This window comes from Lynx rufus, unplaced genomic scaffold (genome assembly GCF_022079265.1).
Source record: "Lynx rufus isolate CCGP_SWC_20201006 ecotype Redwood Valley unplaced genomic scaffold, mLynRuf1.p SCAF_3, whole genome shotgun sequence".
Classification (NCBI taxonomy): Eukaryota; Metazoa; Chordata; class Mammalia; order Carnivora; family Felidae; genus Lynx; species Lynx rufus.
Window position 1 is genome coordinate 80,011,075 of NW_025814845.1, and position 72,089 is coordinate 80,083,163.

At 37.2% G+C, this 72,089-nt stretch overlaps 1 protein-coding gene and 1 pseudogene across 1 annotated transcript; one reads left to right on the plus strand and one right to left on the minus strand.

Annotated features, from left to right (window-relative positions):
* Positions 1–34,268: 34,268 nt before the first annotated feature.
* LOC124520933 (alcohol dehydrogenase E chain) lies at positions 34,269–47,440 on the minus strand. Its single transcript, XM_047092073.1, has 9 exons — positions 47,423–47,440; positions 44,369–44,470; positions 43,770–43,908; positions 41,820–41,907; positions 41,503–41,722; positions 39,104–39,364; positions 37,281–37,416; positions 36,318–36,456; positions 34,269–34,293 (listed from the first exon to the last, which is right to left on the minus strand). The coding sequence occupies exons 1-9, from the start codon at positions 47,438–47,440 to the stop codon at positions 34,269–34,271; spliced, it is 1,128 nt and encodes a 375-aa protein (XP_046948029.1).
* A 1,987-nt stretch (positions 47,441–49,427) lies between these two features.
* On the plus strand, positions 49,428–50,826 carry LOC124521111 (abl interactor 1-like; annotated as a pseudogene).
* The last annotated feature ends 21,263 nt before the right edge of the window (positions 50,827–72,089 follow it).

The following is a 72,089-nucleotide window of genomic DNA, read 5'->3' on the forward strand; positions in this document are numbered from 1 at the left end:
AAAATTCATATGGAACCACAAAAGGCCCCGAATAGCCAAAGGAATTTTGAAGAAGAAGACCAAAGCGGGAGGCATCACAATCCCAGACTTCAGCCTCTACTACAAAGCTGTCATCATCAAGACAGCATGGTATTGGCACAAAAACAGACACATAGACCAATGGAATAGAATAGAAACCCCAGAACTAGACCCACAAACGTATCACCAACTAATCTTTGACAAAGCAGGAAAGAATATCCAATGGAAAAAAGACAGTCTCTTTAACAAATGGTGCTGGGAGAACTGGACAGCAACATGCAGAAGGTTGAAACTTGACCACTTTCTCACACCATTCACAAAAATAAACTCACAATGGATAAAGGACCTGAATGTGAGACAGGAAACCATCAAAACCCTAGAGGAGAAAGCAGGAAAAGACCTCTCTGACCTCAGCTGTAGCAATTTCTTACTTGACACATCCCCAAAGGCAAGGCAATTAAAAGCAAAAATGAACTACTGGACCTTATGAAGATAAAAAGATTCTGCACAGAAAGGAAACAACCAAGAAAACTAAAAGGCAACCAACAGAATGGGAAAAGGTATTTGCAAATGACATTTTGGACAAAGGGCTAGTATCCAAAATCTATACAGAGCTCACCAAACTCCACACCCAAAAAACAAATAACCCAGTGAAGAAATGGGCAGACAACATGAATAGACACTTCTCTAAAGAAGACATCCAGATGGCCAACAGGCACATGAAAACATGCTCAACGTCGCTCCTCATCAGGGAAATACAAATCAAAACCACACTCAGATATCACCTCATGCCAGTCAGAGTGGCCAAAATGAACAAATCAGGAGACTATAGATGCTGGAGAGGATGTAGAGAAACGGGAACCCTCTTGCACTGTTGGTGGGAATGCAAATTGGTGCAGCCACTCTGGAAAACAGTGTGGAGGTTCCTCAGAAAATTAAAAATAGACCTACCCTATGACCCAGCAATAGCACTGCTAGGAATTTACCCAAGGGATACAGGAGTGCTGATGCATAGGGGCACTTGTACCCCAATGTTTATAGCAGCACTCTCAACAATAGCCAAATTATGGAAAGAGCCTAAATGTCCATCAACTGATGAATGGATAAAGAAATTGTGGTTTATATACACAATGGAGTACTACGTGGCAATGAGAAAGAATGAAATATGGCCCTTTGTAGCAACATGGATGGAACTGGAGAGTGTGATGCTAAGTAAAATAAGCCGTACGGAGAAAGACAGATACCATATGTTTTCACTCTTATGTGGATCCTGAGAAACTTAACAGGAACCCATGGGGGAGGGGAAGGAAAAAAAACAAAAAGGAGGTTAGAGTGGGAGAGAGCCAAAGCATAAGAGACTCTTAAAAACTGAGAACAAACTGAGGGTTGATGGGGGGTGGGAGGGAGGGGAGGGTGGGTGATGGGTATTGAGGAGGGCACCTTTTGGGATGAGCACTGGGTGTTGTATGGAACCCAATTTGACAATAAACTTCATATATTGAAAAAAAAAGTCTAGTTTGTCTGATATAAGTATGGCTACTCCAGCGCTCTTTTGACTTCCAGTGGCATGATAAATAGTTCTCCATCCCCTGACTCTCAATCTGAAGGTGTCCTCAGGTCTAAAATGAGTCTCTTGTAGACAACAAATAGATGGGTCTTGTTTTTTTAGCCATTCTGATACCCTATGTCTTTTGGTGGGCGCATTTAGTCCATTTAGATTCAGTGTTATTATAGAAAGATATGGGTTTAGAGTCATTGTGATGCCTGTAGGTTTCATGCTTGTAGCGATGTCTCTGGTACTTTGTCTCACAGGATCCCCCTTAGGATCTCTTGTAGGGCTGCTTTAGTGGTGACGAATTCCTTCAGTTTTTGTTTGGGAAGACCTTTACCTCTCCTTCTATTCTGAATGACAGACTTGCTGGATAAAGGATTCTCGGCTGCATATTTTTTTCTGTTCATCACATTGAAGATCTCCCGCTATTCCTTTCTGGCCTGCCAAGTTTCAGTAGAGATATGGTCACGAGTCTTATAGGTCTCCCTTTATATGTTAGAGAACGTTTATCTCTAGCTGCTTTCAGAATTTTCTCTTTATCCTTGTATTTTGCCAGTTTCACTATGATATGTTGTGCAGAAGATCGATTCAAGTTACGTCTGAAGGGAGTTCTCTGTGTCTCTTGGATTTCAATGCCTTTTTCGTTCCCCAGATCAGGGAAATTCTCAGCTAGGATTTCTTCAAGTACACCTTCAGCACCTTTCCCTCTCTCTTCCTCCTCTGGAATACCAATTATGCGTAGATTATTTCTCTTTAGTGCATCACTTAGTTCTCTAATTTTCCCCTCATACTCCTGGATTTTTTTTTTATCTCTCTTTTTCTCAGCTTCTTCTTTTTCCATAATTTTATGTTCTAGTTCACCTATTCTCTCCTCTGCCTATTCAATCTGAGCCATAGTTGTCTCCATTTTATTTTGCAGCTCATTGATAGCATTTTTCAGCTCCTCCTGGCTGTTCCTTAGTCCCTTGATCTCTGTAGCAAGAGATTCTCTGCTGTTTTATACTGTTTTAAAGCCCAGCGATTAATTTTATGACTATTATTCTAAATTCACTTTCCGTTACACTGTTTAAATCATTTTTGATCAGTTCGTTAGCTGTTGTTATTTCTTGGACATTTTTCTGAGGGGAATTCTTCCGTTTGTCATTTTGGATAGTCCCTGGAGTGGTGCCGGACTGTGGGGCACTTCCCCTGTGCTGTGGTGTATAACTGGAGTTGGTGGGCGTGGCCTCAGTCAGACCTGCTGTCTGCCCCCAGCCCACCGCTGGGGCCACAGTCAGACTGGTGTGTGCCTTCTCTTCCCCTCTCCTAGGGGTGGGATTCACTGGGGGGTGGTGTGGCCCATCTGGGCTACTTGCACACTGCCAGGCTTGTGGTGCTGGGGATCTGGGGTATTAGCTGGGGTGGATCGGCAAGGTGCACAGGGGCGGGGGGGGCAGGCTCAGCTCGCTTTTCCTTTGGAGATCCGCTTCGGGAGGGGCCCTGTGGCACCCGGAGGGAGTCAGACCCCCCGGTGGGATAGATCTGCAGAAGCACAGCGTTGGGTATTTGCGTGGTACAAGCAAGTTCCCTGGCAGGAACCGGTTCCCTTTGGGATTTTGGCTGGGGGATGGGTGAGGGAGATGGCACTGGCGAGTGCCTTTGTTCCCCGCCAAGCTGTGCTCTGTCATTCAGGGCTCAACAACCCTCCCTCCCGTTGTCCTCCAGCCCTCCCGTTATCTGAGCAGAGCTGTTAGCTTATAACCTTTCAGATGTCAAGTTCCGCTTGCTGTCAGAACACACTCCATCCGGCCCCTCCACTTTTGCAAGCCAGACTTGGCGGCTCTGCTTTGCCGGCAAGTTGCCCCCCCGCCCCAGCTCTGTCCACCAGTCTGTGTAGCGCACACTGCCTCTCCGCCCTTCCTACCCTCTTCTGTGGGACTCTTGTCTGCGCTTGGCTCCAGAGACTCTGTTCTGCTAGTCTTCTGGCGGTTTTCTGGGTTATTTAGGCAGGTGTAGGTGGAATCTAAGTGATCAGCAGGACGCACGGTGAGCCCAGCGTCCTCCTATGCCGCCATCTTCCCAGGATATCCTTTTTATTTTATTTTTGAGACAGAGACAGAGTGTAGGTGGGGCATGGGCAGAGAGAGAAGGAGACACAGAATCTGAAGTAGGCTCCAGTCTCCAAGCTATCAGCACAGAGCCTGACATGGGGCTTGAAGCCACCAACCATAAGATCTTGACCTGAGCCAAAGTGATGCTTAACCGACTGAGCCACTCAGGCACTCCTGTTATCTCCATTTTAGAACTGCATGTTTTCCATCAATGTCTTTGTCATCATGAAAACCAGTATTTGAGTTTTGTAGCACAGTTTTCCAGAGAATGTTAACTACACTTCCATCTAAGTTCCTTGAGACACAGTATATTTTCAAGCAAGGGCTGATACAGTATTTATGATACAATAAAGCACAAACTTTATTGCCAGACACCTTTTCTGTTGGCGTCTTTGGCATATTGTAGCATGAGCTGGCAGTACCTTGCTTTGGTCATACTTGCCACTCTGGAGCTTCCCCACCCTTGTGCTGGGGAATCCCTATTTACTCTCTCTAGGGTGAGGGTATCAGCTTCCTAGATCCCATGTCTTTCTCTAGAATTAATTGGTCACTTTGGGAGAACTTTATCAGGTAGCTTCATGAAAAAAGGTGTATTGAGAGAGAAATTTCTTTAGCTCTTTTATGTTTTTTTTAAGTTTATTTATTTTAAGAGAGGGAGAGAAGAAGAAGAAGAAGAAGAAGAAGAAGAAGAAGAAAGAGGAAGAAGAAGAAAGAAAGAAGAAAAGAAGGAGAAGAAGAAGTGGGGGGAGGGGCAGAGAGAAGGAGAGACAGAATCCCAAGGAGGCTCCATGCCATTAGCACAGAGCCAGATGCAGGGCTCAAACTTATGAACCATGAGATCATGACCTGAGCCACAATCAAGAGTTGGATGCTTAACTGACTGTGTCACCCAGGTGCCCCAACCTCTTTTATGTTTCTGTTGCATTTTTATTCCTGCTATGAAAACTTTTGTCTGGTGCTTTTTTCCTCCACTGCAACCTGTTCTTATTTCATGCATACAGTATCTTGTTGTCCCCTCCAGGATATTAATAACAGCTTTTTGGAAGATTTTTGAACTCTTTCTTTTCATGAATTATTTCTTCTAAGCTTTTTTATCTTTGTTTGCTTTGTTCTCTCTCATATTAGAAGGCTAGAATCGCCCCAGATGTCTGATGGTTCTTGGTTATTTGTTTCTGTTGAAGAATGGGACACTAACAAACTGTTGGGAAGCTCTGACACATGGGTGGTAATTGTTGACCATGGGGTTTACTATAGAATTATCGTGTGGTTTTTATTTTAGGCAATCTGCAATGTCAGTATGTTTAAGTCTTTTCTCTTTGGGAAGGTAAGATTTTTCAGAAAAGGATTTTCCAATTTTTTGTGTAGAAGGTACATGCCCAAATGACACTATTTTGGGGTCCAAGAGGGCAGTTGAAGATCCCAATATAAGTCTCTTGGGAAAAAAAGGCAGAATCCAGGACTATGTAGGCAACTCTAGGAAGTTTGTTTTCATTAATCTCATACGACTATAAGTCAACCATCTATTAGACTTTATAATCTCACATTTAATAGCTCTAAATAGTTTCTTTTAAGGTCTGTGAAAAATGTTTTTTATATCTAGCCTTATGTATCTGCTTTAAGATAATCTCAGGTTCCTAAATTATCCAGTAAGAAAACATGTCTACACCTCTCTGACCTCAGCCGTAGCAATCTCCTACTCGACACATCCCCAAAGGCAAGGGAATTAAAAGCAAAAGTGAATTACTGGGACCTTATGAAGATAAAAAGCTTCTGCACAGCAAAGGAAACAACCAACAAAACTAAAAGGCAACCAACAGAATGGGAAAAGATATTTGCAAATGACATATCGGACAAGGGCTAGTAACCAAAATCTATACAGAGCTCACCAAACTCCACACCCGAAAAACAAATAACCCAGTGAAGAAATGGGCAGAAAACATGAATAGACACTTCTCTAAAGAAGACATCCAGATGGCCAACAGGTACATGAAAAGATGTTCAGCGTCGCTCCTTATCAGGGAAATACAAATCAAAACCACACTCAGGTATCACCTCACGCCAGTCAGAGTGGTCAAAATGAACAAATCAGGAGACTATAGATGCTGGAGAGGATGTGGAGAAACGGCAACCCTCTTGCACTGTTGGTGGGAATGCAAATTGGTGCAGCCGCTCTGGAAAACAGTGTGGAGGTTCCTCAGAAAATTAAAAATAGACCTACCCTATGACCCAGCAATAGCACTGCTAGGAATTTATCCAAGGGATACAGGAGTACTGATGCATAGGGGCACTTGTACCCCAATGTTCATAGCAGCACTCTCAACAATAGCCAAATTATGGAAAGAGCCTAAATGTCCATCAACTGATGAATGGATAAAGAAATTGTGGTTTATATACACAATGGAATACTACGTGGCAATGAGAAAAAATGAAATATGGCCTTTTGTAGCAACATGGATGGAACTGGAGAGTGTGATGCTAAGTGAAATAAGCCATACAGAGAAAGACAGATACCATATGTTTTCACTCTTATGTGGATCCTGAGAAACTTAACAGGAACCCATGGGGGAGGGGGAGGAAAAAAGAAAAAAAAAAAAAGAGGTTAGAGTGGGAGAGAGCCAAAGCATAAGAGACTGTTAAAAACTGAGAACAAACTGAGGGTTGATGGGGGGGTGGGAGGGAGGAGAGGGTGGGTGATGGGTATTGAGGAGGGCACCTTTTGGGATGAGCACTGGGTGTTGTATGGAAACCAATTTGACAATAAATTTCATATATTAAAAAAAAAAGAAAACATGTCTACAACTCAATGTGTAAAGTGCAAAATGTACAAAGTTTTTTTTAATATTTAATTTTTTTTTAATTTGAGAGAGAGGGAGAGAGAAAGATGGAGGTGAGGGGAGAGAGGCAGAGGGAGAGAGAGAATCTTAAGCAGGCTTCATGCTCAGTATGGAGCCTGACACAGAGCTCGATCCCACAACCCTGGGATCATGCATGATGTGAGCCGAAGTCAAGAGTCAGATGTTCAACCAACTCAGTCACCTTTGTGCCCCTCAAATTGTACAAAGTTTTGAATTCTTCTCAAGGATTTAGACGTCTCAGAATAATTTTTACTGGTTAGACAATTATGTGGCCGGAAGGTTTTTTCTCATATGAAAAGAAAAATCACAGTCACTTCAAGTTATTTTACAATTGCATTTGAATGTTGGCAACTGAAATCTGTATTTCTTCAGTGTTTATTTATAAGTAATAAAGTCATAAGTCTCATTGTAACAAGTAAAACCAAACAGTTACAGTTTAAAAGGTAACTTTAGTTTTCTACCTTCCTTCAATCATAGTTGTTTGATTCACCTGATTCAATCAGAGGTAAACAACCAGTTTTGCACATTTCTTCACCTTTCTCCATGTTCATATAAGCCTATATACTAACAAATGGGAATATTTTTACTTTGTTTTGTCTTTCACAAAAGTTGGATCACACAGTACACATTACTCTGTACTTTGCTATTTATTTGTAACGATGCATCATATTCATCCTTCTTAAAAATAAAATTTTATAAGTATCTACCTAATTCAAAATAGGGGTTTATTATTCCTTTTTCTGTCAGTTGTACTGTTTAAAGTTTTTTTCCTCCTTTACAATCAAGACTGCAGTAAATAACTTTGTCTTTATATCCTTACACCCAGATGCTTTTATTTCTGTGAGTTGATTCCCAGGTGTAGTATTCCTAGGAAGAAGGCCATGTATGTTTTAAAATTTTCCTAAATATTGTCAATTGCTTTTCAGAAACCTATAAAAATTCACATTTTTATAAATTGTATGAACTAGTAGGTGAGCAGTAATAACTCATTTTCTTTTATGTTTTATTGGCTACAATCAAGGTTTGGCATCATTTCATATGTTTGATGGCCATTTGTATTTTCTCTGTTAAGAGTTTCCAGTATTGCTCATTTTCCTATTGAGCTGTTTGTTGTCTTTTTAAAAACAACACTTAGATATTAGGGATAGTAATTCTTTGTCAATTACATGTTATAAATATTTTTCCTTATGAATTATTTTCTTTCTGACTTTATTTATAGCAGGATTAAAAGTTTTCTCTGTGCTAAATTTGATTTTAAATACTTTCATGAAATTATTGAATTAACTTCCAACTTTATTTGAATATTTCTCACAAGAAGTCAGAGATTTAAAGAAATACATTTTTATATACCACACGCATTTTCTCCTCTGTCCTCTTTGCCCCCTGCTTTAGTTACCCTTATAGTCCTCTTTTCAATATCCATGCCATCTGCCTGTGTCTTCTCCTTTCTGGGGAAATTCTCCATTATAGACCTAGCCAATAACTTCTGCGTTTGGAATATAATAAATGTAATAAACATAAATATATAAATATATCATATTTATATCATATATAATATAAATATAATCACTTGAACTATTTAATCAATTTGCCCCATAGGAAAAGCTGATTTATCCAATATTCTTAAAAGTCTTAAAGAGAGGAGTGCTAATCAAATTGCTGTTAAGCACATTATTTAATAATTTATAAGAACTTGATATTTGGTTTCTAGTTCCAAATTCTTTTTTTTTAAGTTTATTTATTTATTTTGAGAGAGAGAGAGGGAGAGGGAGAGGGAGAGAGGGAGCAAGCGGGGAAGGGCCAGAGGGAGAGGGAAAGAGAGAGCAAGTGGGGGATGGCCAGAGAGAGAGGGAGCGAGGGAATCCCAAACAGGCTCCATGTTCTCAGCATGGGGTTTGAACTCACAAACTGCAAGATCATGACCTGAGCCGAAATCAAGAGTCAGATGCTCAACCAACTGAGCCACCTGGGCATCCCTAGTCACTGCCTTGATTAGGTGATTTTATATGATAAATGGTGATGGTATAGTTACGGCCATTTTTATGTTACATCACATAAGACTGGAGGGGGATTGGAAGTCAGGAGATTGTAAGCATGAAAGAACATATGGAAGGAGCCAGGCTGACCTTGTTCCTGGCCTACTATTAACAAAAGAATGGAAGCCTTAGTCCTCTAACCACAGGGAACTGAATTTGGTCAACAACCATGTGAACTTTAGAAGAGGATTCCAAGTTCCAGAAAGGAATTCAGCCTGGCTGACACCTTGGTTTCAACTTTGAGAAACCCTGAGCAAAGAGACCACTTCTGACATGCCCACATTTTTGCCTTAAAGAAGCCATGAAATAACACATGGATGTTCTTTCAAGCCACTAATTTTGTGGCAATTTGTTACATAGCAGTGGAAAACCAATACATCTATGGAGAAATGTTTCATGTAATTATGAATCACCTACAATTATGGGTATTTTTCAAGTACATTTCCTCAAATTTAGAAGAAACTTATGGGTAATCAAGGAAGATGTTTAGAAAGGGATCACTTTCAGTTAATAAGAACAGAATTTAGGGAGGAGAAGGAATTTTTGGAATCTTTTTAGTGACGTAAAGGAGACAGGTGAGTAGAGATGGGGAAATCACTTGGGGTAAGATTTTGACTTGCAGAGGGGGCAAACACTGAAGAAACTGACAATAGGACACTTCTTGCTAAGAAATTTTTGAAAATGGAAATTTTAGCTTAAAATAGAAAAGATTATGATACAAGAATAGGAAGAAGGTCTAACAATTTAGAAAATCCTATATACTGGCTAAATGTTAAAATTGTTTATTTCTACTTCTGACACTTATATAAAGATGTTTTAAGTAAAGTATTTAACCAATAATTTTTATAGTTCTGAAAATATAACCGAGAGATCCTAAGCACTCCGCCAGCAATTTGGGACAGTGGTTCCTTCTCCCCAAAGATTACTAGTAGCTTGCCCTGCCACAGCTGCCCTTGCCAGCTCCCCCAGTATATCTAGAAGATTGGGCAAGGGAAAGGGGTGTTTGTCAGTTATGAGATTTTGTCTCAGGGGAAGCATTATAGCTCTTCCCCCCTTTTCTATTTCTTTCCCAGATTGTAGGGGGAGTTCTAAGACATTTGCTCTCCCAGAGAGTTGCAGAAATTTCTACTTCTGAAGCAATACGCATTATGTATTTGTAACAGCTAGGTCCCAAGTTATCAAATCTTCAGATTTCAGGAGTCTATTATATAAATCTCCTTCCTCCCCAAATGCAGAGAAATAATTGAATATATTGTGACTTCTTTCAGACTCTTAATGATTTACTTCTCATTTAATGATTAATTTTGGCACTGGTTAGAACACTTTCATGAGTAATTTTTTCTTGTTTCCCAATTCCCAATTGCCCAGACAGTGGACTAGTTCATTCCAAAAATGAAATGAAATGAAATGACATGAAAAATTTTCAAAGTTGTCATTTCTTCTTTATGTAATACTAATTTTCCATATATGAATTATCATTTAATTAGAATTTTTTACTTTTTCTTCACTTCAAAACTGCAAAGAAATATAATTCCTTTTGGGAACTGTTTTAGGGGAAATAGCAATTTTTGGTTATTTCACAAGAATTATCGTATCTTTAAAGATCTGTGGAGAACCGCAAAATTGAATGGAAATATAGGCCCAGACAGGCAACAAGACTCATTCATGAGCTTACACTTTAGCCTCAGTGTAATGGACATGATGAAATTTCATTACTACATATTAGTGTGATTTATTGCTGATGGCACATGTCTAAATTGCAAAATATTAAGTTGCAAAACAACACTACTGCTCCCCTACCATTTGTATTGCAGTGTGTTTAGTACTGGGGAGATCAGATATACATTAAACACGGTCTTAGCATCATAAGACACAGCCCTTGCAGTGAGGGATTTAAGTAAATGTTCAAAATAATTTAACATAATATTAAATGTAATAAACCTATTAAAGGTCAACATAACCTTTAAGTTAAACAGAATATTAAAGGTTATTTATAAGGCAACACATGGACACTTGATATATAAGCTATACAACTATCTGTTCAGGAGCCAGGACTAAAAATTCTCTTGCTTCCATGTCTTGTGATATCTATGTTTCCATTATTGGGGAACCTTTGTCACAGTAAAGGAGTTTTTTGAACTCCTTTGTGAAATATTTCACAGAAATATTTTAGTAGCTCATTTTGTTTATTCACTTTTTCATTTCTCTCATCAACATGATGACATTTTATGTTTGGCAGGCTTACATGAGAAAGGAGCAGTACAAGGTAGTGAGGCTCAAGTTCGAATTTCAGTGTAGGGATTGAGAAGTCTAAAGCAGTCCTAAGAAGTATATTAGTTTGAAATAGATTCAAGGACAAGTAATTGAAAACCTGACTCAGGATGCACTAAACACCTACAGGTTATTTTCTTCCCAGGTGATGAGAATTTGGAGGTAGCATTTTCCTACCTGTGTTCAGCAGCATGATAACGTCAAGGCCAGTGTTTCAGAAAGTACCTTAGACTTTCCCATGATTATTATCATTGGGTCCAAGATGGCTATCCCAGTACTAGGTTTTAGAACTATGTTTAATCAGGCAAAGGGAGGGGGAAAGGAGGAAAAATGGGATAGTGCTAATTATACCTCCTTCCTTCATCCAGAAATGGGCAGCTTCATTTCAGAAGGCATCACCAAAATTTTGTTACATCTCTATTGGTAAGAAGTATGTCGTGTGGCCACTCATAGATGAAAAAAAGACTAGGAAAGTGAGTATATAGCTTTCCCAAGCCCTATGGTAGAGCCAGCAAGGCAATAGCTATTATATGCCATGGAACAAAGGACTACTGGGGGTGGGAATATGTGTTTTATATGAACTGTCTCATTTAGTTATCATAATGATGCTGTAACTAGGTGCTTTTATTATCCCCAGTTTGCAGATGAGAAAACTGATGTTAGCTAATTTGTACTAGATGGTTGCTAGGATTCAAACTAGATAGTTGCAGGGATCTGCACTGCCTGTTGAGATTCAAACTCTTACTATTTTTTAAATGCAGAGTTCATGTTCTTACTTACATTATTACTACAGATTTTTAAAATCAGATGTTGCAGACTTTTATGTCAATGATTAAAAACATATTTTGAGCAATGGTAACACGAGTGGAATAAACATATCACCCTCTAAAGATAATAAAGTGAAAGTAGTAATAGTCCATTGAATCTGCAAATTTTGTTCCTTTTTAAAAATCTTCTTTAAAAATTTCATCTTATTTTTCATATAGTCATTTTTCATATTTGGGAGAGAGTCACCACAGACCTTCTGCAGCACGCTCAGGGCAGTGGCATGATTATGAGAACTGACCACTGGGGTCTGGGCTCCATAATCCTGACAAAAAACACTGCCTGAATCTTTCCATCTAGAAACTTGATGGATAGATGGCCAATAGTCTTGAAAGGCTTGTAATATTCATTGGATAACAAATTACATAGGGTCAGTCATCTATGAGGGTAGGAACAAGTTAGCTTTTTGGTTTTTAAAGTGAGGTAAACACATATTCTGGTTCCACTGTCTTCCAGGAGGTTGACTATTACTGTTTTCACTATTTATCTTTGAAACATGCTCATTTCCTGATAAAGTTAGTTTAAATGCTAACATTGTGGGAAAAAGAAGGCTATATATGGTTCTTCTGAACTTTCTGGTGGCCCTCATAGAAAAAGCATCAGTATTGACATAGTGTTTTTTAGAGCACGTTGTTTGTTTAAGCTGCGTGTCTTTAAATCCCAGACTCTTACTGTTTTTACGTATACATAAATCAGGGTTAAAAAGAGTCCTTCCTTGGAGGTTGGTTTATTTTATGTGAAACGTCTCCCTCTTAATACATATTTGTAATATTCAGGATGCTTAGTTGACAAATGAAAATTGTGCATCTTCACTTTAGCATCTTCATGAGGCCACATGTGGGACAGGTAGTCAGTGGGTTGCACTGTATTATTGTAACTGGATTCTCAAGGGAATGGGTAAGCTTCCCTCTGCCCCCTTATCTAAAATCAATGGCCAGACTCCCAACATCTTCCCTTCCACCTGGTCATCTATTCATCCACCATCCTGGACTCATGTTTGAAATGTATACTACCCTTAACAAGACTTACAGCGAAGGTGCTATTGTCTAGGGTAGCAGAAAGCATTCCCTAGCAACACCAAAAGAGTTTAAATTTTGTGCTTTTATCCTAGGATGTAAGTATTATTTTCTTTATGTATAAACTGCAACATATTGTTAAACATATGGAAGGTGGGGCGCCTGGGTGGCTCAGCCGGTTAAGCGTCCGACTTCGGCTCAGGTCATGATCTCACGGTCTGTGAGTTCGAGCCGCGCGTCGGGCTCTGTGCTGACAGTTCAGAGCCTGGAGCCTGTTTCAGATTCTGTGTCTCCCTCTCTCTCTGACCCTCCCCCATTCATGCTCTGTCTCTCTCTGTCTCAAAAATAAGTAAACATTAAAAAAAAATTAAAAAAAAACATATGGAAGGTGGACTAAGTTGGTAACTACTAGTATAACCGATCCTCTTACTTGTTAATTTTTAATTTGGATATATTAATATCTCATGGTCCAAAGTTTCAGTTCGCAGTCATTCACAATCAGTTAACCCATGAAGTTGCAAGGTGAATTTACTAAGATGGCTGCTATAAGTAATATCCAGTTTATACACCATATTTTGGAGGTTCCCTTCTAGAATGCTTGGGATTTGAAAAGCATTTCCCCATATGTATAAATTATGGGGAAGATCAGTCCCATATTAGAGATATTCCTCATTATTCTTCTCAATTGCTCCCTAGAAGGAATTTCCTCTTGGCCCTGTTGCTATTGCTATTATCCTGCTAGTCTCCTTGTCCAACCTTTTAAAGTTGACCATACTTGCCTCTTTTCCTTTGTCGCTCAACTCTTGAGTTTCTTTGTTTATGCCATTTATTTCTCCTCTCCTTCTCTTTACTAGAACTTCCACTTCCAGAGGTAAAGGGGACCTCTTTCCTCAACTCTCTGGTCTTGATAATCCAGTGTCTCCTCATTGTCTTGTCTCCACTGGCTGCTGCTTGTCTCTTCTCTTCACAGAACTTCCTTCTCTTTTTTCACCCCAAAGATGGGGACACATCCCAGCACAGGTTCTCTGCTCTCAGAAAGTGTTTCTTTTTTCATGCTTTTTACTATTACCTCTGCCTGGTATAACCAGGGATTGAGGGGAATGACCACCTTATCTCCTGTAACATCTCAGATCTCAAGTCTTACATCTGCTTACTGGATATCTTTTGAATACCTCTTGTCACCTGAAATATCCATGTTTCTAAGATTTCTTTTAAAAAACTTTTTTTTTGATGTTCTGTTTGGTACAATGGATTATTCTTCACTTCTCCCTCCATCTCCAGACTTCTGGTAATCTTTGGATTTTCTGTCATAACAAACACCATCTTAATGCCCCTTTCTTTATGGCATTTCTCACATCTATCTCTTGTGATCCCTCTCTCATCTATGTCACTTATGTCCCATTGAAATCCTCTCCAATTGGTCTCTTTGTTCAGCTCAATCTATTCTGTTTACTACTGTTATATTAATTTTCCAGATTGGCATATTTGCTAAAACTTCAGTGGCTTTTTTCTGGAGAAAAGGAGCCAAACCTGACATGGAGGGTGTCTTTACAGTTTATTTTCTGTCTCCCTGTTCAGTCATATCTTCTAGTTCTCAATCAATTGAGCTATTCATGGTTCCACAGATAGTAGTGCAAACCCTTCTGCCTGTGGCCCTTAGCTGATATTTTCTCCCTGCCTGAAATGTTCCTTCAGTTTCTACTTCTGTTATTCTCCTAATGCCTTACGCTCCCTCCCTGGACTGTATTATCTATGCCCAGTGATTCAGTTAACACCCCATACTTGGCAAAGTGCTCATTGTTATAGACAACAGAATCCTCTCAAGCTAGTTTACACAGAAGGGATTTCTTGAGAGAGGTATGTAGCTCATAGAACCTAGCAGACTCTAGGCTGAGCTTCTAAAAATAATGTCAGGACCTAGAAGGCTAAGGGAATTGTGCCTTTGTATTAATCAGGGAGCTGCTAGAACAGCTCCTGACTCCAGCTCCAGAACCTTTCTGTCCTTGCTGTGATCGGTACCAACGGAATGGATGCTACATATCCAGACTCTTTTGACAAAATGCAGTTCTCAAGCATGGTCTCTCATGAATGTATTTGACTGGAGGAACTTAATTACACTTCTGCATTAATCATTTTTTTGGAGGGAGGGGACCATGGGAGAATTCAGTGCTAGGATAAGAGGATTTACACTGTGGAGACTTATCAAAATGGGACTCACCCCAAATCTATATATTTAGCTCAGAACTCAATTCTCAGCTCTAGCCTTTGTGTAGACAACTTTATTTGAATATCTTAGAAGCACTTCAAACTTGCCAAGTCCAAGGCCAAACTTAACCATCTTCACCACAAATACCTGATGCTGTTCTTAGATCCCAAATTTGTGAAGGGGCCTACTGTCCACTTCCAGTTGTCAGGAAAGACACTGGAATCAGCCTCAATTCCATCTCCATCTACCATGCATCCTGTGCTCTTTCAGTCTTGCTGCCATGTCACCTATACTTCCTAAGAATATGCCATTTATCTGATGTACTTTTTCCCTTCACACTGCCCTAAAACAGGCTCTTATCTGTTTTAAATTCTCTCTTGTCTCTACATAGTGAAAGCCTCATTACTGCCCTCACCTCTAATGCCCCCTCCCCAGGGCTGCAAGAGTGAGTTTCTAATGTGTTCTGACTAATCACCACTCTGCTCAGAAAATTTCAGTAAAGATCCCATGGCCCAGAGGATAAAATCTAAAGATCTTTTGAGAAATTCAGGAATCACTATTACCTGGCCCCACACATTTCCCATTCTGAAGTCTGCAGGTAAGCAATACTTAGTGATTATAATTCCCTGAACACATTCTGCTTTTTCATGCTGAGCCCTCTCTCTGGGAGGATCCCCCAAATTTTCCTCTTGTCAAACTCCTCTTAATTTTTTAAGTTAGGTGTATTTATTTGCCTCCGGGTAACAGTCAGTGTAATCACAGAGTGCAAAGTTTAGGTCAGACATCGACAGTTTCTCCTTTAGGTGTTAGTTTTGGATGTAATTGTTATTTTTTCACCCCTTCTTCATTCCCTTCTTTTTCTTCAGAACTATTGGAGAAATGGAGAATAGCTCAAGGCCTTCAAATCTCTCTTGTGCTCAAAAGTCAACCAGCATATTCTTCAGTGTCTTGTCTTGAGTGTCACTGAAGGAGGGGAAAGTAGCAAATGTAAAATAAATGGACATTGACAGTTCTGAATCCTTTCTGCTATTAATTAGAGTTTGAAGATTTTGGAAACATAAAACCAAATGCCTTTTGTATTTCCTTCCATTAATGATGGACTTGACTTTATTCAGCTTTTCTTTCACTTCTAACTTACTGAGGCTTGAATTCAGGTTCAAAAGAAATGGTCCTCAAGTTATTTCTCAATCTCTTTCTCCCACCCACTCTGAAACTTGGAATATTTATTAGGGGATAAATTATCCTAGGGGACGTTTATTATTATTATTATTGTTATTATTATTATTTTAAAAAGCTTTTTATTTTAATTCCAATAGACTTAAAATACAGTGTTACATTAGTTTCAGGTGTACAATATAGTGATTCAACAATTCTGTACATTACTCAGTGCTCATCACGATAAGTGTACTCCTTAATCCTCATTAACTATTTCACCCATCCCTCCAACTACCACCATTCTGGTAACCATCAATTTGTTCTGTATAGCTAAGAGTCGTTTCTTGGTTTCTCACTCTCTCTCTCTTTCTTCTTTGTTCATTTGTTTTGTTTCTTAAATTTCATATATGAGTGAAATCATATGGTATTTGTCTCTCTCTGACCTATGTTGCTTAGCATAATACTCTCTAGCTCCATCCATGTCATTGCAAATGACAGGATTTCATTCTTTTTTATGGCTAAATAATATTTTATTGTGTATATATATATCACTTCTTTATTCATTCATCTATTGATAGACACTTGGGATGCTCCCATTATTTGGCTATTGTAAATAATGCTGCAATAAACATGGGGGTGCATATATCCTTTCAAATTAGTGTTTTTGTATTATTCCCACTAATAGAATTACTGGATTGTCAGGTAGTTCTATTTTTAATTTTTTGAGGAACCTCCACACTGTCTTCCACAGTGGATGCGCCAGTTTGCATTCCCACCAACAGTGCATGAGTGTTCCTTTTCTCCATATTCTCACAAACTCCTGTTGTTTCTTGTGTTGTTGATTTTAGCCATTCTGACAAATGTGAGATGATATATCATTGTAGTTTTTTTCTTCCCACAATTTTATTTAGATTATAGTTAGTTAACATATAGTGTAACACTGTTTTCAGGAGTAGAATTTAGTGATTCATCAGTTACATATAACACCCAGTGCTCAAGAAAACAGGTGCCCTCCTTAATACCCATCACGCATTTAACCCGTCACCACCCACCTCCCTTCATTAACCCACATATTTGCTCTCTGTTATAAACAGTATCTTATGGTTAGTTTCCCTCACTTTCTCTCTTTTCCCCCCTTCCAATATGTTCATCTATTTTGTTTCTTAAATTCCACACATGAGTGAAATTGTATGGTATTTGTCTTTCTCTGCCTGATTTATTTCACTTAGCATAATACACTCTACCTCCATCCACGTCATTGCAAATGGCAAGATTTCATTCCTTTCAATAGCTGAGTAATATTCCATTGTATATATATATACCTAATTTTTATCCATTCATCAGCCGATTGACATTTGGGTTCTTACCATAGTTTGGCTATGGTTGATAATGCTGCTATAAACATTGGGGACATGTACCTGTTGGAATGTGTATTTTTGTATCCTTTTCATAAATGTCTAGTGGTAAAATTGTTGGATTGTAAAGTAGTTCTATTTTTAACTTTTTAAGGAAGCCCCATACTGTTTTCCATGGTGGCTGTACAAGTTTGCATTCCCACCAACACTGCAAGGGGATTCTCCTTTTTCCGCATCCTCACCAACAGTTATTGTTTCTTATGTTGTTAATTTTAGCCATTCTGACAGGTGTGAGGTTATATCTCATCATGGTCATGCTTTATGTTTCCCTGATGATGAGTGATGTTGAGCATTTTTTCATGTGTCTGTTGGCCATCTCTATCTCTTCTTTGGAAAAATGCCTATTCATGTCTTCTGCCCACTTCTTAACTGGATTATTTGTTTTTTGGACATTGAGTTTAATAAGTTCTTTATATATTTTGAATACTAACTCTTTATCAGATATGTCATTTACAAATATTTTCTCCCATTCCATCAGTTGTCTTTTAGTTTTGTTGATTGTTTCCTTCACTGTGCAGAAGGTTTCTATCTTGATGAGGTCCCAATAGTTCATTTTTGCTTTTGTTTCCTTTTCCTCTGGCAATGTGTCTAGTAAGAAGTTGTTCTGGCTAAGGTCAAAGACGTTGCTGCTCATGTTCTCCTCTAGGATTTTGATGGTTTCCTGTCTCACATTGAAGTCTTTCATCCACTTTGAATTTATTTTTGTGTATGATGCAAGAAAGTGCTCCAGGTTCATTTTGCATGTTGCTGTCTAGTTTTCCCAACACCGTTTGTTGAAGATACTTTTTTCCATTGGATATTCTTTCCTGCTTTGTAAAAGATTAGTCGGCCCTATTGCTGTGGTCCATTTCTGGGTTTTCTATTCTGTTGCACTGATCTATGTGTCTGTTTTTATGCCAGTACCATATGGTCTTGATGACTATGGTTTCATAATATAGCTTGAAGTTTGGAATTGTGATGTCTCCAGCTTTGCTTTCCTTTTTCAAGATTGCTTTAGCTATTTGGGGCCTTTTGTAGTTACAAATTTTAGGATTGTTTGTTCTAGCTCTGTGAAAAATGTTGATGGTATTTTGATAGGGATTGCATTAAATATGTAGATTGCTTTGAGTAGTATAGACATTTTAATAATGTTTGTTCTTCATGAGCATGGAATTTTTTCCATTTCATTGTATCCTCTTCCATTTCTTTCATAAGTGTTCTATAGTGTTCAGAATGCAGATCTTTTACCTCTTTGGTTAGGTTTATTTCTAGGCATCTTAAGGTTTTTGGTTGTAATTGTAAATGGGATTGATTCCTTGATTTCTCTTTCTGCTGTGCCACTTTTGGTGTATAGAAATGCAACAGATTTCTGTATGTTGATTTTATATCCTGAAACTTTGTTGAATTCATGTGTTAATTCTAGAGTCTTGGTAGAGTCTTTCACGTTTTCTATATAGAGTGTCATGTCATTTGTAAATAGTGTAAGTTTGACTTCTTCCTTGCCAGTTTGGATGCCTTTTATTTCTTTTGGTTGTCTGATTGCTGAGGCTAAGACTTCCAGTACAATGTTAAATAGTAACAGTGAGAATGGACATCCCTGTCTTTTTCCTGATTGTGGAAGAAAAGCTCTCAGTTTTTTCCCATTGAGGATGATATTAGTTGTGGGTCTTTCATATAAGGCCTTTGTGATGTTGAGGTATGTTCCCTCTATCCCTACTTTGTTGAGAGTTTTTATCAAGAATGGATGCTGTATTTTGTCAAATGCTTTTTGTGCATCTATTGAGAGGATCATATGATTCTTATCCTTTCTTTGATTAATGTGGTGTATCATGTTAATTGATTTGTGAATATTGAACCACCCTTGCAGACCAGGAATTAATCCCACTTGATCACGGTGATTCTTTTAATGTACTGTTGGGTTCAATTTGCTAGTATCTTGTTGAGAATTTTTGAATACAGATTCATCACGGATATTGGTCTGTAATTCTGTTTAGTGGGGTCTTTGGTTTTGGAATCAAGGTCATGCTGACCTTATAGATTGAATTTGGAAGTTTTTCTTCCATTTCTATGTTTTGGGACAGTTTGAGAAGGATAGGTATTAATTTTTCCTTAAATGTCTGGTGGAATTCCCCTGGGAAGCCAACTGGCCCTGGACTTTTGCTTGTCAGGAGATTTTTGATTATTGATTCAATTTCTTTCCTGGTTATGGGTTTGTTCAAATTATCTATTTCTTCCTGTTTTAGTTTTGATAGTTTGTATGTTCCTAGGAATCTGTCCATTTCTTCCAGATTGCCCTGTTTGTTGGCATATAATTTTTCTTAATATTTTCTTATAATTGCTTGTATTTATGTGGTGTTGGTTGTGATCTCTCCTCTTGTATTCATGATTTTATTTATTTGGGTACTTTCTCTTTTCTTTTGATAAGTATGGCTTATAAATTTTGTTAATTCTTTGAAAGAACCAGCTCCTGGTTTCATTAGTCTGTTCCACTGTTTTTGTTTGTTTGTTTCTATATCATTTATTTCTGCTCTAGTCTTGAATATTTCCCTTCTTCTAATCATTTTAGGCTTTATTTGCTGTTCTTTTTCCAGCTCCTGTAGGTATAAGGTTAGGTTGTGTACTGAGACTTTCTTGCTTCTTTAGATAGGCCTATATTGCTATATACTAATCTCTTAGGACTGCCTTTGCTGCATCCCAAAAGTTTTGGATTGTTGTATTTTCATTTTCATTTGCTTCCATGTACTTTTAATGTTCTCTTTAATTTCTTGGTTAACTCATTCATTCTTTAGTAGGATGTCCTTTAATCTCCAAGTATGCATGGTATTTTTCAAATTTTTTTCTTGTGGTTGATTTCAAGTTTCATAGCGTTGTGGTCTGAAAATATACATAGTATGACCTCAGTCTTTTTGTACTTGTTGGGGGCTGATTCATGACCCCATGTGTGATCTATTCTGGAGAATGTTACATATAAACTCAAGAAGAAAGTGTATTCTGCTTTAGGATGAAATGTTCTGAATATATCTGTTAAGTCCATCTGGTCCAATGCATCATTCAAAGCCACTGTTTCCTAGGTGATTTTCTGGTTAGATGATGTGTCCATTGTTGTAAGTGGGGTGTTGAAGTCTCCTATTCTTATTGTATTATTATCAATGAGTTTCTTTATGTTTGTTATTCACTTATATATTTGGGTTCTTCCAAGTTGGGGGCATAAATATTTACAATTGTTAGATCTTCTTAGTGGATAGACCCCTTAATTTTGATATAATACCCGTCTTCCTGTCTTGTTACAGTCTTTGGTTTAAAATCTAGTTTGTCTGGGGGCGCCTGGGTGGCTCAGTCGGTTCGGTTAAGCGGCCGACTTCGGCTCGGGTCATGATCTCGCGGTCCGTGAGTTCCAGCCCCGCGTCGGGCTCTGTGCTGACAGCTCAAAGCCTGGAGCCTGTTTCAGATTCTGTGTCTCCCTCTCTCTGACCCTCCCCCATTCATGCTCTGTCTCTCTCTGTCTCAAAAATAAATAAACGTTAAAAAAAATTTAAAAAAAAATCTAGTTTGTCTGATATAAGTATATCTATGTTGGCTTTCTTTTGAGATCCATTAGCATGAAAGATGGTTCTCTATACCCTCACTTTCAATTTTCAGGTGTCTTTAGGTCTAAAATGAGTCTCTTGTAGGTAACATATAGATTGGTGTTGTTTTTTTAATCCATTCGTATATCCTTTTGATTGGAAGAGTTAGTCCATTTACATTCAGAGTGATTATTGATATGAATTGAGTTCCTTTGTAGTCTATTCCTTTCTAGTCTTTATTGCTTTTGCTCCTTTTTTCCCCACTTAAAGCATCCCCTTTAATATTTCTTTCAGGACATGTTTAGTGGTCACAAACTCCTTTTTTGTTTGTCTTTGAAACTCATTATCCCTCTTTCTATTCATAATGGAAGGCTTGCTGGATAAAATATTCTTGGCTGCATATTTTTCCATTCAGCACATTGAATATATCATGCCATTCCCTTCTAGCCTGCCAAGTTTCTGTGGACAGATCTGCTGTGAACCTAATCTGTCTTCCCTTGTAGGTTAAGACTTTTTTTCCCTTTGCTGCTTTCAGGATTCTTTCTTGGTCTGTATATTTTGTGACTTTGACTATGATATGTCTTGGCGATGGCTGGCTTTTGTTAAATTTAAGGGGAGTTCTCTGTGCTTCTTGGGTTTTGACATCTGTTTCCTTCCACACATTAGGGAAGTTTTCAGCAATAATTTGCTCAAATAAGCCTTCTGCCCCTTTTTCCCCTCCTTCATATTTTTGGGATTCCTATAATATGAATGTTATTATGCTTTTAAGAGTCGCTGAACTCCATAAGCCTACATTCATGATCCAATACCTTTCTTTCCCTCTTTTTTTCAGCTTCATTATTTTCCATAATTTTATCTTCTGTATCACTGATTCCTCTGCTTGCTCATCCTTGTTATGGCATTCATTTGTGCTTGCATCTTGGTTATATCATTTTTATTTTGCCTGACTAATTTTTAGTTCTATTATCTCTGCACTAAGGAATTTTCTAGTGTCTTCTATGCTGTTTTCAAGCCCAGCTAATATCCTTATAATTATTGTTATAAATTCCGGTTCACACATCTTATTTATGTATGTATTGATTAAATTCCTGGCAGATACTTCTTCCTATTCTTTCTTTTGGGGTGATTTCTATCTTGTCATATTGTCAAAGTCACTGTTTCTTTTGTGTGATGGTTAGGAAAGCCTGCTATATTCCTGCTTCTGGGAGTAATGACTATATACATATACGTATACATATACATATACATATACATATACATATACATATACATATATGTATACATACATATATGCATATATATAATTTAAAAATTAATATGTATATAATAAGTTAAAAAAATTGTTTTTTTTTCTGTATCCCAAGAAGAAAAAAAGAAATACAGAAAAAAAAAAAAACCCTAAAGGAAGCTGGATCCTATTTCCTTTGGAGCTGAAGCTTTGCAGTACTGTATGATCACTAGACATAGTGAAAGGAGGGATTTATGCTGGTCTTCTGTGGGTGGAGTCTGCTGCACTGAATCTCTGGGTGACTTACCCTGGTGGAGATGCACCTGCCAGGCACAGTGAGGTGAGGCTAAGCGGTGGTGCTGTTTTGCTCACAGGAGTTGGTCAGTGCTGAGGGGTGTGGAGAGGGAATGGCCTCAATCTGGTCTCTGGTCCCGTCTCCAGAGTGGTGAGCTCATGCCTGCCGCTCTTCAGAAAGCCCTCACGGAAGAGTAAACAATCACCTCTCTTGTGTCTCCAGGTTCCACCAGATCCCCACCTTCACTCTGCCTACATCTGAGCTGTCCTCCTACCTAGCGGTACAGCACTGCTGTGTTTTATCTCAGGCGTGGGCTGGGCTTCAAAACATCAAATTTTAGAGATCTGCACGATTCCAACTTGCACTAATCCTCTGGGGGAAGCTTTCATTGCATTGTGACCAGTTCAGGCTTTCTCTAGAAATTGGTTGCATGACTGCATAGTGGTTCTGAGTTTATGGTAAAGTGCTGGTCATGGCTTGCTGCTTTCAGTCAGTGTCCCCATTCCTATGTTTGTGAACAGACAGCTCAATGGTGCCCACTGGGTCTCTTGCCCCCTGAGAGGCTGTTCTACCTCAGTTCAATTTTTAATTTTTTGAGGAACCTCCATACTGTTTTCCAGAGTAGCTGCACCAGTTTGCATTTCCACCAGCAGAGCAAAAGAGGTCCTCTTTCTCCGCATCCTCACCAACATCTGTTGTTGCCTGAGTTGTTCATTTTAGCCATTCTGACAGGTGTGAGGTGGTGTCTCATGGTGGTTTTGATTTGTATTTCCCTGATGATGAGTGATGTTGAGCATTTTTTTATGTGTCTGATAGCCATCTAGATGTCTTCTTTTGAAGTGTCTATTCATGTCTTTTGCCCATTTCTTCATTGGATTATTTGTTTTCTTCGGTGTTGAGTTTGATAAGCTCTTTATCGATTTTGGATACTAACCCTTTATATGACATATTTGATATGTCATTTGCAAATATCTTCTGTCATTCTGTTGGTTGTCTTTTAATTTTGCTGATTGTTTCCTTTGCTGTGCAGAAGTTTTTTTGTTTTTTTTTTTTTTTCAATCTTGATGAGATCCCAATAGTTCAGTTTTGCTTTTGTTTCTCTTGCTTCTGGAGACGTGTTGAGTAAGAAGTTTCTGTGGCCGAGGTCAAAGAGGTTTTTGCCTGCTTTCTCCCTCTAAGATTTTGATGGCTTCCTGTCTTATATTTATATCTTTAATCCATTTTGAGTTTATTTTTGTGTATGGTGTAAGAAAGTGGTCCAGGTTCATTCTTATGCATGTCGTTGTCCAGTTTTCCCAACACCATTTGCTGAAGACACTGTCTTTATTCCATTGGATACTCTTTCCTGCTTTGTCAAAGATTAGTTGGCCATGAATTTCTGGGTCCATTTCTGGGTTCTGTATTCTGTACCATTAATCTAAGTGTCTGTTTTTGTGGCAGTACCATACAGTCTTGATGATTACAGCTTTATGATACATCTTGAAGTCTGGGATTGTGATGCCTCCAGCTTTGGTTTTCTTTTTCAGGATTGCTTTGGTGATTCAGGGTCTTTTCTGTTTCCATACAAATTTTAGGATTGTTTGTGCTAGCTCTGTGAAGAATGCTGGTGTTATTTTGATAGGGATTGCATTAAATATGTAGATTGCTTTGGGTAGTGTTGACATTTTAACAATATTTGTTCTTCCAATCCATAAGCATGGAATATTTTTCCTTTTTGTGTGTGTGTTTGTGTCTTCTTCAATTTCTTTCATAAGCTTTCTATAGTATTCAGTGTATAGATTTTTCACCTCTTTGATTATGTTTATTCCTAGGTATTTTATGGTTTTTGGTGCAATTGTTAATGGGATTGACTCCTTGATTTCTCTTTCTGTTGTTTCATTTTTGGTGTATAGAAATGCAACCAATTTATGTGCATTGATTTTATAATCTGGGACTTTGCTGAATGCCTGGATCAGTTCTAACAGTTTTTTTGTGGAATCTTTTGGGTTTTCCATGTAGAGTGTTATGTCATCTGCAAAGAGTAATAGTAGACTTCCTTCTTGCCAATTTGGATACCTTTTATTCCTTTGTGTTGTCTGATTGCTGAGGCTAGGACTTCCAATATTATGTTGAATAGCAGTGGTGAGAGTGGATATCCCTGTCATCTTCCTGACCTTAGGGGGAACACTCTCAGTTTTTTTCCATTGAAGATGACATTAACAGTGGGTCTCTCATATATGGCTTTTATGATCTTGAGATATGATCCTTCTATCCCTACTTTCTTGTGTTTTTTTTTTTTATCAAGAAATGATGCTGTATTTTACCAAATGCTTTCTCTGCATCTGTTGAGAGGATCATGTATTCTTGTCCTTTCTTTTATTAATATGATGTATCACATTAATTGATTTGTGGATATTGAACCAGACTTGCATCCCAGGTATAAATTCCATTTGATCATGGTGAATAATTCTTTTAATGTATTGTTGGATCCTGTTGTATAGTATCTTGAGAATTTTTGCATCCATATTCATCAGGGAAATTGGTCTGTAGTTTTCCTTTTTAATGGGGTCTTTGTCAGGTTTTGGAATGAAGGTCAGCCTGACCTGATAGAATGAGTTTGGAAGTTTTCCTTCCATTTCCATTTTTTGGAACAGCTTCAAAAGAATAAGTGTTAACTCTTCTTTAAATGTTTGGTAGAATTCCCCTGGAAAGCCGTCTGGCCCTGGATTTTTTGGGGAGGTTTTTGATTATTGATTCAATTTCTTTACTGGTTATGGGTCTGTTCAAATTTTCTATTTCTTCCTGGTTCAATTTTGGTAGTTTATATGTTTCTAGGAATTTGTCCATTTCTTTCAGATCACCCAATTTATTAGCATACAATTGCTCATAATATTCTCTTATTATTTGTATTTCTGCTGTGTTGGTTGTGATCTCTCATCTTTCATTCTTGATTGTATTTTTTGGGTCCTTTCCTTTTTATTTTTGTTCAAACTGGCTAGGGGTTTATCAACTTTGTTAATTGTTTCAAAGAACCAGCTCCTGGTTTCTTTGATCTGTTCTGATCAGTGTTTTGACAGCATTAATTTCTGCTCTAATCTTTATTATTTCCTGTTTTCTGCTGGTTTTGGGTTTTTATTTGGTGTTCTTTTTCCAGCTCTTTAAGGTGTGAGGTTAGGTTGTGTATCTGAGACCTTTCTTCCTTCTTTAGGAAAGCCTGGATTGCTATATACTTACCTCTTATGACTGCCTTTGTTGCATCCCAGAGGTTTTGGGCTGTGGTGTTATCATTTTCATTGACTTCCATGTACTTTTTAACTTTCTCTTTAACTTCTTGGTTAGCCCATTCATTCTTCAGTAGGATGTTCTTTAGTCTCCAAAATATTTGTTGTCTTTCCAAATTTTTTCTTATGGTTGATTTGGAGTTTCATAGCATTGTGGTCTGAAAATATGCACAGTTTGATCTCCATCTTTTTGTATTTGTCGAGGGCTGATTTGTGTCCCAGTGTGTGATCTATTCTGAAGAATGTTCCATGTGCATTCGAGAAGAATGTATATTCCACTGCTTTTGGATGAAGTGTTCTGAATATATCTGTTAAGTCCATCCAGCTTAGTGTGTCATTTAAAGCCATTGTTTCCTTGTTGGTTTTCTGCTTAGATGATCTGTCCATTGTTGTAAGTGGGGTGTTGAAGTCCCCTACGCTTATGGTATTATTATCAATGAGTTTCCTTGTTTGTGACCAACTGATTTATATATTTGGGTGTTTCACGGTGGAGGCATAAATATTTACAATTGTTAGATCTTCTTGGTAGATAGATCCCTTAATTATGATATAATGCCCTTCTTCATCTCTTGTTACAGTCTTTATTTTAAAATCTAGCTTGTGTGATATAAGTATGGCTACTCTGGCTTTCTTTTGGCAACCATTAGCACCATAGGTGGTTCGCCATCCCCTTACTTTCAATATGAAGGTGTCTCTATGCCTAATATAGGTCTCTTGGGGTGCCTGAGAGGGCTCAGTCCGTTAAGCGTTTAACTTCAGCTTAGGTCATGACCTCATGGTTTGTGGTTTCCAGCTGCACATCACACTCTATGCTGACAGCTCAGAGCCTGGAGCCTGCTTCAGATTTGGTGTCTCCCCCTCTCTCTGGTCCTCCCCAGCTTTTGCTTTGTCTGTCTGTCTGTCTCTCAAAAATAAAAGTACATTTAAAAAAATGGTTCTTTTGTAAACAGCATATAGGTGGATATTGTTTTCTTATCCATTCTGTTACCCTACATCTTTTGATTGGAGCATTTAATCCATTGACATTTAGAATGAGTACTGAAAGATTTGAACTTATTGCCATTGTGTTGCCTGTAGAGTTGGAGTTTCTGGTTGTGTTCTCTGGTCCTTTCTAGTCTTTGTTGCTTTTGGTCTTTTTTGTTTTATTTTGTCTTTTCTCCTTTCACAGAATCCCCCTTAATATTTCTTACAGGCTGGTTTAGTGTTACAAATTCCTTTAGTTTTTGTTTGTCTGGGAAACTCTTTATTTTTCCTTGTATTTTGAATTACAGCCTTGCTGGATAAAGATTTATAGGCTATGTACTTTTTCAATTTAGCACATTGAAAATATCCTGCCACTCCTTATTGGACTGCCAACTTTCTGTGGATAGGTCTGCTGCAAACCTAATCTGTCTCCCTTGTAGGTTAAGGGCTTTTTTTCCCTTGCTGCTTTCATGATTCTTTCCTTGCCTGAGTATTTTGTGAATTTGACAATGATATGTCTTGCTGATGGTCGGTTTTTGTTGAATCTAATGGGAGTTCTCTGTGTTTCCTGGATTTTGATGTCTGTGTCTTTCCCCAGGTTAGGAAAGTTTTTCTGCTTTGATTTGCTTACATAAATCTTCTACCCCTTTTTCTCTTTCTTCGTCTTCTGGCATCCCTATGATTCGGATGTTATTCCTTTTTAATAAGTCACTGAGTTTTCTAAATCTTACATAGTGCTTTTTTGACTTAGTCTCCCTCTTTTTTTCTGCTTCATTATTCTCCATAAGTTTGTCCTCTATATCACTAATTTGCTGCTCTGCTTCATCCATCCTTGCTACCATGGCATCCATTCGAGATTGTATCTCAGTTATTGCATTTTTAATTTCTTCCTGACTAGATTTTACTTCTTTTATCTTTGCAGAAAGGGATCTATGCTGGTATTCTTACTATTGTGATCCTAAATTCTGGTTCAGACATCTTACTCATATCTGTGTTGTTTAAGTCCCTGGCTGTCTCTGTTCTTTCTTTTAGGGTGAATTCTTTCATTTCATCATTTTGGAGGAAGAAAAAGAATTAATAGAATAAAAAAATAAGTTAAAAAAAATTAAAAACAACTCTAAAAAAATCAAATAAAGGAAGCTATATCCTAGGTGTGTTTTGATCGAGTTGTTGAAAGAAGCTTGGTAGAATAGAGATGAAAGGGAAAGAAAAGAAAAAAAGAGGCAAAAAAAAAAAGAAAATGTTTAAAATTCTTAAAAAATGTATGCAATAAAATAGAATAAAATGGAGTGAAGAAAGTAAAATAGACTTAAAAATTTGCAAAAAAAAAATAAAAAATATTAGAAATAAGAAAAATCTTTTTTATAAAAATGGAAAATAAAAATGAATTTCTTCCTTTTCTGTATCCAAGAATAAGAAAAAAAATGAATAAATGGACCATAAAACAGAATGATATCTGAGGGAAATTACATCCATTTCCCCTCCAGAAGTCAAACTATGAAGCAGTTTATAGTCTGTACACTAAGTAGGGCGGGAGACTTGTAGTCGTCCTGTCCTCTAGGGCTTGCTTGAGGCAGTTGGATGGGGCTTGGTGTAATGGCTCTGTTCTCCACTAGGCGGTGCTGCTTAGTTTACTAGGGTATATCTATGTGGCCGCGTACACATGTATGTGCATGCGTGGGAGGGGTGAAAAAGGCATCACCCATCTTCTCAGTCTCTAGCATCAGAACTCTGTGCTCTCGCCAATCAGCAATCAAGCACCCTTCATTTGTTTCCAGCTTCTGTCCACTTCCCACTTCTACACTGTCTGCAACCAACCTGTCAGCCTGTCAAGCAGCACCTACCTCCTGAATTTTATCTCAGATGGGGCTGTGTTTCCAAACCCCTTCTGAGGGCCGTGTGGCTTGGACTCATTCTGACACGCTGGGGGAGGGCCTCATTGAGCAATGGCCAGGTGCTGGCCCACCCCCAAAATGCTTATGCGACTGTCATTGCAGAGGCCTGGAAACTGTGGTTGGGTGCCAGTCCACCCCTGAAAAATTTCACTTGATCATATAGCAGCAGTAGTTCAGGGACTATGGTAAATCACACATGTGGCACCAGGCTTCACTGCACCCTAATGTCTTTGTTCCAACACCAGCAAACATGGCTGTAATCTGGGGTCCATTGGGACCATTTCCTGTGGGTAGGCTATAAGGCCTCTACCAAATGTCTTCCTGAAAGGGGAACTGCCTCTCCCCATATGGGCCTCAGACCTTGCTGTCTGCTCCTGGGGATTCACTGTACCCACCAGAGCCCCACCAGGTATTGAGCTACAGAGTTTCTCATGCTGTGCTTCTCTGCTTATAGAGTCCTAATGGTAATGAAACCTTCTCTTTTCTCCTTTTTCTTTTTCTTGTTCAGTTCCTTATGGGTGTTTCCACTCTTTCTTTCTCTCCAGCTGCTTTTGGGGGGAGGGCTTTTCCTATTCTCTCCCCCCTCACTCCGTCCTCCCTCTGCAAACAAAATATCTCCCTGCCCTCTGCAGCTTCTCTCCCCCAGTTCACCTCTCTGTGCTGCCTACCTGCTGAGTTCTGTGGCTCAAGTTATGCAGATTGTTGTGTTAGTCCTTAGATCAATTTTCTAGGTGTGCAAAATGGTATGGTGCTGATCTAGCTGCATTTCAGGGGTGAAAGAATCAGAGAATTTCCATGCTGCTCCGCCGTCTTGACCCCTACCTTCAATCTCGGGGAAGAGTTTTTCGTATGCAGTTCCCTCCACACACTTTCATTCTTTCTCTCTCTGTCACTTCTCTCTCCATTATCAGGGCTCCCTCCCATTTGCAGCACCCACAGCTCTTCTCTCCCTCAAGTCAACTCTCCGCAGCTCCTGCCTTCCACAATGTGGTGTTTTTTTCACCTCCAGTTGTGCATTTTTGCTCTCTCAGTCCTCAGATCGATTTCCTGGGTGTTCAAAATGTTTTGATACTTATCTAGCTGTGTTTGAGGAGGGTCTCCCTACTCCTCCATCTTAACTCCTTCCTGGGACATTTATTATTTAAATTTAGAATGAACTAAAATTTTGTTTGCTTTGAAATTGTAGTTATAACCCCTTAACCTAATTGAATATGTTCAAAAACAGTGTAAATTATTGGTTTCTGGGTGAGTGGCAGTCTTTAAGCATCATATTTAGGTAACAATTATCTGGTGATCTTTCATACTTTCATTTCTAATAAATCTACTGAATTATTTGTTGAGATACCAACTGCCTGAAAGACTAAGTCTAGACAAGGAAACCAAATGGTTTTTTCTCTCTAGTTATCATTGTTTATGAGGTAACTTAGTGAATTATTAAGCAGCTTCTGTGTTCTCTTGATTCTGATAGAGTTGTGCAAATGGTCTTTTGGACACTGGGTCCCAAGTGAATAAAATGATCAAACCAAGTCCACATATATCACCATTAACCTAATCAAAATAGTGTTTGGCTCCAAGTATAGTGTTCTAATTCTGCTTTTATACTTTCCCCACTTACTTTGGTTTCTCTTTTTATTTATTGACCCATTTCCTGAATATTACTAGGTATTTGACAAATAGAACTTAATATACATCAATAAAATTGTGACTTTAACATTTTTCAAGACTACTTAATAGAGATTATTTGTGCAATAATAATTTAACAGAATTAACTAGTCAAATGTCTAAGAAATGTAATTTTCAAATACAGCCTTGCTCTCACTCTGCTTCAACTTCTGAGTGATTTTCTAATGAATCTTTCCAAATGACTTTCTTTCTAATACTAAACCAGCTTATGTGATTTGTAAAATGGCAAAGGTTAGTTAAGAGTTCAATTGTATTGCTTTTTGTTTATTTAATATTTCAGTGGGAACTGTGTCATTTTATCAGAACTATTAGATAAACTGTCAACATGAAATTATTACTCTGCAAACTGAAAATTTTCTTAATTTTGATCGAGCTTGTTACGGCTGGCTAAAAGTAAGTACATACATTAAGAGTTATATTTTCTTAAGGGAGGCCAGTGAATATGGAAATTTTTGTTTCTAGAGTCAAAATTTTTATTGCTGGAGACCAGCAGTATACTCTGAGTATATGCACCATTATAGGCCTATCAGGATACCAGCCACTCCATTTGTATACTTTGATTTCAACTTGCCTCCTTTTCCATCAATGTCAATACAAATAGCCAGTGCTGGATGCAGAAGGCACCTACCCCCAACTTCCTCAGACATCCCATGGAGGACTGTGCCACTCTGTGAATATACTGACATGCCCACCTATGTCCCACTCTTTACTTGCTACCCATGACCTGGGAGGAAGGAGGGTGGGAGATTAATACAGGCCTCTGGGAAACCAGAAGGATTTTATGCCCACTCTTGTGATTTTAAATTTAGAACCATATCTTCTTTTTCTGGATCTCTTATCAGCAGCACCAGTATAAAACATTGGCACGCTGAGTAATATGGGATCCACAGTATCAGGGTGTTTTCTTAGGGTCATTCTGAAGGCCGCCTTCACCCTAAATATCTCCTTCAGTCTCTTTGACAAAACAATTAAACTATGCCCTACCTTTACATGGCGCTCCACAGTTGACAGAGCCCTTTCACAGCATCATCCTGTCTAATCTTTATGAAGCTGTATTGTCCTGGTAGAGTAATTTTTTTTAATGAAAGCATCTTTCATAGGTTTATTGATCCATTACTTTCAGTTAATTGAGGTAAAGAAATCTTTTTAAATTTATAATAGTTTATCAAGCAATACAAACTTTTGTTTACCTAAAATGTAATACTAATCTCATAGTAAACAGTGGACAGAATTTTTTTTTACATAGATATATGAAAAAAGAGGACAAAAGCCTCAACCCAGTATCAAAAATGCAACAAAACCTTTTTTTTCCTTTTTACCATCTGAGTTCCATAACAAAGAAAAAAACGGTGACTTTTTCCCCCCAAGTTTTTATTTAAATTTCAATTAACATATAGTGTAATATTAGTTTCAGGTGTAGAATGAAAAAATTTGGTAGCTTCATGAAAGAAAGACTTTGATCTGTAAATAAATCACTTTCTCATCTACACACATTCTCGAGCACTTTTTTTTTGTGGCTTTTGATTTGGCTTCCTGGCAGCATGGACAGAAGAGAACACACACATGGGGACTTTATCAGTACCTCAGTTTTTTATTTTAAAATTTTAAAAGTAAAGAATGATTTCTAAAAATAAGAAATATAGTCCATAATTTGGGCATGACCTAAGCAAAAATTTTTAATCTTTTTTCCATAGTTAAAAAGTTAGAATTTTCTGGCAATTTATTTCATGGAGATTTATCAAATGTACATCATTTCTCAATGCATTCCCAGTGCACAGACATTAGGGGACAGTCCACAGTCGATGGTCCACCTCAGGGGTGTTTAGGGAAATTGTGCTGACTGTTAAGAGCTGCTGATTTGTTGTTCAACGAAAGCCCAGCTGACACAGGCATCATTTTATCACACTGATTCACATTTTGTTTGTAATCTACTTTCACCTCCCCATTTCTACACTGGTAAAAAAAGTAATACCCCCTTTCTTCTTCCACTATCATCATGACTGAGGGGTTGGTCTGAAACTGTGAACAGTCTGTCAAACAGGGGTGTTGAAGGTGTTATCTGCTCTGACCTGGCTTATAGGTAACCCAAAATCACCTGGTGAGGTGGGGGTGGGGGGTGGGGGTGCATGCACAGTGCTTCATCGTTGGTTTGGATGGTGAAAGCTCTGTTACAATGGACCAAAGTGTGTGAGTCAACACATAGATTTTAGATTTTGGCATTTCAACCTGTGGAGAATTTCCATCTGAAGCACGCAGCTTTGAGGCCCCCATAGTATCTTTTAAAAAGCTGTTCTGCAGAATTGGGATAAACCTTTAATGTTGTCATAATCTAGAGTTCTTTGTATTTGGGTGACCCGTTAATGCTGATACCATATGTCCTCTACAGTAAAAAGTGTGCCAAAGGCATTAAATTAATCTTTCAAACTTAAAAAAAAAAAAAAAGGTTTTGTGGTCCTTGTGTTTAGAATAATTTTTTTTAAAAAAGGATAAAATGGGCTCAGAGAAGTTGAGTAATTTCCAGTTAAGGTCACAATTAAGTGGTAGATCACTTGCACTAAGTTTTAAGTCCTTTCCACAATATCAACAAATTTTAGACATGGAAGCAAATAACACTTTTGGAGAGAGACAACACACCTTAAAGGAGTAAGCTTTTTAGCTTTTTGTGTATATTTAGAGATAAAGCTTAAAATGCAAATCTTCCCTTGAGAGTGGGAAAGCATGAACAAATGAGTACCATAGGCTTTTACATATTCAAAAAATTAAATTCTAGAATTCTAGATTTAAGACGTGGCAGTTAATAGAAAAGTTCTAATTTAAAAATAATTTCTATAGAATACACATCTGTATATGCACATTTATTTACTTAGAGAACATATTTCTTTGGATGTTTGTGCCATTTCTTAGTTCTATGTTGTGTCCATAGCTGTTTCATTCCCATCCCTACACTTCAAGCCGCCATATTACTTTTAAATTACCTTATGACTCATTTTCAGTTAATTATAATAGTTAACTATTTAGCCAATAAAGCACTTTCATGAGTAAAAAATACAGATTTTTGAATTTGGTTCTAGGAATAGTTCAATTTTCATATTTAATAAATCTCATATTTATCACATGTAGCACGAAATTGCTTCTGTTGTAAAAGAATAATTATATATTCATTGCAAACAGTATAAGAAGCAATAAATATACCTCCTTCTATCATATGAAAATATGTGACATTTCCCTAAAAAATTCCTTGAATTTAGAATATAGTTAATAATATGGTAACAACTTTGTGTGGTGACAGAAGGTAGCTAGACTTATCATTGTGATCACTTCCTAATGTAAATAAATGTTGAATCACTATGTTGTACATCTGAAACTAATATAAGATTACACGAATAAAGAGAAAAAAATTCCCTGCATATAGAAATTTTAGACCTTCTCTACTTGTAAATCTAAGTGTATCCTTTCCCAGATGATAGCGTTTCCCCTAGGGCTTTGGTACATTTCATAAAAAGGAAAATATAGACAGTGGAAATAGAGGTAGAAATAGAAGAGTTCAAGTGTGGTAGCTCATGTGTATGCTGGGGGGCAAGTGTAATGAGGACCTGCTCCCCTGGGTTTCAGTGACTGAGGGTGGCAAAGATACAAGAAGTGCAAGAAATACCTACCTTTCCTCAGTGGGAAGGATGCCACAATTCAACATGAGTAAAATGAGTAAGAAGGAAAGTTTACTGGACTCAACTATGCAGCTGATGTTGCATTTAGCTCTCACTTGAATTTTAAACATTTGCTTGAAAAAGGATTTTAAAAAAAGGTGGATTTCATTTCATTTTTTGCTTCTTTTGGAAAGCTCTCCTGTATAATTTATTGATTGCATTCCTGAAGAACAGAGTTAATGATGCTGTTTGGTTGATGGTTCCAGAAGGTGCAGGAGCCCAAAGACCTGCTCCAAAGGAAGGCATTTGTATGGTCTCAAAATGTCAGGATGGTGCGGAGGCTGAAACAGGAAATAAAGCATGTTAATTGTTTTAATATTTGGATAACCCACATGTTCCATCTGGGAGTCCAGGGAGCATTCAACTTGGAAGAAAATGTAAGACTTCAGCATTTAAAAGAGCAGTCCCCTTTTCAATACAGGCACATCTCACTCTATTCCTCCTTTTTTTTTTTTTTTTTTTTTTTAACACATTGAAGGTCTGTGGCAACCTTGTGTTGAGCAAGTCTACCAGTACTATTTTTCCAACAGCGTTTGCTCACTTCATGTCTCTGTGTCACATTTAAAATTTTTTTTTAAGGTTTATTTATTTTTGAGACAGAGAGAGACAGAGCATGAACGGGGGAGGGTCAGAGAGAGAGGGAGACACAGAATGTGAAACAGGCTCCAGGCTCTGAGGAGTCAGCACAGAGCCCGACGCGGGGCTCAAACTCACGGACCGCGAGATCGTGACCTGAGCCGAAGTCCGACGCTTAACCGACTGAGCCACCCAGGCGCCCCATCTGTGTCACATTTTAGTAATTCTTACAATATTTCAAACTTTTTCATTGTTGTTATATTTGTTATGGTAATCTGTGATCAGTGATCTTTCCCGTTATTATGTAATTGTTTTGGGGCTACCACTAATGTGCCCATGTAAGACGGTGAACTTAATCGATATATATGGTATGTGTTCTGACTACGACTGGCATTCTCCTGTCTCTATGTCTTTCCTGGGTCTCCCTATTTTCTGCGACACAATGATATTGAAATCATGCCAATTAATAACACTACAATGATCTCTAAGTGTTCTAGTGAAAGGAAGAATCAATGGATATGGCAAACTATTGTTGTCTTATTTATTTATTTATTTATTTATTTATTTATTTATTTATAAATAATATAATTTATTGTCAAACTGGCTAACCAACAGTGTGTACAGTGCACTCTTGCTTTTGGGGGTAGATTCCTGTGGTTCATCGCTTACATACAACACCCAGTTATTGCTGTCTTATTTTAAGAAATTGCCATAGTCACCCCAAACCTCAGCAACCCCCACCCCGATTAGTCAGCAACCAGCAACACTGAGGCAAGACTTTCACCAGCAAAAAGGTTACAACTCACTGAAAGCTCAGATGATGGTTTGCATTTTTTTGCAACACAATATTTTTTATGTTTATTTATTTTGAGAGAGAGAGGGTGAGAGAGCATGAGTGGGGGAGGGGCATAGAGAGAGGGAGAGAGAGAATCTCTGATTCAGGGCTTGATCCTGTGAACCATGAGATCATGACCTGAGACGAAATCAAGAGCTGGATGCTTAACCAACTGGGCACCCAGGTGCCCCGGCAATGTAATATTTTTTTAATCAAGGTATGTACATTACTTTTTCAGACATAATGCTATTGCACACTAGACTACAGTATAGTGTAAAAATAACTCTTTATATGCACTGGAAAAGCAAAAACTTTGTTTGACTTGCTTTACTGCAATATTCCCTTTATTGGAATTGAACCCACAGTATCTCTAAGGTATGCCTATAATTTTTATTTGTGAAAACTTCTTTGTAAACTGAAAAAAGAAAAAATTTTAAAAAATTTTAATGAAAAAAATTAGTGATATCTGTATAGAAAAAAATCCCAAGGTAATTCCAACTCCTTCCATAATGAGTAGGTCCTTAATACAATTTAAATTTATAGCCATTAATGGTAACCCTTTTTAGGTGGCCAGAAAGAGGCTGCAGTGACTCCATATTATAATTAAGACTCTGTGACTCTGAATCTTTTTCTTTGCAAGGGTGACTGTTCTCTTGTAAATAAAGCTGGGGTGGCTCTGATCATTTAGATTTACTGTAACCAAAATAGTTTGGTTTCAGTAGAACAGGAAGTGCAAAGCAACTATTTTAGTTTCTCACAATATGATGTAAAATGTTCTACATCCTAAGACTGAACTACTAATGGAGAACCAAGGCACTCCAATGTTTTTTTCATTCTTTCACCTTCTTTCTCTATTGGCCAATACTTACAATAAAAAAGAAATTTAATACCTACCTTTTTCCAGAGCGAAGCAGGTCAAATCCTTCATTTATTTTTTCAAGAGGCAAAACATGGGTTATTAATGGATCAAGTGGGAACTTCTTTGCCATAAAATCGGCCACAAGTTTAGGGACAGAATCTTTACTCTTAAAGCCTGAAAAGAAAATAGCATCATTGTAAGATTCAGCCATGGGTTAAGAGGAGAATTGGAGAGGAGGCTTTCCAGGTAGAATTGAAATGAAAGTTTATAGAAAGTGCTACATCCCACAGACTACAATTACTGAGGTTAATAACAGATAGCGTTTCAGTATCCTTTTGCCGTGGTTAGACTTTTTAAAAATCCACCTAGATAAAGTAGGGTCCTTAATTATTCTCTCATAGAGAAATTATACTATGGATGGTTATTCCCTTAGGGAGCAAATTCAGCAGTTACCTAAATTTAGGCAAGGACAGCACACATGAATGACTGCTATGGATTTCCTGGGTCCTATGAGGTATTTCACTGCCTTATACAGTCATGAGTATAAAAGAAGTGGGACTGAGAGATTCTAGTTAATTTATGGGGACACTAAAAAGTGTGTCTTGGAACCTTCTGTGTGCATCCTTATATCCATATCTAGTTCATTTAACCATGTTGCTTAAAAAAATTTTTTTAATGTTTATTTTTAAGAGAGAGAGAGCGAGAGAGAGAGCGAGAGAGAGAGACAGAGTGCAAGCAGGGGAGGGGCAGAGGGAGAGAGAGAGGGAGACACAGAATCTGAAGCAGGCTCAGGCTCTGCGCTGTCAGCACAGAGCCCGACGTGGATCTTGAACTCACAAACCATGAGATCACAACCTGAGCCGAAGTCAGATGCTTAACTGAATGAGCCACCCAGGCACCCCTAACCATGTTGCTTTTTAAAAACTGGCTTTGTCACTTGTAAAAGGGAAGAACTCCTGAGGTTCATAAGAATTTAGCCATCAAGCCTAACTACATACCACCAAAAACTGCTCCTTTCCAGGTACGTCCGCCCAATAGCAACATGGGGTTCATAGAGATATTTTGAGAATAAGGAGCTACTCCTACGATGACGCTTACACCATATGACTCTTGGCAGCAGGACAAGGCAGCCACCTGGAATAAAATTAATATTTAGCATCATTAAAGTGAATTTTCTGATAGTCCACACTCATGGTGCATGGTATCATGTAATACTGATTTAGCTAGATTGTGAGTGTGTGCAGGGAAGAGATTATGGCTTTTGCTTCTTCATTCCCCACTGTGCCTAGGATAGTGTTGTGGTTTTAGGAAATGCTCAGAAAAATTTTTTTTAATGAAACAGTGGATGAATGAATCTGTTGTATATGCTTAATTCTTCCTTATAAAATAATAGAGGCAAACATCATCACAAACATATCTACCTATTTATTTAAGTAGCTATTTTGAACTCAGTACTTGAACCAGGTGTTTTGATGGCAAACAAGATGTTAAGGTCAATTACATCATCAAAATTGGTCTGTTTGTCTACTTGATGGTCTTCTGGAACTTCAAAAGAAAGCTTCTTCATCCAGCCAAGTTTTTAATCATATTCCACAGTAAGAGAATTGTTGAGGATTCTCTAGCAATATATAATGGTTAACCCTTTGATTTTGGAGTATGATGTTTAGAAGACCAGATAACCTCAGAACATGTGGCTATTGGATATTTGGTACCTTCAAGTGAAGTAGCAATCTAATTTCACAGGAGAAAATAGAGGGAAAACAACAGAAAAAGGGCATAAGGAGAAAAGCTATTGGAACTTTAGTCATCTGAAGTTAGTATATTGTCTTAAGTCAAGGCTACAAAGAGCTTTATTCTTAGGGTTGTTCTTCATGTTAGCATTACTACTAGGATTTACTGGAGAACCTCAAAAGGGGGATTTGTTGGTTTCTGGGGACTTTCAGTAAGATTCTAGGGAGTTCTGGGTAGGCGGGATATATATAACTGGAGATGTATTCCTCCTTGCAATTGATGATATTTATCATTGAAAGTAATGTTATGTATATTCCAAAGATGATATAAACACTGCAAGATCAGAAACAGCACTGCATATCAGTAACACTAGCTAACATTTACTGAGCTTACCATCTGACAGGTCGTGCTGTGCTAAGTATTTTACATGCATTATCTCATGTAATTTATAAACAGTGCTATGAGATATAGATCTCTTAAATTTTTTTGGTGGAAAAAATTGTTGAGTTTCTAAGGTATTCCACCCAACACATAGTTACTGGGTGCTTACTATGTGCCAGGAACTGTGCTCTCTGCTGTGGCAAAATAAGGCAGCATGGTAAATGGAAAAATGCAATATTTTCTGTTAATAAAATGATACTGGTCTAAAATTGGCCATCATTCCTCTGGCCAAAGTATGATATATGAAAGAAAATGGAAGTTTCTTAAAATGTAAAATATTGATAAACCATTTCATTATGAATGTGAGGAAGAAATCAAACTTGCCAATTTGAAAACAATTTAATTACCCATATTTACTTGTTTGAAATTTTTTTTACCAAAAATTAACAAAGTAAAATTACAGTGGTTTAATTTTTTAAAAATCCTCTTTCCTCTGGAAAGGAGACATATTACGTGAGACAGATTTGCTGAGCTGATGGAATTAAAGATTTCTCATAATAATAAGTAGAATAACCCAGATAACCAACAGGATATGGAAAATCACCTTAGTTTTAAAAATATTATTTATATATAATATTTATATTCTACTGCCTCAAAGTATACTATGAAATATAGAAGCAGATATCTCAAGGCATTTCATGTTACATACCATGGTGTCAAGCCGCCCAACGACTTCAAATGAAAAATCCACACCGCCATCACTCATCTCTTTTAGCACCTCCTGGATTGGTTTCTTGTAGTCCTGAGGGCTGATGCACTCAGTGGCACCCACCTCTTTGGCCTTTGCAAATTTGTCTTTGTTGATGTCCACCCCAATAATCCTGGACGCTCCTGCTGTTTTACAGCCTATGATAACAGACAGACCGACTCCTCCAAGGCCAAACACGGCACAGGTGGAGCCCTGGGTGACCTGTGTTTTCAGAAAATGCAAAAATGGATTAAATAATGATTGCCACTGGGGCACCTGGGTGGCTCAATAGGTGAAGCATCTGACTTCAGCTCAGGTCATGATCTCGCTGTTCGTGAGTTTGAACCCCACGTTGGGATTTGTGCTGACAGCTCAGAGCCTGGAGCCTGCTTTGGATTCTGTGTCTCCCTCTCTCTGTCCCTCCCCTGCTTGTACTCTGTCTTTCTCTCTCAAAAATAATCATTAAAAAAAAAATAAATGATTGCTAGAAAATGCCTAAGCTATATAAAGTGCTATGCCTTTTCTGTTATGAGGAGCTGTTTGAACTCTTACTGGACGTCCAGCCTTCTGCAAATCTCTTTTGGCTTCAGTTGCTTCATGTTTAAATTGAGGTGGTTGAACTAGATGAGTGGTTCTCAAACTTTGCTGGACATTAGACTCACCTGGGGAGCTTCAAAACATCTCAATGCCTACGTCACAGCTTATAACCAATTCCATCAGGATTTCTGCAGGTGGGACCCAGTCCCCAGGTGACTCCAATGAGAAACTCAGGCTGGGAGCCAGTGCACTAAATGCCAGTGACTCCCGTCTTGAATCGAATCTAGTAGCTCAAATCTATCAACAGTTTTAGTATATCAAACACAGAAATGCAAAGTTTTGGGAAGTGAAATAATAAGTGGAAAAATTATTCTGGGAGACTGAAAAATAATTCAGTGAAACCTTCAATAATTAAGTATTTGTTTCATTAACTTTCAGCATCATGACTAGTATCATGAGAGCATAAATTAGCTGTGAAATATAGAAGAGTTAACCTTAGTTTAGAGGAAAGCCCAAGAACAGGGGAAATGTAACAGATAACTAAGATAATATAGCTTGAGATCACTGTGATCGTATGGGGTCTTTATCCCTGCTTTAAAAAATATACTAATGAACAATAATGCAATGAAAAGTTGGTCTATATTTTATTAATGGTTGAAAATAATTATGAATGCTCTCAGTTTCTGCTCTGTGTCTAGGCTCAGCTAGACCATCTGTTTAAACATGATGCAGTTGCATAAGAGACTTAGTGCTAGAGCCACAGAATTTGGAAAACTCATGCTTTCAATTGTTTTAGTTGGCTAGGGACTGTTTAGTAAACCTAGTCTGCTGTAATCAGCTTTCAGTGTGGCTGTTGATTTCTCCTATCCCAAGTAACTATACTCTGGGATACAACACCACTTTTTACCTTACTTAGAAAAATTTGAGACTTGTAATTGTGATCTAAAGGTGAAGGTAATTATGTATCCTGGTTTAAGATTCGGCAGGAATTTTGATAGGCCAATCACAATTCTCATACTAACCAGCTGTGAGATCTTGGGCAAATAGCTTTATGTCTCCGGGTTTCCATTTCACAAAATGAAGGAATACTGCTAGATTTCCAGACTTTTGGGAAGAGGAATTTCTGTTTAAAGAATTTCTCTTTAAAATCTACCACCTCTGAACTGTGTGTATATACATGTGTGTGCAGGAGGTGAGATGTAGCAGTGAAATCCCCTAATGACTGGATTAATGCAAAGTGCATTACTGAAGCTTTATTACTTCCTTCGTAGGGATCCACAGAGTGGGTGGGTTGGTAACTCTTGGTTTGGAGGTGCACTATATAAGGCTTTGGAATCTACTGTTCATCCCAATTCTGAGAGTAAAAGATCCATGGACTAGATGCTAGTCAGAGGTGATCTCTTCATCTTATTTACTGTTGTTGCCTCTAAAGTTAGCAGAACCTACTATGCCTGATGCATGTTGGTGTTAACCGTACAATAAATTACTAAATGAGCTTCCAGCTCTAAAATTTAGTAATCACATAAAGAACAATTGTAGAATAATTACTGAAAATTACATCTTTACTTTTTCTTAACTAAGCGTCAATAGCATTTTCATCTGTGATAAATAAATTTTCTAGGATATGCTCCTCAATTCCTTCTGAGGCCATTTTTCCAGTCATAACTGATACCCTAAATTTTATCAATGTTATTGTGATAGCAGGAGGAAAATCTACCAGTAAATCTATGAAGAACGATCTCTGATTCCTGTGAGAAATTGCTCTCCTCTTGGTTCTTGATAGTCTGAGTGTAACTGGTTTTATCAACCATTGTCTTTCCTACCTTGGCAACTTTGACTGCAGACCCATAACCAGTAGAAAATCCGCAGCCAATGAGACAGACTTTCTCCAGTGGTGAGGCTTCATCAATCTTGGCCACTGAGATCTCATCCACCACTGTGTACTGGGAGAAGGTGCTGATGCCAAGGAAATGGTAAATGGGCTTCCCTCTGCAGGTGAATCTGATGGTACCATCCTGCATGGTCCCCCGAGGCATGTTCAGACTGGCCAGTGCAACACATAGACACACAAGGGCATGAGACAGTAGCATAACGGATGTGTAAATCCATTGCCCGTGTAAGGAGAGTATCAGAAACTTACTCGTTTTTCACGCAGAAGTTGCCTTCTGGGTGTTTGCAAACATTGCATTTTCCACACTGGGGAGTAAAGAGTGGAATGACTTTGTCACCTGGAGGGTATAAAACAAATTCTTCTTAAATTTCTACCCAGGAATTAATACAGCAAGAACCGGAAGCTTATGCATATGTATTAGAGGTATGTGTCTTTGAAGTCTCCAAGAAATAGGGCTCACCACTATGTTGTTGGTCATTACCAGCCAGCATTGTTATTGGTTTGGGTTTCCATGTGCCTGAAGATTCTCAAAGAGGAAATGCAAATATCAGAAACAACATAGATTTAAAAAATATTTCTGCCATATTAATAGTTATCTTTTATTGTGTGCCTTTATTCTTGAGAGTTTTATATATATCATTTAAGCCTTGATAATTAAATGTTCTCATGTAACTGTAAACATAAATTTTATCTGTGAGCAGGCTGGTATTCTTCCACTAGATGCCAGGGAAATCTGCTCCTTTGTAATAGTTTGAAATAAAGTAAAAATGAGTATTTGAACAACCATTTCTTGGCTTTTCAAAGTGACTGTGCTTTTAAGTTTGTTTGTTTGTTTTTAAGGAAAACTAACAAAAATGGGAAAAAGAAGAATTCAAGAAATCCCTTTGTAAACCTCATCAATGAGTTAGGCACTTTCTTAAAGGATAAAAACTGACTTTCAAATGTTTGTGGCTGATAACTTAATTTGTAAATTATCTATTTTTTCTGCTATGATTAAGGGATCAGGGTGAAAAGTAAGGGTGTTGTTTATTAATTAATTTTCCCCCCCCTGGTGAACTCTACCAAAAATTTATTTTTTATTTTTTAAATATAATTTATTGTCAAGTTGACTAACATGCAGTGTACACGATGTGTTCTTGGTTTGGGGGATAGATTCCCGTGATTCATCATTTACATACAACACCCAATGCTCATCCCAACAAGTGCCCTCCTCAATGCCCATCATCCATTTATTAATTTATTTCTGAGTAAAGGAAATATTAAGAGCTGAAACACAAACCAGACAATTGGCCTGTTCACAGGTCAATTAAGTATTTGGTAATGGGGGAGGCCAAATCCATTGGTAAAGTGATTTTTTTAGAATTAGACAAAATTTTCATTTTTAATCACCTATGCTACCTAGCCACAAGACCTAGAAAAATGGTCAGGCCATAACATCTAATTGACAAATTTCTATGCCTATCATCTCCATATAAAATTTTCTATCTATTCACCCTTTAAAAATATTTATCTATATTAATATAAAATTAGAATAAAATATATATTAAAGATAAAATAGTACTTTGTCACCAGTCACACTTAACCATGGTTAAAGGTAATAACACAGATATTGTTTATGGCAGGGTGTCTTCTGCTAGGTCTATTTCATTCCCTTCCATCTAGTCTGTTTTGTTCATTTAATGTTCAAGAAGGGAGGCCATACTGGAAGAGGAAATCAGTGAATGAGTCTCTTCCCACCTAAGAGTAGGTCATGTAGATTCAGTTAAAGCCTCATGGCCCCCATCCTGTGAAATCAGTACACAACAGTTTCCATAAAGTGATGTGGAGGCTCAGGACATAGACTTTTGTTTTCTTATTTTGTCCCATTTGTAGGTCTCTTTGGACCTGACAGAACATAGTACTCAGCAACACTCAAATGGAAATTATTTGTTTATGGACTCTAACCTTGGCAGTCACTGCGTCTCACTTGATCTTTATCTGTTCCCGGGATCTAACCCAGTGCCTGGCATCTAATAGGCACTTGCTAAAGGAGAGAAAACATGATTGCATGAATGCACACATGTCTGAGTCAGGCAAGGGAGGGAAGAAAGGAGGAGACCTATGTTCTAGTCCCAGCTCAGCCATGACCTTCTGCAAGGTCTTTCCAGGCTGCATGATCTTGGTCTTGAACTGTGAATTCCCGAAGTATGAATTCTGTACCTGGTTTTACTGTCGTCACACCTTCTCCAACACTTTCCACAATGCCAGCTGCCTCATGGCCTAAGATCACAGGGAGAGGCGTGATAATTGTTCCACTAACCACATGGTCATCTGAACGACAGATTCCTGTGGCCACCATCTACATGGGAAAGGGAGGATGATTAGATACAGAAAAGAATAGGACACTTATCTTTTCCTCATCAAACAATTTGGAATAGTCTGTGAAACATTTTTTTTTTCTGAAATAAAGTCTTAATATACAAGAATGTATCCTTTTAATAGAAGTAGACATTGCAGATTAGCACTAGGAAAGTTGTCACTCAAATTCTACCAGCTGATGCTAATTGATGTTGAAATCTTGATGTACGTCCCTTTACACTTTTTTCCTGTAGAAACATGTAAATTATTTTTTATTTTATTGGGATTAGACTGTATATACCCTGGTTCCTTTTTAAAAACTTAACAACTTGTATTTGTATCTTTCTTGATGATAAGTGTTTGGATCACCATATAGAAAGTACCTTTTAATGGATTTTTGCTTATTTCCACTTTTACCATTTTTGGAGCCTAAAATTAAAAAACTGGAAAAAATGTTTCACCTTAATACGAACTTCATGGGCCTTAGGAGGTGCAACCTCCACCTCCTCAATGGAAAAGGGTTTCTTTAACTCCCACAGCACAGCTGCTTTGCATTTGATCACCTGGAAATTGAATAGAAAGATGCTACTAGTTTTTCCCCATTCTTAAAGTCAGGTATAGTGGCTTTCATCTTTTTACGTGCAACATGTTCCCCCATGTCTGGAACCTAAAGTGTCCCATAGAAATGAAGGAAGGACCTCTGATTTACAAAGAGAATAAAAATACCTTTTTAAAAAACAGGCAAAGCAATCGCACAAGGAAAAAGAAACAGGATTAACTATAATGAGACATTGAGATAAAATGGACTATATTCTTTCAGGCCATCTTCATGTTGTTTTTTGTTCGCCAAGGGTTGTTTATTCCTGATATTTCCTAATGTCCTTAACTCGGTTGTTTACCCGCGACTGTTGGCTGGTGTGTGAAATTCTAAATCAACATAATTTTGCTGACAGGTTTAGTGCTGTTCACAAAAAAGCTATTGCCCTCTTGCTCAATTCTCTGCTGAAGCCCAAATAATCTAACTTTATGATTTCGGTTGCACATTTGCCTCCCTACCTAGGATGAGTTTTTTTTTTTTTTCTCTATTTGCCTGTTCTCTTCCCTTGACTTTGTTTTCCTTACTGCTTGTGGTTGCTACTTGCTTGCATCACTCATTTGAAAGTTAGCTTTGGCGGTGCTGTTTTGTTGTCTGATTTATGTGTAGAAATTCCTTCCAGATTAGATTTGCAACAAAACTGCAGAGGTTATAGCTGTATACGCACACTCACACACACCTATGTACACATGTACGTGTATATTTAAAAATGGGAGAATGGTGTGCTTGAATTTCTAGCTAGCACAGTTTACCCATCGGGGTTCTTAAAAATAAAAGTTGAAAACATATTTTTAGTGGTTGGGATTATAATATAAAGCTGTCTTCATTGTTGCAAAGCTTACAAAATTAAGGGAGTTTTCTCCTAGAAAGAATTGACTTAATTGCAAATATGATAAAAAAATTTTCAATACAGATTTATCCTTTTGACAATTTATTTTCATGTTAAATCCCCTCCCAGTTTTCGAGGTGTTTGCCAGGGTCAATGCCACAATAGATATGAAAATTCTTGGAAATAATACGCTAAGGGTAGATAAATTCTGACTACAAGGTCCTGTCCTGGGTGAATTACATACTTGATCTTTAAACCTCACAATGATGTTACCAGGGCAGTATTATTGAATTATTGGTCTTATTTTACAGATGAAAAGATTGAGGCTCAATGGACTTCATAATTGACTAATTTTCCCAAAGTCACAAAGCTGGCTGTCCAGAGAATTAAGATCAATGCAACTTTATTCTTTTACTACTCCATGGTAGTGAAAAGAGATTAAATAATAATAGCAGTAACAATATAACAGCAGTGACTAACATTTGTTGAATTATTTCTTTTTACAATCTTTTTTTTTTAAGTTCATTTATTTTTGAGAGAGAGAGAGACAGACAGAGCATGAGTAGGGGAGGGGCAGAGAGAGAGGTAGACACAGAATCCGAAGCAGGCTCCAGGCTCCGAGCTGTCAGCACAGAGCCTGATGCGGGGCTCGAACTCACAGACTGTGAGATCATGATCTGAGCCGAAATCGGACACTCAACCGACTGAGCCACCCAGGCGCCCCTGTTGAATTATTTCTATGTACCAGGCACTGTTACAAGTGTATTACAGTATTAATTTATTAAATTCTCACACCACCTTATAAAATGGTATTATTATTGCCATTTAGCATTTGAGGAGACTATAATGCAGGAAGGGTAAACAGAAATGGGTGTTATCACAAAGCTAAAAGTGATTAATGCTGCACCCAAAGGGGGAAGATTTATTGTTTTCATTAATACATTTGGTTTGCACATTTGCTCTCTGAACTCCTTTTAAGCTTAGTTTTGGCATATTTAATTGTTCTTTTTCCTAACTATTCTTCATTTGAAATGTAACTTGCCATTGTAAATACTAACCAGTAATGAATTAAAATAAAGAGATTTGGAATAAGAAAACTGACAACTGGTGACCCATGTGGTTTCCAACCAATCTAATTGATATAGGAGTGTTGTGTCACACAGTGTGTGTAGAAACCTTGGAATCTTTAAGTTACCATAGCAAGGTAGTGTATGGTGTGATCCACTCCTAACATAACACATGTCCTAGAAACAGTTGCATAGACTTTTGTAATTGAGCTATGTTAAACAATATGAGTTGCTTGTATTGAGTGACCACATGCGTTTCTGTGCACCTGTAAGCACATTGAACAAATGAGCATGAATCCATGGAAGACTTAGAACTGATTATCTCTGTTCTCAGTGCTAATAAGTGATTCAAACTGTATCACTATTATTTTTATTTTGTAAAACCATGTTGACTTTTGTGTGGAGAAGATACTGTTCCACAGGATTTCTATGGAAATTTCCTGGATTATGCACAGTAAGGCCCTTGTAATTCAGAATTTGCATGTAGATGCTGGCTTGCTTATTAATCTTGATTGTTCTAAAGTTTTGAAATCAGTGTGCCTTTTGTAAGAGATTTTATAGTAAGGTTCAAAGTATATCTCAAAGTCCTCTGAATCAAATTCCTCTCATAAAACTTTTGTCAGATCTAACTTTCCTGTGTTCCCAAAAAGAATATGATTACAAAAAACATTTAAATTATGGTTTTTTATTATAAAGAAAACTCCTTGATTAAAAACATAGAATGTTAGATTTACAAATCTATTTATGATTGACTATAACTACTGCACACGTATTTAATACAGGAAGTAAAGATTTTATTAAGTACAGATGCTATGCATTCTTGATAAAGATATTTAGGAATAGCCTATTTTTAACTGTAGTTTAATATACATTGCATATTGAAGCACACACTCTGTTTTGTATTTCAGTACACATTGTTTCTAATTTATATATGCATTTTAAATTATTCATTAATACTATATATTTGTGAATTATATAGTAAGAATATATTTCCAAAAGTAGAAACAAAATTTTTTTTGCTTACTTTTCCTGCTGTGCTCATCGTTGCGTTTTCTCTGCAGACCAGGAGACTGGTGAATTCTTATAGACTCTTTTCTGTTTGAGTAGATAAAGCTGATATGTTATACAGATATTTTGTTTGCTTGAGTAACTGCCCATTCCACACATGTGATCTGGGGTCTTTAAGCCACACCTATCAGCTTTTTCTCAAGCCAAGTCAAATCAGGAAGAAAAGCGCACTGAGCCAGCATCCAAACCTTTGACTTTGCACCTTGCCAATTTCAGTTAATATATTGGGTTCATTAGGTAAACTATGTCCCTACACCTAAATTTTAATCTCGCTCTCTTTTTTTCCTAGATTGCATATTTCTTCTCTTTCCATCCCACATAGGGTGTTCGGAGTTGTTTGCCCTTCATGTGAGCTAATCTCCAACTTCTAGTCCATATGTTGCAGTTCGAAAAGAGGAGTAAGGAAGCAGCACAAATGATATTGGACAGAAAGTGCTCTGAGCCAGAGGAATAGGTCTGATTTAGCACTCTTTTCATAGAAGAGAAGTTGGACAACAATGAGTCACAGCACAGACACTCACCTCTACCTGTCGTAACAGGGAGTTTGGAGCAGTGGTTATGGCATGGCAGACCCTATGCTTACTAGCTGTGTGCAGTTGGATTTATTATTTATCTGTCTTTGGCCTTAATTTTCTTACCTATAAAATGAGGATGACTGTTGGTACCCCCTCGAGGAGTTGTTTGAGGAAAACTGAGATAATCCTTTTAAAGCACTTCTCAGGGCGCCTGACAAATAGGACAACCTTCAGTGAATATTAGCTACTCACTAAGGTTTCAGTGCTGACAACCTTACTTTCTTTTTGTTCTCCCAGCCCTCTAGGGGCTGAATGTTAATGTTCTCTGTGGCCTAACATGCCTTTTGTGATCTTTCAGCTTTTCAACAATTGTGCAGCCAGTTTTCGGTAATAAATCTACTTTGTTTGAAATACAGAGTTTTCTATTTTCCTAACTGGACACTGATACAGTTCTTGGCACCAAAAGTGCTCCCAGAAGCATACTGTCTAGCAAACCATAGTATTACACAGACTGAGTTAATTTACCCAGACTGAGTCTTTTTAATGGTTACCATGTGCTGACATAGAAAGCACTGGAATGAGTATGTTAAAGGGGGTTGAGAAGAAAGGAAAAGAATCCAGAATAATCAACAGAAGAGAAACCAATAGATGACTAACAGGACCCACTTGCTCTTTTCCATTATAGATTTCATGTAGGCCTGACCTGCCATGGTTTGCACAGCGCCCATTATGTTTTCAAGTAGAAGTTTTCCAGAGCACTCAGAAGACGTTTGCAGTATTGTACCTTTCGAATCCCTGTATGATACAGTCACTGAAAATGTTATGCTCAGCCTTATATGCCTATTTGCATGATGCTACAAAACTTGTTTTAGAATTTTCATTCATTTTGTATTTTAAGAGTCCTAGAATATAAACAATTCTTTTGTGTTCATCACTTTTCCAGTTTTTGATTTTTCATTTTCATTTTTACCAAAATTATACGTGCATATACATATGCAAAACTTTTTTCTACAAAGCCTCCTAAGAAAAGCAGCTGTACTTGCTTTCCTGCTTTTTCCTACATTTACTCTTCCCTACAAGCCACTGCTGTCAACTTTTGAAACTTATTATTTTGTTTTTTTATTTCCACATCTCCAAGTAGCATGCATATATTACTAACTTGGTTTTGCTTTGGACATTCCTATTAACTTTCCATTTGGGAGGATGAAAATTTGGGGCAGTCATTACCACAAAAATGCTCTACTTCTGGGGGTGGAGAGAGTGAGGAGGAAGAGGAGGGGGACCATCCCACAATACCAGGCGGGAGGGCAGTAGGTGGTTTGTATCTGGGCTGTGAGGTGCTCGGTGCCTCGGACGTTGCTGCTTCTGTCTCTTTAATGCGAGAGGAAGCAATGCAGTGGAATTGGTGGAAACTGGCAGAGCTGTAGATGTTACTAGAGGAGGAGATCCCTCTGGCAAGACGGCACTGATGGAGAGTTACCAGAATCTGACCCGGGTGGCGGACTACTGTGAAAACAACTACATACAGGCTGCAGACAAGAGCAAAGCTTTAGAAGAGTCCAAAGCCTACACAACCCAATCCATAGCTAGACTTGCTTCTCAAATAAATGCACTGGCCAACAATGTACTCCAGTTGCTGGATATCCAAACCTCTCAGCTTCGGAGAATGGAGCCTTCCACCAATCATATGTCACAGACCGTGGACATTCATAAAGAGAAAGTGTCTTGAAGAGACATTGGCATTTTGACAACAAATAAGAATACACCAAGAACTCACAAAATAATAACACCTGCACATCTGGAGCGCTCTGTAAGGTGTATTCAGAAACCTATTGACTATACAGTTCTGGACGTTGTGGGCTGTGGTGTCAAGCATGGAAATACCCAGCCTGCAAGAACTGGCACACTGTCCAGAACAAATCTTCCTACTCAGAAACCTCCAAGCCCTCCCATGTCAGGCCGGGGAACACTGGGACAAAATACTCCTTACAAAACCCTGGAACCTGTTAAACCCCCAGCAGTTCCTAATGACTACATGACAAGTCCTGCTAGGCTCAGAAGTCAGCATAGTCCAGGCAGACACCGAGGACACACAGTAGAAGTAGTGGGGGGAGTAGAAGTCGAGAAAACAGTGGAAGCAGAACTATTGGCATCCCCATTGCCATGCCTATGCTTCACCACCCACTATTGGACCAGCAACCCCAGGCTCAGGTCCCAGTTCCCAGTACGGCACAATGACCAGGCAGATTTCTCGACACAACTCGACCACTTCCTCGATGTCTTCTTGTGGATACAGACGAACTCCCTCTTTGCTCAATTTTCTGCTCAGCCTCATGTTAATGGAGGTCCGCTTTATTCTCAGAATTCAATTTCTGTTGCTCTCACCCCTCCCCCTATGCCTCAGTTGACTCCACAGATAACCTCTCACAGGTTTTGTGGCCAGGATGTAGGAAAGCATTGCTGATAGTCCAACTCCACCACCACCACCTCTCTCAGATGACATTCCCATGTTTGATGAGTCTCTGCCTCCGGCACTACCCCCAGTGGATTATGAGGATGGAGAGTCTGCAGTAGTCCAGTATAATGATCCACATGCAGATGGGGATCCTGCTTGGGCCTCCAAGAATTATATGGAGAAAGTTGTGGCACTATATGATTATATGAAAGACAAGGACGATGAGCTATCATTTATGGAGGATGCAATCATTTATGTGATAAAGAAGAATGACGATGGCTGGTATGAAGGAGTCTGCAATCAAGTGGTCTGTTCCCTGGGAACTGTGTTGAATCAATCATGCGCTATGCTGATTACATTTTTGCTTTTAAAGCAGGTTCTTCTTATTAGTCATACTGTGGGATTATTATGGTTAACAGAATTGTCTTAAAATATTTTCAAACGTGCCCCTATTTTCAGGACATGCTGTTTTATTGGTAAATTTAAATGTCTACCTGTAAGCATAAGTCTTTGGGGCAGTTTGTGTATTGCTAATCAGCAATTAATACAGGAGGCTGTCCATACCCGATAATGCTTATGTAGTTACTTACACAGTTAACTTTATGACCAGCCTAAGTATTCTGGGGGAGTGGTGTAGAATATTTAACAAATCATGATTCAGACTGTACCATTACATGTTTCCATGCAGCATGGTTACTAACGCTATGTCAGACTAATATTAAAACCAGAAAACTACAATCCTCGTGCTGGTCATAATTTCTGTTTAGATTTTCTCATTCTTGAAATATACTATTTGTTTAAAGCATGCATACAAATTTATGTATTGAAATATACGTAAAAAATCCAAGATGCTTCCAATTTGTGTAATATTTACTTGGAGTACTCGTATTAGGTCTCATGAAATGAATTGAGTCTCTAAGGTCTCTATGTGCATGTGGAACAAAACAAAGGGTTATCTGTAATGTTGTAATTTGTACCTAACTTTTTTAATGGGTGAATTTGTGTTATAAATTTTTTCCATTCATAAATACATAAATGAACCAAAGATTTTTGTCCTTTCCTTCACTGGTTTGCTTATAAAATAAATGAGTAAATTTAAAAAATATTCTACTTCTCTCTTGTTTCCCGAAAGAGTAACAGAATAATTTGTTATTAGGACTATGTAAATGTTACATATAGGTGAGCCATTTAGTTTGCAGTGGTTTTTTTTTTTTCCCTTTACCTAAACAATTCTGTTTTTCCTAGGATTAAATATTGTTTTTTGTTTTTTGTTTTTTTGTTTTTTTTTTTAAACTAGCTTAGTAGGGCACTTGGGTGGATCAGCTGGTTAAGAGTCTGACTCTTGGTTTTGGCTCAGGTCATGATCTCGTAGTTTTGTGAGTTTGAGCCCCACATCAAGCTCTGTGTTGACAGTGCAGAACCTGCTTGGGATTCTCTCTCTCTCCCTCTGTCTCTGCTCCTCCCCTGATCGTGCTCTCTCTCTCTCTCCAAACTAAATAAACTTTTAAAAAATTTATAGGGGCGTCTGGGTGGCTCAGTCGGTTGAGCGTCTGACTTTGGCTTAGGTCATGATCTCAGGGTTCGTGGGTTCAAGTCCTGCGTCAGGCTCTGTGCTGACAGCTCAGAGCCTGGAGCCTGCTTCGGATTCTGTGTCTCCCTCTCTCTGCCTCTCCCCTGCTCATATTGTGTCTCTGTCAAAAATAAATATTAAAAATTTTAAAAGAATTTATAAAAAACTAGCTTGGTTTTGTCTTTATGCTTACATCTAATTCAATGCCCAAAGCATCTCCGGTTGTTTAGTTCTCCACTTAGGACAAATAGACACATCAAGTATCCCACCAGTTTTGTCTTTAGAGAGATCTTACTTGGAGTCTTTGACTTGCTCTAGAATGGCCTGGGTGTGCTCTGAATCTGGGGCAGCATGCTCTTTTGGATTCCTATGTCTGCTCTAACAAATTACCACCAACTGGGTGGCTTAAAACAATGGAAATTTATTTTGCCCCACTTCTGGAGGCCTAAAATCTGAAGTCCGTACCACTGGGCAGAAATCAAGTGTCAGCAGAGGTACTAAGAGAGAAGCCATTCCTTGCCTTTTCCAGCTTCTAGTGGCTGCCACATCCCCTGGCTTGTGGCCACACCCTCCAAACCCCTTCCTTCCCTGCTCCTTTCTTCCCCCTCCTTCTTCGTGTTGTCTTTGGGAGCTTGTAGCATGTTCTGTTTATCCCTGGTAATCTGAAATTTTACAATGACCAGTTCTAGGTGGATGTATTTTTATCCATTTTACTGGCATTCTGTGGCTTTTAAAAAAGATGAGGGTTAACTTTAAAGTTCCAGAAAATTTACTTAAACTGTTTTATTAATGCTCTGCCTTCTCTGCTCTTTCATTCATTCTGGAACTCCTACTACTCAGATACTGAATGTTTTGATATACCACTCTCATTTTCTGTCCCATGCCCCTTTTTCCTTTTTTCCATCTCTTTGTGTTTGTGCTCCCTCCAGCTTCAAATATCCTCTTGAAATGAAGGCACAGTTGGCATAGTCAGGGTTTGCAGGGCATGACGCGATCCTCCTGGGGGTTGGGAGTTCCTACCAGCCCAGCAGTGGCACTTCATCTTTAGTTCCAGTGGTGGGGCAGGAGGTGGGTTGGAACCGAAGCCTGTAGTGATGAGCAGTATGTACCAGCTCTGAGAGCCCTTCTGGCTCCCAGCAATGAAAAATTTTATTTCTAAGATTAAGAGCTTCTACTTTTGCTAGTTTTCCCTAAATTATTACCTGTGAATTGAGACATCTTATATTCATGAAAACAGGAGCCCTGATATTTTGCTTACCATGCTTGTTAGTCCCCTGAGAAATTGTGAAGGATATTTATGCAATGATTGATAAGTTCATGGTCCAGTTAAGACCTGTGCTACAGCTTGAGCAGCTATAGCTGGATAATAACACATCTCAGTTTGCCAGAGACAATTACTATGTGTGTTCCCAGAGTGATTATGAATAGCTTACTCCTTGCTTTCAAAAGTGTTCTAGTTTAGATGATTAGTTATGTGGTCACCCTACTTATACTTGCATGTGAACTAGGACAGAGGCTCTAGGACATCCTGGATTTAGTCAGCTACAAAAGGCCTCCTTGGAATAAAGAAAACTTCAGAGTTTCAAGAGTTAGAGCTTATTGTTTAACAACTAGCTTTGATCCTTGTGACCCGTTTCAGTAGTATTGAAACAATTAAAAGAGTAGTACAGAATATCACTTAGGTAACCTTTACTACTTTATGAATAATATAAGCTAGTCTGGGATTAGAGCAAAGGCTGATGTGATTTTTGAAATTTGATAGTCTCATAAGAAAATTACTCTCGGAAGCTGAATTAGAATGAATCAAAGTCTATGTTCAAAAACTACATAATAGTTAAATATTTAATTTTGTTAGGAAATGATTATTACAAAACCTTACTTAAGCGGTCACTGAATGATTTGAAAGTGGTGATCGTATTGAAGTACATCAATTTTTATTTTAAAACCTGGAAATGGACTGTTGCATAAGAACAAATAGAGTTATTGGAATGAGAATAAGTGGAAAGTAGTAGTTATACTATAGCTTTAATCAAATTGGTATTGGAAGAGATTAAGGGTCATAAAGGTGAGTTTAGGTGTTCTTTTCTTTATCTTTTTCTATTTATTTATTTATTTATTTATTTATTTATTTATTTATTTATTGTTACAATCCAGAAGCCATTCTATGTGCTGCAAGGTTAAACAACAAAGACAGAACTTATTAGTCTAAACTGCATGCTAAGGGGAAATTTTAAAAACCCTGGTTTGCACAGCTAGGTGAGAGATTGTCCAGGTAAGCAATTTAAGGCATTTACCATATCAACAAATAGAAAAAAAAAATTTCTTTTCAATTAAGGCAAATCAGAGGAAAAGCAAGATCATTATTATGTAAGAGTGATGTTTCTGGTTTACTCTGGTTTACTCACCCGGGAAGTCCTGGGATTGTGGTAATCTTGGCAGGATCTAGTTGTCTTAAGGTTGATTGCTGTAGTCTCAAAACAGAAATAATGTTTGTTTACTTTAATGTTAAAAGTAAACGTCTTCCTGGAATGCCTTGTCTGGAATCTAAGTTGCAGGGAGGGGAAGGGAAGAATGGGAAAGGAAGAAGGGAATAAGTATTTCTTCTGAGTCTAAATTCAGGCCTTGGGAAAGTAGAATCTAATCAAGAAAAGTTGGAGTGAAGTATATTCCTTTATAAGACAAAGTTCAAAGTCACCCTCCCACCCCTCCCCCATGCTCAAATAAAAATAGCAGAAAAGGTTTAAAGGAGTTCATGAGCTATTTATGTGACACATAGTACCTTCTTTTCTTACAGGGACATTCCAGAGCTCTTACAACACTCAAGTAGTGGGTGATTTCCAAGTCTGAGGGTTCTGGGGAGCTTTTGAGCAGTTTTTACTTATTTATTTTAAAATTAACTTTATTGATGTCAATTTTATACACAAAAAATGCATCCATTTTCAGTGTATACTCAATGAGTCTTGACCATTAATAGAACTGTAAGTCCACCACAAACAAGATATAAAACATTTCTATCCCCCCCAAAGTTCCTCTTTCACCCCTTTTGCAGTCAATTCACCTACATACACCAAGCCCCAGGCAACCACTGATGTGCTTTCTGTTAATATAGATTGCTTTGCCTATCCTATAATTCCATATAAATAAAATCATGTCAGTACAAATTCCTTTGTGTTTATTAGCTTCTTCAGTTTTTGAGATGTAAGTATCTTGTGGATATCAATAGTTGGTTCCTTTTTATTATTCCACAGTGGTCTGTTGCATGGATTTACCATAATTTGTTCGTCCATTTACTAGGGGATGGACATTTCACTTGTTACAATATTGGCCAGTATGAAAACAGCCACTATAAACATTGTGGACAAATGTTTTCATTTCTTTTGGATAAATATCGAGGAGTAGATTTGCTGGTCATGTGGTACGTGAGTGTTGAACTTTATGAAAAATGGCCACACTGTTTGCCAAAGTAGTTGTACCATCTTACAGTCCCATAGGCAATGTATGTGAATCACCAACATTTGATACTGGCAGTCTTTTAAATTTCAGCCAGTGTATTGGCTGTAGTGTAATTTCAATGTGGTTTAAATTTGCACTTACTTCAAGATGAATTTTGAGCATTTTTTTCATGTACATATTGACCATTTGTATATTTCCTTTGTGTGAACTATTTAAATCTTGTACCTATTTTTATTTGGCTGTCTTTTTACTATTGAATTGTAAGAGTCCTTTATGCATTCTGGATATAACTACTCCATCAGATATCTGTGTCAAGAATATTTTCTCCTATTCTGTGGTTGGTGTTTTCACTTCCTTAATGGTGTTATTAAAAAAAGCATTCGTTTTTAATTTGGAGAAAGTCTTTTGTATCCATTTGCTCTTTTGTGATTAATACTTTTTATGTCCTGAGAATTATTTCCGTAACCCAAATATGCAAAGAGGTTTCCTATCTACTCTCCTTGAAATTATATAGTTTTAGCTTTCACATTTAGCTCTATGATCCAATTCAAGGTTTTTTGTGTGTGTGTGATGGGAGGTATGTGTTGAGGTTCTTTTGTTTTCATATGGATAACTACTTGTTCTAGTATTGTTTATTGAAAAGCTCTCCTTTCTTCCATATATTACCTTACCACCTTTGTTTAAAAAAAAAAATAACATATGGGAGTGCCTGGGTGGCTCAATTGGTTAAGTGTCCGGCTTCAGCTCAGGTCATGATCTCGCAGTTCGTGGGTTTGAGCCCCATGCCGGGTTTTGGGTTGACAGATCAGAGCCTGGAGCCTGCTTTGGATTCTGTGTCTCCCTCTCACCCTGCCCCTCCCCCACTCACACTGTGTCTCTCTCTCTCAAAAACAAATAAACATTTAAAAAATTAAAAAAAAATAAAGGGTTAAAAAGAAAAAAAATAGCATATGGGTGGGTCTATTATTTTTGGAATCTGGAATCTCTATCATGTTCTATTGCTATTTGTGTATCCTATGCCAATACTGCACTATTTTAATTACTATAGCTTTATAATAATCCTTGAGTCATCCAACTTAGTTCTTATTTTTGAAAACTCTTTTGGTGATTCTTCCTTTGAATTTTCATACTAGTTTTAGAATGAGCTTATCTATACAAACACATACACACACACACACAAACAAACAACACCAACCTGTATTAAATCTATAAATCAATTTACAATTGATAACATATTTGTTATCAATAGCAGTCTTGTCTCATCTAACCCATAAACATGGTGTATCTGTTCACTTAGCATCATCTATGATATATGGCAATAATGTTTAGATTTCAGTGTATGATTCGTATTCATGTTTTGTTTTACTTATTTATTTATAAAGTTTTATTGATTTAAGTAATCTCTACACTGTAGGTGGAGTTTGAACTCATGACCCTGAGGTCATGAGCCCCCACTATTTTTGTTTATTTTATTTCATAGTGTTTCATATGCTGAATGATACTATAAATGATTATGATTTTATTTTCTGATTTTTCATTGCTACTATATTAAAATATAATTGATTTTTGTCTATTGACCTAGTATTCACTAACTTTGCTAAATTCATTTCTAATCCTAGAAGCTTTTTGGTACATTTCTTAGGATGTTCTCTGTATATAGTCATGCAATTAGTTAATAAAGGCAGCTTAATACTTCTTCTTTGATATTTAGGACTTTTGTTTATTTTTCTGGCCTTAATCACTAGTTTTGATCTCCAGTACAATGTTGAATTGGTAAAGGCAGAATTTCTTGCCTTGGTCCGCAAAATAGGCATATAGTTTTAACAGTAAGTATGCTGCTAGCTTTAGGTTTTTCATAGTTTGCAAAAAGCTTTTTAATCATTCATGGATGTTGGATTTTGTCAAAGTTTTTCTTGCATCTATTGAGATGATCATACAACTTTTCTTTTTTATTCTGTTATGAATTACACTTACTCTGTGGTGAATTACATTAATATTTGAATATTTGGATTCCTGAAATAAATCCCACTTGATCATAATTTATTATCATTTTTCTATATTGTTGAGTTTGATCTGCTAATATTTTGTTCAGATTTTTTGTGCCTACATTCATGAAATCTGTAGCTTTCTTGTAAAATATTTGTCTGGCTTAGTTATGAAGGTAATACTAATGGTAAGATTAGTTGGGAAGTGTCCCTCTTTCTCTATTTTCTAAAGTTATTTGAGTAAAATTGTTACTTTTTTTCTCCTTAAGTGTTTTATTGAATTGACCAGTAGAGTCACCTAGAAATTGAGTTTACTTTGTGGGAATATTTTTAATTAAGACTCTAATTTCTAAAAATAATCATAGGTCTCTTCAGATTTTCCATTTTTTCCTTGAATCAGTTGGTAACTTTTTTATCTGTGTCTGTCAAGGAATTTGTCCATTTCATGTAAGTTATCAAATTTAGTGGAATAAAATTGTTTTTATTATTCTCTTAACATTCTTTTAATGTCTGTAGTATATGTACTACTGTCTTCTGTTTTATTCCTAAATTTTATATTTGTGCCTTTTTAAAAATTGATCTAATTAGAGGTTTCTCAATTATATTGTTCTTTTCCAACTAGCATTTGATTTCATTGACTTCTCTGCATTTTCTTTGTTATTTTACTGATCCTCAATTTTATCTATATATTTTTTCTACTTACTTTGGGTTTAATTTGATTTCCATTTTTTAGTTTCATAAGGATACCTGTATCAGCAATTTTAAGCCTTTATTATTTTCTATTATTATCATTTAAAGCTATAAAGTTTCCATCTAATTTCTGTTTTAGCTGCATCTCACAACTTTTGATATGCTGTGTTTTTATTACCGTTCAGTTCAAAATATCTTACTATTTCCCTTGGTTTTTTTTCTTGACTCATAGTGTTCCAATGTTTGGAAGTTTTACAGATATATTATTATTGGTTTCTAATTTAATTTCATGTAGTCAGAGAACATAGCCTGTATGATTTCAATCACTTCAAAGTTTTTGGGAAGTATTATTATATGGTCCAGGAGAAGGTTCATCTTGATGAGTACTCCAAGCCATTTGAAAAAAAAATGCGTACTATTTTATTGTTGAATGTCAACTAATGTCAATTAGCTCAAGTTGATCAGTAGTATTTGTTGGTCAGATATGATTTTCTTACTACTTTTTTCTATCAAGTATGTATATGAAAGTGCTGACATCTTCAGCTTTAGCGATTAGATTTGCCTACTTTTAGTTGTAGCAGTTATTGATTCATGTACTTTGAAGTGTGATTAAGTATATGCTTGTTTAGGATTGCTCAGAATTTTTGATGAATTACCTCCTTCATCTTTGTGCAACCTTCTTCATTATCACTTGTGATACTCTTTTTTTTAAAGTGCACTTTGTCTGAAATAAGTAGAGCTATCCCAACTTGGTTGGTTAATGTTTAGATGATGTTCTTTTCCTCCATCTTTCCATTTTCAACCTGTATATGTCTTTATGATGTAAGAGGGATTTGTGTGAAGAGCATATTGTGTGTTGCATTTAAATTTAATTTGACAATTTTCTCCTTTTAATTTGAGTATTTACATGATCTGAAAATAAATTATTATCAATTTTTCATTTTTATCAAACCTTCAAGGAAGGGATAATTAATTCCATGTTATTTAAGCTGCACCGACCATATCAGATCATAGAGAAGGAAAGATTCCAAATTATTCTATGAAGCCAGCACAACGCTACCAAAGAGCACCAAAAAAGAGAAAAAATTACTGGGGAAAAAAATCTATTTTATGCATATTGGTGCAAAATTCATAAATTAGTAACAAATAGAATCACCCAGTGTTATGTTAAAAATAACAAACACACAAGCAAGTGGGCTATTTTTTAAAAAGTAATAGGTGAAAAGAGGTGAAAAATCACATAAATAGCTCCATAAATGCTAAAAATCCCTTAAAGGCATTTGGTAAAATTCACCTTATGTCCCTAATTTTAACTATTAAAGTTTTTTTTATCATTTTATTTCATCATGATAAGTATACTCTTTTTAAAAATTTATTTATTTATTTAATGTTTTTATTTATTTTTGAGACAGAGAGAGACAGAGCATGAGCAGGGGAGGGGCAGAGAGAGACACACACAGAATCCGAAGCAGGCTCCAAGCTGTCAGCACAGAGCCCGACGCGGGGCTCAAACTCACGAACCGTGAGATCATGACCTGAGCTGAAGTCGGACACTCAACTGACTGAGCCACCCAGGCTCCCCAATAAGTATACTCTTTAATCCCCATCACCTATTGAACCCATCTCCCTCTCCCCTCCCAGTTTGTTCTCTATAGTTAAGAGTCTGTTTCTTGGTTTGTCGCTCTGTCTCTCTCTTTTTTTTCCTTTGCTCATTTATTTGTTTCTTAAATTTCATATATGAATGAGAGTGTATGGTATGTATGTTTCTCTGAATGACTTATTTCATTTAGCATTATACCCTCTAGATCCATCCATTTTGTTGCAAATGGCAAGATTTCATTGTTTTTTTTAATGTCTGAACAATAATCCGTTGTGTGTGTGGGGGGTATAGATATCACTTCTTCTTTATCAGTTTCTTTCATGATTATTGGTCTGTTGAGGCTGTCTAGTTCCTCTGAGGTCCAACTGGTGATTTATATTTCCTCAAAAAACTACCAATTTCAGCTGGTTTTCAACTGAATTTACATGTAGTCAAGCACAATATCCTCCAAGAATTCTTTCTCTGTGTTAGTGGTTATTTCCCTATTTTAATGTTCAACTTTATATATTTGGGTCATTCCTCCCCCAACCCCTATTAGATTACCTAGACATAAAATAATCCATCAAATGACACATACTTTTCAAATAGTAGCCTACTTACTATGTACACAGCCCAGAAATAGAGGAGCTGAAATCAGGGACAAGGATGAGGAAGGTAACAGGAGAGGGGTAGTTTGACAAACACAAGTCATTGAATAAACATTTAAAAAGCAGAGAGCCTGTGCACATATGACCTGGTCTTGAACACCCTGTATCTCCTTTTCCCAAGTCCTCCACACCCAGTAAAAACCTGCTACATCCCACCTTGCCTTCAACACCCAGGTGTCACCTCCTCTTGGAAACTTTCCTGGATTTCATGGGAAAAGTCAACGCCTTTCCTCTGATATTCAAGATTACTTTTTTTCCTTTGAATTTTGAAAAATTTCAAATACAGAAAGTTAAAAGAATAAAACCAATGGGATTAATCAATGTTAACATTCGGTCAGTTTTACTTTAGATCTTTTTTGTTAAAAGAAGCATTATAGACAAATTAAAAGTCCTTCCTTTTGAATGAAATCTTTCCATTTGCAATGACATGGATGGAGCTAGAGTGTATTATGCAAAGCGAAATAAGTCAGGCAGAGAAAGACAAATACTATATGATTTCACTCATATATGGAATTTAAGAAACAAAACAGACAAGGGGCACCTGAGTGGCTCAGTCGGTTAAGCATCCGACTTCGGCTCAGGTCACGATCTCACGGATGGTGAGTTCAAGCCCTGCATGGGGCTCTGGGCTGACAGCTCAGAGCCTGGAGCCTGCTTCAGATTCTGTGTCTCCCTCTGTCTGCCCCTCCCGTGCTTGCACTCTGTCTCTCGCAGTGTGCCAAAAATAAATAAACATTTAAAAAAATTAAAAAAAAAAAAGAAACAAAACAGACACACATATGGGAAGGGGAAAGAAAAGAGAGAGAGAGAAAGGGAAACAAACCATGAGAGACTCCTTACCATAGAGAACAAACAGGATTGGTGTAGGGAGGTGGGTAGGGGATGGACTACATGGGTAATGGGTATTAAAGAGGGTACTTGTCATGTTGAGCACTGGGTGTTATATGTAAGTGATGAATCACTAAATTCTACTCCTGAAAACAATATTACACTATATGTTAGCTAACTTTGATTTAAATAAAAATTTGAAAGGAAAAATAAATAAATTAATAAAAGTCATTCCTTTTACCAACCAAAGCAATTTCTTTCCTTTGCCAGAGACCACCACAAATGTGAATTTGGTAGTTATTGTGACATATTTGTATCCATAAATTATAAATAGTATTATTTGTGATTTCCATTAAAATCAAATGTTCATGAAAGAAATAAGAAAATAAATTATTATCCACTTGGCAATTTTTTCAGGCTCATCCCTACTGGGATTAACACTGGGGAAAGAACCATAACCTCAGTGCTAAAGTAATTGCCTAGGTTTTTGTATTTCTCTCTCTGGAGAACTTTACTGTTGAAGATGACAAATCATCTTAAGCATTTTATTATTTTTTTTTCCTCTGTGTAATTTGATTCATTCATGAATTTATTCAAGAAGCATTTGTAACAGGGTCACAAGATTTATGCATACTACATCTCAGGTATGTAGTCAGGATATGTTTTTAAAAATTATGTCTAAAACAACCCCAATCTATACTATAACCATCAGTCTATCAAGTAAAAGGCAAAAAAAGTAGCTTCTAGTCTTATTAAAACCTGGACCAATGTAATGATTGAAATAATCTTTTAAGGTTGTGCTCTTTATCACTTGGTAAAAAGAAATGCTCAGTTTCCTAGAATCTTCCTGTCTTCCTGATTCTCTCCCAGGGCATCTTAGGGAAGGAGGACTTCATGACTTCTTGGCTGGGGGAAGATAGACTCCCTAGAACTTGCAATGGTTTTGTTCCATTCCTCCAATCTTCATGAGGGTGCCCTGTTTGCTTGGTTGTTGCCTGCCTACTGCATTTGTAGCTGAGGTCTTTACCTTGTGGAATAGTCTTGTTTATCTTGTTTGGTTAGTTTTGCAGTTGACCTTAGGTTACACTGGTACAAAAAAACCTTTGTCCTCCATGTGGCCTCCTACTGTGATGGTCCATCCCAAACCAAGGCCAGGGATCCCTTTACATCTCACCAATCCAGACCCTAAAAGGCAATCTGTCACCTGCTTCTCAAATTACCTGATGGTTCAATCCTTCCTCCCCAGGCTTGCTCTACTCTACACAAGGAATAAAGGAAGATTTTATTATTGCAAGGCAGAAATGGCAAGCTGCCCCGAAAAGCAAATTTGAAGGCTACTCTCTAAGCACTCTTTGTTGCCAAATTAAACTCTGATGTGGTTTTGCCCCAGCTTGGTTAGGGCAACCTGTGCTTTGGGTTCTTTGTAGAGACTCAAACAACCCAACAGCTTCCTTCTTCCCATGGCAGTCCTAACACCCAGTCCTGGTGGAAGCTCAGAGAGAAGTTGGGGCATTCAGATCTGTTTTCCACATCTCCTCTTTCCCTTTTCCTTCCTACGGCCTTCTATAATAGGGATGGGCTTCCCTTCCTTCTGCATCACATCCTCCTCATATCACTATGCAGCAAGGCCTGGCTATCAGGGGCCGAAGGCATATAGGTGTTAACATTATGTGAGAAATCAGAGTCCTCTTTAGGCTTAAAAAAAAAAATGGAAGAAAGGAATTTAGAAAATTCTTTGGCTATAAAGCCTACAATTCTTTGGCTTTTAAATTTACTGTGTTACTTTAAAGCCCTATTTAAATGATAGGAATTGAATAGCAACATCCTTATTCATATTTCTTTAGTCACCAGTCAAGTGGATATTTCTGGTCAACTGAGAAGGAGCTCTCAGAAGGAGATGGTGCCATAGCGAAGCAAATGGTTCTTATTCAGAAGGCCAGCTTTGGAACTGGGTGGAAAATTCCAGTATCCACCATCTTTCCAATTTCCCTTTTCTGGCCAAAGCTGCAAAGCATGTTGTTGAGTAGAAACATCTATTTACCCTCATCCTAGGAAGATATTTTCTTTCACCTTTGGAAAGCAACATGCTGCTATCTGACCTTTATTATGGCCTCACTGAATGCTTTGCAATGCTTCACAGTGATTTGCAATGCTTTGCCATAACTTTAGGGTTACCACATGAAAAATAATTGAAAATCTCTTGGTCCTTAGGAGATGAGGCCTCCCAGACATGCATATATGCAAATAAAAACCATCTCTGACTTCCCTTTGTGTGTTCAACCTGTTTGCACTACTGACCAAATACAAGAAGAAAATATTTCTTATTCCATATGGCCATGTTCCAGGTAGAATGACACTACACATTTCAACTTGATTTCAAAGCCTCTGCCCTGAAAAGAAAAAAGAAAGCGTGTATAATCTTGTTCTCATGGGATTAAAATCTGTTTGGAACACCCTACAATGACTGGAAAGAGGAGCAGGAGCAGTACATCTTTCAGCAAAGTGCCAAGGCCCTGGAGTCAGAGCTGGCTGGTTTCTTCCTATTTATGTTTCCCCATAATTGGAATAATTAGTTAACTGACAAAGTTTAAACACAGGGTTTATTTTATGACCTCCTATAAAATAATATCCTCAAGAGTCTGAAAAACAGAAGTTCAGTAAAAGTCAATCTTAAGTTTGTGAACTCTTCTAAAAACAACAGATAATTGAAAAGAGTATGTGTATAAGTTTGTTGTATAGAGCATGAAAATAATGCAAGGAAATAGAATTAGGCAAAAGAATATAATGTTTTCTCTTTCTACCATAAACTTAAACGTTTGACACCTGCTTCCACATGTTTATTCTATTATCTAGAATTGCATAATTAGTTATTCTGAATTTAATGTTGACATTACATGATATTCCATAAAGACCATTGTAAATCCTAAGTTCCCTGCCTTTTGAAAAGTTGAGAACCTCTGCTCTATAAGGTCTTTCTGACATCAAAACTCTATAGGAAAAATAAAAACACTCCTATTGCACTTTGAGGTTCTGTTACAAATATTCTGTGGTTGGATGGGTTAAATAAGTTTAAATTATCTTATATATGATAAAACCAATGATCCTCTGAGATTATGCAATTTATTCAGGTCACACAAAGTTGATGAAATATCTGGAATGGGAACTTCATGCATTTCCTGTATACTTCACTAATATGGGGGTTGGAGCACAGTGTCTTAGATCTCTAAGGTTATTGCATCTTTGGGTTCAGCACGACAGGTGAGTCACCTGTGTGCTATGCTTTCACTCAACAAAACCAACAATGACTATGAAAAATGGTGTCCACAGTAGAAATTCAGATGGCCACAGTTAGAATATATTTTCCATTTATATTGAGAAGCATATTCTTTGATGCATACCACATACTTCAGCATTTGACCTAGATGGAATCTTAACGACAAAGGAAACAGATAAGTATTTTGTTTTATCTCTCTTCTATGTGGCTTTTTTTTTTTAGAATGAAAGAGTACCTACATAGTTCCTGAACTATGAAATATTATCTTTGCTTATCAGAATTATTCTACTCTTCCTTACCAGATCTTACAATATTACTGCCTCCCTTTCTCAGTCCAGGCTTTTCCATGAATGTAATATATTATATGAAAGGGGCCTGAAGAAAACACATAGCATCCTGACATGCTTAGTGACCTAAGGAGAAGTGTTGCAACTATGGATAGAGTTAGAGTGTGGGAAGAGCTTATGAGGAGATCTAGTCCCATGTGTTATATTGTTCAAGTAAGAGCTGCACACTGCATGGAAGTTGCATTGCCAGTCAACGTAAAATGACCTAGGCCTGTGCACATAAATTAGATCTTTAGTGTTAGCTACAAAACGAGCCTCAAGTACATAGCATGGAAACTGAAGACTGTTCCACTCATCCTATCTTTTGAAAAAATGCAGTGTCTGGATAGAAGTCATTTAATAAAAATCTACAATGGGGCTTATAAAACAATACTGCAGCTTAAGAATAGGGAACAACACTCCCAAATATAAAAGAAAATCAGTTTATATAAGAAACATCATAATTTTAGAAAGCAATTGCTTCATTGCTCCTCAAGTGTGTAAATGGTGAAGCCTCCATGAAACAGGTGCTCTGGCCATCAAGCTAAGGCAAAGGCTGGGGTCAAAATACTATCTGAGTGAATGGGAAACTAATACACTAATAAATACACTAATAAACTACAGGTATACTAGTTTAAAAATCTTCTCAAAATGGAGGTAGTAAATAGTAGAATTAACACTTCTGACATCAAATCAACATTCTGGAGGGCAAACTTGAGATACTCATCAAGAAACTGTAGAGTGGGTTAAAAAACACTTCTTAATGTGATAAAGGTTAAAAATAAAAGAATAAATAACAATAACTTTAATTTTTATTGAGCATATATTACATTTTAGGCATACATTGGGCAAATTCAAATGAAAAAGAAATCAAGATGGTTTCATAAACATCATATAGAGTAGCATGCATACAAAGTAGCACCAGACCTGACAAAGAGGGTCATTTTGTATTGATAAAAGGAAAGTTGCATTGTCAAGAAATATCCTGGCATTAAATAATGCAATATCTTACAAGTTACAACTTCAGAGAATGAGAGACACACTTAAAAGGAACCTAGAAGTACTGATCTAATCTAAGGGAGAGGAATGCATACAGGTTTGGCCGCCCAATGCATGAGGATGCCAAGACACCTAGTCATAAAATCTTTTTTGTTTTCTTCCTAGTCATAAAATCTTAATGAACAGTGGCTTAAGGCTTTGCTGCTCGAAGTGAGGTTCACAGACGAACAGCATGGGATTTGCCTGGAGCTTTCTAGAGATGCAGAATCTCGGGCTCATCCTATACCTACTGAATCCAAATCTGCATTCTAACAAAATGCCCAGGTGATTCAAATGCACATTACTCATTCATGCATACACATATATACTTCATACATAAAGAAGATTTTGAATAATAAAAAGTAAGGTAAATTTATGTGCTATATACTTTACATATGGACTATCCTCTTTTCTTGAACATTTATGGAAGACTTATGAAATGCATCACTTGGCTATAGATAAAACTATCAATTCTGAAGAGTAGAAGTTGTAAAAGTCAAATAATCTACAAATTACATTAAAATTTAATGGCACAGATTTGAACAAAAATCAACAAACCAAAAAATAATAACTACTAGCTATTGTTTCAAAGAAGATATTAAAAATAAAATTATGGACTTTTTAGAAAACTATACACCGAAATTTGTAAGATGCTCTCAACTGTACTCATAGGCAAAAGCTTTAATTATTTAATACAAAAAGTTCTAATCTAAATATTTAAGTTAAGGAAGTAGAGAAACTATAGCAGCTTTGTGGAAGGCCAAGACACATATGTCTGGTGACAAAACTGATTCAATTGATTTTTTTCTTATACAGATTATAAATCACATTCTTCAACCACTTAGAGCTTTGTCATTGTTCTTTACACTAATGTAGAAACCAATCATTACTTAGACGGTACTGTGCTCCTTGAAAATAGAAGTTTTTAACTGCCTGAAAATCAGACCCAGAGCTAGAATAGCTCACTCATTAACTAGAGGGCCACAGAAGAGTTTTACTTGCAGCTTGCAGCTAAGCCCCTTTCCTGATCACCTTTCCAGGAAGGATAGAGGAGGAGAGTGTTCTGTTTCCTTTTATTGTTTTAACAGGGCAGATAATATGGGTTCGTAGTGGCATCTAATCACAACATCTTCCTGCTATGATTTAGGACAAAAGGACAAGCTTCTTGCTAATTTTTATGGACAAATAACAGGTAATTATATTTGACTTTCTAAACAAAGAGAATTTTGAAGTGATTTCTGTACATTACGTGTGTGCCTCTTTTACTGCAGATATTCAGGATATGTCAGAATAGAGTCCAGCCCTTGGTGTATTTTGCTTAAGAACAATAGAAAATAAAAGCTGTTAATCACATCTGTCCCTATAAAACAACAACAACAAAAACAACAACAACAACTTATTATGTAGTTTGCCAGGAAGTCTTGGGGTCCATTTAGAGGATTTTCCTAAGTGATTCTGAGAACAAGGACTTAGGACTTTGTCCACAAGAGTTATTGAGAAACTTTGGATGTTTTTAAATGGGGAAGAGGGACTCATAATCATTTTGGAATCTTAAAATGATCATTGTTATTGTTCATGTGGTGAAGAATAGATTAGATAGGAATGAAGTTGAAGATCGAAGCTGGAGACTGAAAATCCACATATGACTTCTGACTCCCCCAAATTTAACTACTAATACCCTATGGTTGACCAGAAGCCTTACTGAGAACATTAAACAGCTGTCTAACACATATTTTTATAACTATTATATACTGTATTCTTATAACAAAATAATCCAAGGAAAAGATAATGTTAAGAAAACCATAAGGAAAAGAAAATACATTTACAGTACTGTATTGTATTAGTTGAAAAAACAAAAACAAAACATGTGTAAGTGGATTCACACAGGTAAAACCCATGTTGTTCAAAGGTCACCTGTATTTCAAACACAATTTTAAAGAGTTTGTATTTATTTTTTCAAAGGAAGGAGGCCACTGAAAGTTCTCAGTATTAAAGTGAAGGGATCAAAGTTGTGTTACACGAACACCGTTTAGCTTCCTACAAGAATACTGTGAGGGATATGGGGAGGGTAGCAGTTCTTCCAGTAGAACTATTACTTTATGTAAGAAGATATAAATATTCAAAATTAGAGCAGCAGAATCAAAATCGAAAAGAAGAAACCATGCTCAAACCCCCAATTTTCATCAATGCATTTTAATATTGAGGTACAGTTGGCAGCACTTTTTTATTTCTGGTTAGGTGGAAGGAATGGGTGGTCATGAGAGGGAGGTAGACCTTGTGCCAGTCACACTTAATGAACACCATGTCCCTGAGTGCTCACAGCATCACTTTAAAGTAGTTATGCTTTTTCTCCATTCTACAGATAAACTGGGGTTCAGATAGGTTAAATAACTTTCCCAAAGTCACATAGCTGGAAAAGAAGCAAAGCTGAGAGTCAAACCTAAATCTGTATGACTGAATGGTTATTGCTATAATGCTAAACATAATAAAGTCCTCTTCAAAAGGGAGGTTTTGTTTTTGAACAGCAGTTCTAGGAGTTGGCCAAAGGAACACAGAGTTGCAAGTATAATTAATTCTAGGTTTACAATAGTTTCCCATGGATGTTAGATTGTAGGCAATGCTAATTTCCTCCTCAGTAATCACGTACAGCATTTGTTTTCTCACCGTAGGCAGTATTCATTAAACAGACTATTGAAATATGCCATTTCTTGTGAAAGAGCTGTTGAACCAGCCTAACGCTTATCTGAGCAAATACTTCACCACCTATCTTACATGGGTTGCCATAACAAAATACTGCAGATAGGGTGCTTTAAACAACAGACATTTATTTCTTACAGTTCTGGAGGCTGGGAAATCCAAGATCAAGGTGCTGACTGATTTGGTTCCTTGTGAGAGCCCTTTTCCTGGCTTGTAGATGGCTACTTTCTTGTTGTGTCCTCATGTGTTGGAGAGAGAGACTTCTCTGTGTGTTCTCTTATATGAACACTAATCCTATGAATCAGGACCCTTCTGTCATATTTCCTTTTTCCAAATATAGTCACATTGGAGGTTAGGGATTCAACATGTAAATGGAGGGGGGCAATTCAGTTAATACTGCTACCTACAACAAAATTCAAAAAACGATTTACCTATTAAGTTTATTATTCAGCAAAACAAAACAGTCATAGCTTAAGAGAAAATACACCTAATGAAAACAGTATTATTATTTGTTTGTAAGAGTTGCCTTATTACAAAGAATGCCAATGAAATTTAACATCCAAAGTGAATGTACACTACATGTGATTTCCAGTGAAATCAATGTCAGTGACAGTGTTCTTTATTAATGAACTATTGTGGATAAGTGTAATATTTGCAACAGATAATTTTCTCAGAAATGATTATCCTTAATAGAAATTATAAACACAACACAAAGTCTTCTTTATGAATGACATTAAATTTATTGAGAAATAATACATTAAATTTATTGAGACATGTCATAAAATGCTGATAATAAAAAGAGCAAAATCCAACTACTCAGAGAAAACCATGAATAACATCTGGGTCTATTTGCTTCCAGAATTTTTTGTACATATAATTTTATATTTTATATGACTTACACTCTTCAGGACTGTTTAAATTCACATCACAATAGTTGTGAAAATGTTTTCTTTTTTCTTTTTCTTTTTAAAGATTTTATTTTTAAATAATCTCTACACTCAACATGGGGCCCAAACTCACAGTCCTGAGATCAAGAGTCACATGCTCTACCAACTGAACCAGCCAGGTGCCCCATGAAGATATTTTCAAGTTGGCAAATGTCCATCTATGATTTTTTAAGTGCTGAAGAGTATTTTATTGTATGAATATGCCGTAACTTATGAGCAACATGTCATAATCTCCAGTTCCTACATTCAGCTCAATTAGTCTTTTCAGTCTTTAAAATATTTGTTTGATTGTCTTAGTTTTAACTTTCCTAGTTACCAGGACTAATTTTTTATGTACTTATTGACCACTTGTTTTTCTTCCATAGATTATTTATTAATTTCCTCTGTCTATTTTTCTTTGAAGGATTTGTCTTTTTCTTACTGATATGCAAAAATTCATTCTAGAGAACTTACTAACCATTTATGGTTAGTTTGAAAAAGTTTCCAAGTTGTCATCAGAATTTAAAATTTTTCTAGGTCTTTGTTTTCAGCTTTAGCATGTGTCTTCTAATGGAATATATACATACAAATCTTAATCTCTGTGGCACTTATTTAGATATATGGAATGAGGTAGGAATATGATCAAGTATCCCAATACAAATTATTGAATTATCTGTCCTTTTCGCATTTACTAAAATTTCAACTTTATTATATACTAAACTGTTATGCATTTTTAGGTCTATTTGTGGATTTCCTAAATTAGTTCCACTGGATTGTCTTTCCATAACTGTGAAACATAGTTTTATTTTTTATTTCATTTTATATTTGTCACTGGTATGCAGAAATGTACTGACTTTGCATTAGCGATCTTTCTAAATTCCCTTATTTTTATAATTAAAAGATTCTTTAAGATTTTCTACACATAAACCCTCTGGAAATAGTGAAAGCTTTATTTCTTACTTCCTGGTTCTTTTCTTTTTTTAAGTTTATTTATCCATTTATTTTGAGAGAGAGAGCAAGCGAGCATGGGATGGGGACGGGCAGAGAGAGGGAGAGACAGCATCCCAAGCAGGCTCTGCACTGCCAGCACAGAGGCTGAAATGGGGCTTGAACTCCCAAATCTTGAGATCATGACCTGAGCCGATATCAAGAGTCAGACACTTAACTGACTGAGCCATGCAGGTGCCTCGTCTCCCTTTCTGATTCTTAAACATTTTATTTCTTCTTTTTGCATCCTTGCACTGGGTAGGGCTTCCAGTAAAAGTTGAATTAAAGTTGTATTTATACTCCTATAAATTGTAAATCTCAATAATTGTCAATTGTCATTGTCAATCTCAATAATTCATTATTAATTATGATATTTGCGGTAGGTTGATAGGCTACGTAGATAGGCTTTATCAGAATAAGAAAGTTCTCTTTAATTCATATTTTGCTAAGAGTTTTTTATCATTGGAATTTGAGTTTTATCATATGCTTTTCTGCATCTGTCAAGATCATCATATAACTTTTTCTTTTTTTATGTGCTGAGATACATTGATTTTCAAATGCTAAACAGATGTTATATTCCTGACTCAATCTACCTAGTCATGATATATTATTTTCTTTATAGTGTGCTGAATTTATTTTGTTTAGCATATTTCCATCTATTTTTTGTACAGTTCATCTGTAATTTTCCTTTTTCTATGAGGTTCTTATAGATTTTGGTATTACTATAGTTATGCTGGCTTTATAACAAGAGTTGGAAAATATTCCCTCTTTTTCTATTCTCTGGAGGAGGCATGATTAATCATCAGGAAAATAAGAATGAAAACCACAAGGTGATATCACTCCATATCCATTAGGATGGTTATTATTAAAACAAACAAATAACAATTGTTGGCAGTGATGTGGAGAAGTTGGAAACCTTGTGCACTGTTAGTGGGATTATAAAATGGCACAAATGCTGTGAAAAACTGGCAGTTCCTAAAAAAATTAAAAATACAACTACCATATGATACAGCAACTTCACTTCACATATACCCCAAAGAATTCAAAGCACAGTCTCAGATATTTGGAGAACCACGTTCATGGCAGCACTATTTACAATAGCCAAGAGGTGGAGGCAACCCAAGTTTCCATTGACACATGAATGGGTAAACAAAATGTGGTACATACATACAGTGGAATGCTAAGGAAGGAAATCCTGTCACATGCTACAACATGGATGAACCCTGAGGATATTACCTAAGTGAAATAAGCCACTCACAAAAGGACAAATACTGTATGATTTCACTTATATGAGGTTTCTAAAGTATCCAGGTTCATTGAAATAGAAAGTAGAATGGTGTTTACCATGAGGGAAAAAAGAATTGTTGTTTAATGGGTATAGAGTTTTAGATTTGCAAGATGAAAAAGTTCTGGAGATCTGTTTTACAACAGTGTAAATATACTTAACACTACTGACTTGTACATTTAAAAATAATTGAGATGGTAAATTTTATTTGTTTTTTTACCAATAAAGTTGAACTTTTAGATGTCCAGCATGGAAAAATGCACTCAGTGGTACTAACAGCAGATTAGATGTTACAGAATAAGAGATTATTCAACTTGAAGAGAGAGAGAGAGAGAGAGAGAGAGAGA

Bases quoted from the DNA above. Each gene is read 5' to 3' on its own strand.
- LOC124520933 (XM_047092073.1), bottom strand. The intron at 43,909-44,368 runs GTGAAACATTTT...TTTCCCATGTAG, and splicing joins CCCATGAAGTTCGTATTAAG to ATGGTGGCCACAGGAATCTG. The intron at 41,723-41,819 runs GTAAGTTTCTGA...TGCACTGGCCAG, and splicing joins AACTTCTGCGTGAAAAACGA to TCTGAACATGCCTCGGGGGA.